The 72089-nt window shown below is 45.2% G+C and overlaps 1 protein-coding gene across 1 annotated transcript; it reads right to left on the bottom strand.

Moving 5' to 3' along the window:
- Positions 1 to 29103: 29103 nt before the first annotated feature.
- LOC120930846 lies at positions 29104 to 41409 on the bottom strand. The gene is made up of 4 exons (XM_040342014.1): positions 41092 to 41409; positions 38102 to 38440; positions 31941 to 32054; positions 29104 to 29489 (listed from the first exon to the last, which is right to left on the bottom strand). The coding sequence occupies exons 1-4, from the start codon at positions 41345 to 41347 to the stop codon at positions 29467 to 29469; spliced, it is 732 nt and encodes a 243-aa protein (XP_040197948.1). The 5' UTR covers positions 41348 to 41409; the 3' UTR covers positions 29104 to 29466.
- Between the last annotated feature and the right edge of the window lie 30680 nt (positions 41410 to 72089).

Here is a 72089-nt window from a genome sequence, read left to right as displayed (position 1 = left end):
AATACTGGCGCAGGGGGTGTTGCAGAGTACTGGCGCAGAGGGTATTGCAGAGTAATGGCGCAGGGGGTATTGCAGAGTATTAGCGCAGGGGGTATTGCAGAGTACTGGCGCAGGGGGTATTGCAAAGTACTGGAGCAGGGGGTATTGCAGAGTATTGGCGCAGGGGGTATTGCAGAGTATTAGAGCAGGGGGTATTGCAGAGTATTAGCGCAGGGGGTATTGCAGAGTATTAGCGCAGGGGGTATTGCAGAGTATTAGCGCAGGGGGTATTGCAGAGTATTAGCGCAGGGGGTATTGCAGAGTATTGAGCAGGGGGTATTGCAGAGTATTAGCGCAGGGGGTATTGCAGAGTACTGGCGCAGGGGGTATTGCAGAATACTGGCGCAGGGGGTGTTGCAGAGTAATGGCGCAGGGGGTATTGCAGAGTAATGGCGCAGGGGGTATTGCAGAGTATTAGCGCAGGGGGTATTGCAGAGTACTGGCGCAGGGGGTATTGCAAAGTACTGGAGCAGGGGGTATTGCAGAGTATTGGCGCAGGGGGTATTGCAGAGTATTAGAGCAGGGGGTATTGCAGAGTATTAGCGCAGGGGGTATTGCAGAGTATTAGCGCAGGGGGTATTGCAGAGTATTAGCGCAGGGGGTATTGCAGAGTATTAGCGCAGGGGGTATTGCAGAGTATTGCGCAGGGGGTATTGCAGAGTATTAGCGCAGGGGGTATTGCAGAGTATTGCGCAGGGGGTATTGCAGAGTATTAGCGCAGGGGGTATTGCAGAGTACTGGCGCAGGGGGTATTGCAGAATACTGGCGCAGGGGGTGTTGCAGAGTACTGGCGCAGAGGGTATTGCAGAGTAATGGCGCAGGGGGTATTGCAGAGTATTAGCGCAGGGGGTATTGCAGAGTACTGGCGCAGGGGGTATTGCAAAGTACTGGAGCAGGGGGTATTGCAAAGTATTGGCGCAGGGGGTATTGCAGAGTATTAGAGCAGGGGGTATTGCAGAGTATTAGCGCAGGGGGTATTGCAGAGTATTAGCGCAGGGGGTATTGCAGAGTATTAGCGCAGGGGGTATTGCAGAGTATTAGCGCAGGGGGTATTGCAGAGTATTGCGCAGGGGGTATTGCAGAGTATTAGCGCAGAGGGTATTGCAGGGGGGTATTGCAGAGTATTGCAGGGGGTATTGCAGAGTATTGCAGGGGGGTATTGAAGGGGGTATTGCACAGTATTGCAGGGGGTATTGCACAGTATTGGGGCGGGGGTTGCAGGGATGGCTGAGCAGGGATAGATGGATCTGTGACTGCAATAGTCACAGATCCATCCACAGCGCTGCTGACACCCGCGCTCCCCCCTCTCACACTGTACCTATCGGTACAGAGAGAGGAGGGAGGAACCAGCGTCATCAAATGACGCCAGTTTGTCTACATGTGATCGCTCCGTCATTGGACGGAGCAATCACGTGGTAAACGGCCGCTATCAGCGGCAATTTACCGCGAACCGTGGACCCAGCGGTAACGGACACTCCCGTGTGCATCCCCAAGGGGAGCGCGATTCTGGGAGGACGCCCCCAGAGTTAAGCGACCGCCTTGTAGACGTATGTCCTCTATAAGGCGGTGATAAGGTGGTTAAGCAAAAGCCCTTCACAGGCAGGGACTACAGGCCCATTTGGTTGCATAGCAAAGTTCAGTGTCCAGCTTACATTCCTCCTGTGGCTACTGATCCCAGCACCACCTCGTCAGGCACTGCCAGCCCATCAGCCCGCCTGCACTACAATCCAAGAGCAAAGTGTTGCCAGCCGTTTCTTTCCTAAAAAAGGTGGTGCTAATTTTACCTTTATGGTCCTTTCGGATACGGATGTCCAGGAAACTGACTTCCTTCTCATTAAAGGACATGGTGAAAAACAAATTAAAGTTGTTAATGTTCATCAGCCTTAGCATCCTCCCCTCCAATGTGAACTTATTGTTTTTTTTAATCAATTGATTTGCTCTTCCCAGTAATTTGCCTGTTTTTCTCTATGCCTATTGGAATGTATCCATGAGGGCTACCCCCTGGTAGCGGTGTTTTTTTGATTCCTTACTTTATTTTTGCTCTGGTTTTTCACCTACTATGGAGCATTATATTAGATTTAGAGGGATTTCAATTCCCCCTTGTACGTCCCTCCAGGTCATGGCTTTCCCCATTTGGTTTCATCTTCTTTGGGGGTTATGCGCCACTTGATAGACCTTCCCTTGCTTCTGGGCTTATCTGCTTGTCCACTCCAACCGTGGCCTGGTTTTTCCTCTATGTGAGGTTTTGCCAGGTCTCGGATGCGGCTAAGCACAGAAGCAAAATGGCCGAGGCGGAGTTTCCGGCTCTGGAAACTACCTCCGCGGATTTTGTGGTATATTGCCCCCCCCTTTTTTTGGGGGGTGGGGGTTATGCCGCATTTAGAGTCCTCCCGGCCCATGGGTTTGTTTTGCCCTTTCCATCTGCATCGTGACCTGGGGTTTTCTCGCTGATGTGGCAGAACCCAAGAGCAAGATGGCCGCGGCGGGGTTTCCGGTCGGAAACCATCGCCGTGGATTTTGTGGTATGTTATTCCCCTGTTTTTAGGGGATTTCGTGGTGCATTCAGATCCTTTTTGCTTATGGATTGTAGTGCCTTTTTCACCTGCATCACGACCTGGTGGTTTCTCTGAGCGGCTGCCAGGTCCTAGATGCGGCGAATGCCCAAAAGCAAGATGGCCACGAAGGAATTTCCTGTGCCGGAAATTACGTTTGCGGAAGCCGTCCAATGACGGCTTTCCATGCACGTCGCGTCTGGATGACGCGGCATGTCAAAGGCTCTGCTATGTCGCGCACTCTATCGTGCTCTACGGTCGGAAATAGGGGATTAACCTATAATCACCTGGAACAAGGACAAGGTGAGTATTTAAGGACGCCAAGGGGGGTATTTCGGCGCCATTCCCCCTCCACTTGTGGGAGGATTAGGAGGTGTCTTTTAGAGGTCACCCAATAGGTGTTTCCTCTATTCACAACAGCATCTGTCATTTTTGTTTTCCTTTGGGCCTTGCTCTTTTTGGATACATAGGTCCTCTTAGGGATATTGCTGGGATTTCTTCCAATAACACATGGTAAGCCCTTTATTATTATTAGATATCCTGAAGAGAACATTTGTTTCTCCTCTTGGGTGGTTTATTTATTTATACAATAACCCCCTTTTTTGGATTTTTATTTTCTGTCTCTCCCACTATAGTGATATGACGAGGGAATCCTAAAACGCCATTTCGTTGAATTTTTTCTATTCTGCCCCCCTATGGGTTGTAGGGATAGAGAATGCATGGTGCAAAAAGTGAATACCACCATCTTGGAGTAATGTGAGGTGCATACCCTGAGACACTGGGTACATACTTTTTAAGGAAAAGGGAGTCATTATTATGTCTACATCTGGGGATGTGGGATGGTGATGATTAGTTTTCTGGAATGTTCAATATGTATTTGTATTTTTTCATTTTAGATTTTGATACTGTAAATTACCCTGAAGAAGAATGCTATACATTCGAAACGCATCGGATTATCTATCTTTCGTGCCATCAGCCCTCTGATGACGGGCATTGTTTGACGGACAGTATCATTTTGCTATAACAATTCCTTTTTATATGTCGTTATGGGTTTTTTTTGGGGGGGGGGTATTATTGATACTGTTTTCATCTATTTAAAATATGTAATACATTTATACTTTTTTTTTTTTTTTTAGTTTAATATTTGTTGCCTTAAAAATCCCACCCCCTTTGAGTTTTTTTTTTAGTTTCTGCCTTAATTTTAGATGGAAAAATTATATCCCTATCAGATTATTTTCTTCTGACTTTGTCACCCTGGGAAGATTTCCATGCATTTCCTTCCCTTGAAGTCCAACAGAAATGAGAGAAAATATCTCCGAAGTTAATGGACTTCCCAGTTTAGACTGTTGTCAAAGGAAAGGGTAATTCCCCTGTATTACTGTTTCAGAGACAACTCAAAATTTCTCTGTCTTGGTGACAATAGTCAAGGGGACATATAAATACACAGACAACAATAAAAACACAACTCTATTCCTTACCTCCACTAACCAAATCTATGAAAATGATATTACAAACAAATGCTGCTGCTACTACTACTACTACCGATTCTATTACAAACACTTCTAATAATAATGGTCACCATCATCATCATCATCATCCATCCTGACCACAATAAAATACATTGAATTCATAAACATACTGAGCAGAAAAGTACAATATACAAGGCTGTGATGCAGATTTGCTCAACCATATTTGCTAATCATTTATACTAATGGGTGTGGATGTGGTGGAAAACTGTTGCTATAGTTCTGAGAAGATAGCAATTAAGTCACATTTTAGTTAAAGGTGTTAAATCTGTTAAAACCTACATAGATGTAGATGAGCTGCTTCCTCTCTAATTAAAAGAATTAGAACTTTGTGTAGCGCTAGCCCCACAGGAGCTTCTTGGTAATTTGTTTTCTCTGTTTTGTGCCTCAAATCCAAGAACAACCTCAGCCCCTCTGACGCACCTGGTTGAATGAAAGATACTGCAAGCACTTATAAAAACATATGTATAGATACCTTTAACTTGGCTGTAAATCAGTACAAGGAAAGAGAGACAAGACTGTTTAGTGGTAAATTAACTCAATGTATTGGTATGGGTTAGAATACATGGTGATTTAAGCATAAATAAACACAGATAAGGTTTGTTCAGACACAGTATGCTGGATCACTAACTTAGAATACAGTTCTATACCACGAGACTGGAATTAACTCATAAAGTCAGAAATAAACAGTCCATAATGGCCCAGATTCTCAAAGGAGACACGCCCACCTCTTCACAATTTGAATTAGGCGGGCTTACGCCGGCCTATTTACACTACGCCGCCGCAACTTTCTTTTGAGAATACGGCACTTGCCTGTAAAAGTTGTGGAGGCGTAACGTAAATAGGATACGTTACACCCGCACAAAGTTACGCGCATCTACATGAATCCGGGCCATAAGCATTAACTGCCATGTGATTAATAATACTATAATCAGTCGAAAGTTCACTCTAGGAGAATGGCTAGGATATGGTGTAATGACCCCTGAGAGGCACCTATTAGCATAAGCAATAGATAAGGGTCTCTGTGTAGCAGCTGTTAAGGGACAGTCTTTAGTCTTAGCTCTTCAGCTAGCTAGCATTGGGGCACAGTTGTACCATTGGTTCATGTGAGTAAAAAATTATTCAGTTAAATTAGCATCAGGTGCTTGGTAGCTGGTGGTGCTCCGAGCCTGATTCAATTTTTTGAAGGTCAGTCGATCGACCGAGTCGATGGAGAGGCGCACCCTGTGATTGGTTACAAAGCCTCCAGCAGCACTGAATGTGCGTTCCGAAAGAATGCTGGATGCAGGACAGGCCAGTAGCTCAATTGCATACTGTGCAAGCTCTGGCCAGTGATCCATCCTCAAGACCCAGTAACCCAGAGGATTTTCGGTGGGAAAGGTGTCCAAGTCTGATCTTGCTCCTAGGTATTCCTGCACCATGTAAAACAGACGCTGGCGATGGTTGCTGGAACCGGTCATACCTAGGGGCTGCGGACTAAAAAATTGTCTGAACACATCGGTCAGACGGCCACCTTCTCCACCGCTCCTTCAGTGACTGACTGAAGCCTCAGCAACATGTTGTCCAGGACCAGGATTTTGTAACCTCCCAGTCTCTGGGAACGCGTTGCACAGACCTTTCTGCAAGGCCTCCCAAAGATGTTTCATCTTCTGCTCCCTCTGCGCGGGCAAGATAAGGTCCGCAACCTTACCCTTGTAACGTGGATCAAGGAGGGTTGCCAGCCAATAGTGATCCCTCTCCTTAATAGCACGAATACGAGAAACCATTCCGCAGACTTTGCAGGATCAGGGAGGCCATACAGCGTAGGTTTGCTGAGGCATTCGGTGTGGAGTCCTCTGGGTCACTGAGGATGACAGAATCCGCAGCCACCTCGTCCTAGCCACGTACAAGTCCATGAGTTTCTTGGGACTGTAATTGATCCCTTGAAGACTGCTGCTGATGCTGAGTGCTAGGCTCCACCTCCATGCTGACACAATCCTTCTCCTTCTCCTCATCCTATTCCTGTGTGATAGGCAGGCAAGCAGGAACACTGTCTGGATAAAGGGGGCCTTGAGAGGTAAGGAAGTCCTCCTCTTCCTCCCTCTGTTCTGCCTCAAGGGCCCTGTCCATTATTCCATGCAGCGTGTGCTCCAACAGGTGGATAAGAGGGACAGTGTAACTGATGCATGCACTGTCACTGCTCACCATCCTCGTGGCCTCCTAAAATGGTGACAGGACAGTGCATGCATCCCTGATCATGGCCCACTGGCGTGGGGAAAAAACCCAAGCTCCCCTGACCCTGTCCTGCTGCCATATTGGCACAGATACTCATTGATGGCCCTCTGCAGCATGGCCAACATAGAGTTCCACCTGGTGGGCATGTCACAGATTAGGATGTTCTTGGGCAGGTTGTATTCCTTTTGGAGGTCTGCCAGTCGAGCACTGGCATTATATGACCGTCGGAAATGTACACAGAGTTTCCTGGCCTGCTTCAGGACATCCTGTAAGCCCGGGTACCTGCCAAAGAACTGCTGCACCACCAAGTTAAGGACATGAGCAAAACAGGGCACATGGGTCAGTTGTCCCTTTCGTAGGGCGGAGAGAAGCTGGCGTGTCGTCAACCACCTCTGAGCCTGCCCCTGCAGAGCTGACAGAACCTCTGTCCCAGTGTGGCTCCGGTCCCCCAAGCACACTAGCTTAGGCACCGCATGGCATCTCTTTGCCTGCGTACCTGGGTAGCCCCTTAAACGCCTACAGAGCACCGCTTCCGAGGACACATCAGCACAGGAAGAGGTCACAGAGGAAGAAGAAGAGGAGGGGTGGAGGAGAGAGGTGTTTCACAACCAGTAGTAGCATTTTGGAGGCGTGGTGGCGGAACAACCTCCAACACTACTGTACCTTGTCCTGTATCCTTCCCAGCTGCCAGCAGAATCACCCAATGCACCATGAAAGATAGGTAACGTCCCTGTCCATGCCTGCTGGAGTCAGAGGTAATATGCACCTTACCACTGACCGCCCTGTCCATCGAGGCATGGACATTGCCTTCCACATGCCGGTAGAGAGCCGGAATTGCCTTCCATGAGAAAAAGTGGCATTTGGGAACTTGCCACTGATGTACCGCACATTCCACAAATTCACGAAAGGGGGCAGAATCTACCAACTGAAAAGGCAGCAGTTGAAGTGCTAGCAATTTAGCTAAGCTAGCATTCAACCGCTGGGCTTGCTGCAGCAGCTAGGGCAGGGAAATTTGCCTGGTACAATCTGACACCAGTGTACCGATATTAGATTGCCCGCAAGTACTTGGATGCGATACACCTAATTCTACACCTTCAGTCCTATCAGTGCAGGCTTTAGAGAGGACTGAGGGTATAGTGGGGTTGGAGATCCCAGCTGATGAGGAGCAAGGAGAGGTCCTTTGATGTGGGTCTTTGAGTCTGCATGACAGGTCGACATATGTCTGGTCAAGCATGTGGTGCCCAAGCGGGTGATGTTTTGGCCACGTGAGATACGCTTGCGACATATGTTGCAAATAGCAGCGGTGCGATCTGATGCACTCGTCTCAAAAAAGGCCCACACCAAAGAACTTTTGGAATAACGCTGAGAGACAGCAGCGCCCTGCACATGCGGAGCTCTGCATTGTGATGCAGTCGGTGTGCTGCCCTTAAGCTGGCCCCTGCAGGGCATCCTGCCTTGTTGGAGATGTGCCTCCTTCTCCTCTCTCCTATCAGGCACCCACGTGGAGTCAGTGACCTCATCATCCCCTCCCTCCTCATCACTGTAGAAAACCTGGCAGTATGCTGCAGCTGGGGGAACATGACTGCCAGATTGCTGTCTTTCTTGGGCACCCCCTCTCTCTGGGCTAGGTAGTGTACCATCATCGGAGCCTTCAAAACGCTGTGCATCGTCCTGCAGCATGTACCCAACACTATGGTCAAACAGGAAATATGGTCCAAGATGTGTAGATTCACCCAAAAATAAGGCACCTAATCCCAATTAGATAGATAAAGTTTTTTCCAATGGGAAAGGGAAGGGAATAATTTGCGGTGCGTACTTTAGCAAATTGATAGTGATGAGAAAGCACAATTCTTGTTAGAAAATTACAAAAATGCTTTATTTATGAATACAAAACATACAATACAATAGTTTAAAAGAGAAGTGGACAACCAGTTTGTTGATTTGATTCAGTGGATGACACAGCATCAGTCAGTTGTAAATATGGATGCAACTGGAAAAGGAAATCGCATGGACCCTACATGTTTCGCGGACTTCCGCTTCTTCAGGGGAGGGAGCGATATCCAGTCAAAATATGCAACTGAAAGGTATATATACACACAAGCATTAACCAGTAAAATATGATACACATTCCAATTGCTCAAATCAGGTACAACATATAATGGTAAAAAATGGTTCCAAAGTTTAAAGACCACACTATCTTACCCACAACTAGCGACAAACACAGAAAACCGCCGAGGTGAAAATGGTCATGTGCATGATCCTGCAAAGTTTGAAAATGGTCACAAAAGGACAGTCATATAAGGGTTAACATGTGAGTGAGACAGAGGGAAAACAAAAAAAAAAAAAAAAACACACACACCATAGCCAAAGCAATAGGGATGGCTAGGGGTTAACATATTATTATCTGTGAGATATATATGTATTTAAGACATAATGACCAAAATATTGGTTAACTTAGTTTAGCAGTAATGACTGAGACCATAAAGCATAAATGACTTACATATAACGGTTTATGGGGTTAAAGACCAGGGACATCAATGAGCAATCCAGCTGCAGTGTTAATTCAAAGGATGAATCATGTAGATTTCCCAAAATATCTGTTTAACCACTTGCTTACTGGGCACATAAACCCCCTTCGTTCCCAGGCGAAATCTCAGCGTCCGGCACTGCGTCGCTTTAACTGACAATTGCGCGGTCGTGCGACGTGGCTCCCAAACAAAATTGGCGTCCTTTTTTCCCCACAAATAGAGCTTTCTTTTGGTGGTATTTGATCACCTCTGCGGTTTTTATTTTTTGCGCTATAAACAAAAAAAGAGCAACAATTTAAAAAAAATATATATTTTTTTTACTTGTTGCTATAATAAATATCCCCATTTTTTTTTAAAAAACTATTTTTTTTCTCAGTTAAGGCCGATACGTATTTTTCGACGTATTTTTGTAAAAAAAAAAAAAAAAAAAAAAAAAATCGCAATAAGCGACTGGTTTGCGCAAAAGTTATAGCGCCTACAAAATGGGGAACAGAATTATGATTTTTTTTATTATTATTTTTTTTTACTAGTAATGGCGGCGATCTGCGATTTTTATTGGGACTGGGATATTGCGGCGGACATATCGGACACTTTTGACACAAATTTGGCGCCATTCACATTTATACGGCGATCAGTGCTATAAAAATGCACGAATTACTGTATAAATGTGACTGGCAGTGAAGGGGTTAACACTAGGGGGTGAGGAAGGGGTTAACTGTGTAGCCTGGGTGTGTTATAACTGTGTGGGGGGAGGGGGGTGACTGGGGGAGGGGACCGATGCTGTGTCTCTATGTACAAGAGACACAGATCGGTCTCCTCTCCTCTGACAGCACGTGGAGCTCTGTGTTTACACACAGAGCTCCACGTCCCTGCTGTCACCTGCCGTGTCACCGACGATCGCGTGTACCCGGCGGACATCGCGGCCGCCAGGTACACGCATCGGGTCTTCGGCGATGCGTCGGGACAGTTTTTACCCGCCGCGCGCCACCCAGTGGCACGCGCGGGTAATGCACATAAAGGCCGTTTTTAAACGGCCACTTGGCACTTGAGAGCCGCGCTGCGGACGTATTTCGTCTATAGCGCGGATCTCAAGTGGTTAAACGATAACAATTGGCTACAAATTACAAAGGTGTCCCTGCCTCCAAACGGGGCAACCATAGAAAAAGATAAAAATAAAATAAATAAATTGTATAAACATTATCAAAACGGAGCCGAGATTATTTAGAAATTGCAAAAAAATGCAAAAAAATACACATACCTGTATAAGATCTATATAAGGATCGCAGGCAGTGTCACAATAAGCTTAGTGTGTATAAAGCCAGAAGAAATCAGCTGCTTGATCCAGGAGGGAAACTAAAGAGCATACACAGCAAGCATAGTTGCAATTAGATGGAGTGAAATCTAGCAGTGTAGTTGTAGGGAGATAGCACAAAAGGAGTTTAACATACCTGCAAAGCATTAAGGACAAGAGTGCTCACTGAACATATGACCCTGCGGCATTCTGCACTGAGTGTGCAGCAAAATGCCGTTTAAATAGGCTGTCCTAACCCGATGTGTGACGTGTAAGCATCACATGATATCGGGTGGGCCAATCACAGCTGAAACAAGTCCCAAAGCAATGCGTGCAATCAGTGGCGGCCCGTCCATAGGGGGCGCCCGGGCGCCGCCCCCCCCCCCTCCCCCAGCCAGTAAAAAAAAAAAAAAAAAAAAACTTTTTTTTTTTTTTTTTTAAACATGTCCCTTTAAAAAAACGAAAAAAAAAAAAAAAATCCTTATGTGCACTGTGTCCCGGCACCGGGCGCCGGGCATAGTGCGGTTTGGGTAGAGCTACGTCTGTGCAATTGCAGACGCGGCGCTACACTGGCAGCTAAAATATGCCTTTGTGGCGCAAACCGACGCGCCACTATTTCCGGAGCGATGGCCGGGCGGGTGCAGTGAGTGCACACAGTGCATAGAACTATTTCACATCCCCAGTGGGCGGTGCTTTCTTTCACAGTCTCCAAGCACAGGAAGTGACCTCAGCGCTGCAGCTCAATAGAACACGCACGGCCTGAGTGAGAGGATCTGCTGCAAAGAGGTAGGGAACTAACTGAAGCCATGCCTTCCCCCCCAGTCCCCCATGTGAGAAATATATTTTCGGGCAAAATCGCGGCACCCTCCAGCACTAACCCCCCCACTTATTAAAACTTTTTTAATGTACCATCTGGCCGAATAGGCGGCCGTCAGGACCCCCCCCCCCCCCCCCCCTGCTTATTGAAAGTTTCTGGGCGGTTGTCACTGATAATGATTTTTAATGTTCAATGCAATGCATATTATGGGTGAAATGCCAGCTGTCAGCAGCCTGAGCCCAGGAGAAGATGGGGAACTACAAGTCCCAGCAGGTTATAATATAAGGCTCCTAGGTGGATGGGTGTCTTATATTATAACCTGCTGGGACTTGTAGTTCCCCATCTTCTCCTGGGCTCAGGTGCATGCAATCCACCATCTATGGGACTACAAGTCCCAGCAGTGAGAAAAACTAGACAAAGATGATGGATTGCATGCACCTGAGCCCCAGGAGACGATGGAGAACTACAAGTCCCAGCAGGTTATATAAAGCTCCGAGGTGGATGGATGACTGGACAGTGACACAGTGGGGACAATTGGCACAGCGACAATTAAAGGGCACAGTGGTGACAATTGGCACAGTGACCACAATTGATGGCATGGCACAGTGGCTGCATTTGATGGCATGGTACAGTGGCTGCATTTGATGGCATGGCACAGTGGTGACAATTGATGGCACAGTGACCACAATTGATGGCATGGCACAGTGGTGACAATTGATGGCACAGTGACCACAATTGATGGCATGGCACAGTGGCGACAATTGATGGCATGGTACAGTGGCTGCATTTGATGGCATGGCACAGTGGTGACAATTGATGGCACAGTGACCACAATTGATGGCATGGCACAGTGGTGACAATTGATGGCACAGTGACCACAATTGATGGCATGGCACAGTGGCTGCATTTGATGGCATGGTACAGTGGCTGCATTTGATGGCATGGCACAGTGGTGACAATTGATGGCACAGTGACCACAATTGATGGCATGGCACAGTGGTGACAATTGATGGCACAGTGACCACAATTGATGGCATGGCACAGTGGCTGCATTTGATGGCATGGTACAGTGGCTGCATTTGATGGCATGGTACAGTGGCTGCATTTGATGGCATGGCACAGTGGTGACAATTGATGGCACAGTGACCACAATTGATGGCATGGTACAGTGGCTGCATTTGATGGCATGGCACAGTGGTGACAATTGATGGCACAGTGACCACAATTGATGGCATGGCACAGTGGTTGCATTTGATGGCATGGCACAGTGGTGCGAATTGATGGAACAGTGGCTGCATTTGATGGGCACAGTGAGGCTGCGATTTTTTTTTCTTCGTTTGCGCCCCCCCAAAAATTTTGAGCACCAGCCGCCACTGCGTGCAATACACCTGCAGCGTGAGGAGGCTTGATGGGATGACAGGTGGAATGGATCAAGCAGAGAGCTCACTATGTCAAAACGGTGGGGAGAAAATTTAACCCCATCAGTGGACAAGTGGGCTCAAGAAAGTATGTGTGACAATGCACACAGCAAACAAGGCAAGCTGATCACAGATGGACAGGGGCTGTGTTGTCAGTATTACCGACAAAAAAGGAAGACTGCTAACGACATTGCATAGGGGAAAATCAGCTGTGGTAAGGGGAGTGAGTGTGGAGGCTAACACTAAACTCCCCGAGCGCCCTTGTGGCCAATAAACAAACTGCACAATTGGCCATACCAAGGAGGAAACTGCGACATATACATATATAATATCTATAACATCTACACAAACTACTTCAATCATATGTACTAATTTAATGGTTCCACAGTTTTCTGGCCACATCCAATATTTTGAGGCCCTCAACCTGATAGTGGATATCGGGCTGGGCTTCAACTTTCTTTCCACTGTTTTGGGCACATTTGGCGATGTGTCGCAGTTTCCTCCTTGGTATGGCAAGGAGTTTCCCTCCTGGATCAAGCAGCTGATTTCTTCTGGCTTTATACACACTAAGCTTATTGTGACACTGCCTGCGATCCTTATATAGATCTTATACAGGTATGTGTATTTTTTTGCATTTTTTTGCAATTTCTAAATAATCTCGGCTCCGTTTTGATAATGTTTATACAATTTTTATTTATTTTATTTTTATCTTTTTCTATGGTTGCCCCGTTTGAAGGCAGGGACACCTTTGTAATTTGTAGCCAATTGTTATCGTTTAAACAGATATTTTGGGAAATCTACATGATTCCTCCTTTGAATTAACACTGCAGCTGGATTGCTCATTGATGTCCCTGGTCTTTAACCCCATAAACAGTTATATATGTAAGTCATTTATGCTTTATGGTCTCACAGTCATTACTGCTAAACTAAGTTAACCAATATTTTGGTCATTATGTCTTAAATACATATATATCTCACAGATAATAATATGTTAACCCCTAGCCATCCCTATTGCTTTGGCTATGGTGTGTGTGTTTTTTTTTTTTTTTGTTTTCCCTCTGTCTCACTCACATGTTAACCCTTATATGACTGTCCTTTTGTGACCATTTTCAAACTTTTCCTGCTCATTTGCAGGATCATGCACATGACCATTTTCACCTCGGCGGTTTTCTGTGTTTGTCGCTAGTTGTGGGCAACTCGTGGGTAAGATAGTGTGGTCTTTAAACTTTGGAACCATTTTTTACCATTATATGTTGTACCTGATTTGAGCAATTGGAATGTGTATCATATTTTACTGGTTAATGCTTGTGTATATATACCTTTCAGTTGCATATTTTGACTGGATATCGCTCCCTCCCCTGAAGAAGCGGAAGTCCGCGAAACATGTAGGGTCCATGCGATTTCCTTTTCCAGTTGCATCCATATTTACAACTGACTGATGCTGTGTCATCCACTGAATCAAATCAACAAACTGGTTGTCCACTTCTCTTTTAAACTATTGTATTGTATGTTTTGTATTCATAAATAAAGCATTTTTGTAATTTTCTAACAAGAATTGTGCTTTCTCATCACTATCAATTTGCTAAAGTACGCACCGCAAATTATTCCCTTCCCTTTCCCATTGGAAAAAACTTTAACTATGGTCAAACAGTTCGGGGGACTCCTCAGGAGGATATGGTGGGGCTAGGGAAGGAGTGACTGATGCCATTGAGCAAAGGGAAGAGGCCGCGTTGGCAGCTGCTTTGCCAGACAAAGTCTAGGTGAGAGAGGATGAGGAGGATGAAGACGTCTTGGTCATCCACTCTACCAAGTCTTCAGCATGTTGCGGCTCAACACGGCTAGCTGCCGAAAAAAAGGACGAGCGTGTCCCACGGCCGCGTGCTGATGAGGATGCACCGTGTCCATGACCAGCACTGTTGCCTCTAGACGCAGAGCCTACTTGCCCTCTTTTATCGGCTCGTGACTCTCTGCCTCTCCTTGTTGTGCTTCCAGACATACTAATGGCCTGCAAGGAGATGTAGCTGCACAAATACTGACATTACCTGCTGATCCCTGCCTGTGGTATTAATATGAGAACACCAGCAAATCTATTGACGTAGCTTTAGGTGCACACTGTGCAGAGGACACAGTACACCACGTGAGAAAACGTGCAGATCCCCTGCCTGTAGTATTAATATGAGCAGATCCCTGCCTGTAGGGGCGAGCTTCGAGTTCGAGTCAAACTCATGTGCGACTCGAACATTGCCTGTTCGGCCCTCCCTCAACATGGGGCGGATGTCCCCATGTTGATGGGGACAAGGGCCTATTCCCCACAACCCTGGCCGGTGGTTGTGGGGGTCTGCGGCCGGGGGGCTTATCAGAATCTGGAAGACCCCTTTAACAAAGGGGACCCCAGATCCTGGCCCCCCCTATGTGAATTGATAATGGGGTACATTGCACCCCTACCATTTCACAAAGGAAGTGTAAATAGTTGTAAAAAACACACACACACACCGTAGAAAAAAGTCATTTTTTTATAAAAAAAATAAAAATAAATCCAGCGGTGGTAATCCACTCGGTCCCGGTTCCCTGCTCCAACGTTGTCGGTATCCAGCGACGGGTGATCTCCTCCCCGGTCCAGCGATGAGAAGATCATCCGGGATCCAGAGCGCAGCATCTCCCGCCTCCTCTCTCCACCAGACACAGCCCGGCGAATGACGCGGCTGAAGCTGTGGCATTTCCTTTATTGGTGAGGCGGGGCTACCAGTCACGTGACCCCTGTCCCCCTCTGACGCACCCTCTGCTACGTCACTGGGGAAGCCTGGCTTCCCCCTTGCGTCAGAGGGGGCAGGGTCCAGTGACGGGTGGCCCCGCCTCACCAGTAAAAGAAATGTCACAGCTTCAGCCGTGTCATTCGCCGGGCTGTGTCCGGCGGAGAGAGGAGGCGGGCGATGCTGTGCTCTGGATCCTGGATGATCTTCTCATCGCTGGACCGGAGAGTAGATCACCCGTCGCTGGATACCGACAACGTTGGAGCAGGGAGCCGGGACGAGTAGATTACCACCGCTGGATTTTTTTTTATTAATAAAGGACTTTTTTCTACGGTGTGTGTGTGTGTGTGTGTTTTTTACAACTATTTACACTTCCTTCGTGAAATGGTAGGGGTCCAATGTACCCCATTACCAATTCACATAGGGGGGCCAGGATCTGGGGGTCCCATTTGTTAAAGGGGTCTTCCAGATTCTGATAAGCCTTCCGCCCACAGACCCCCACAACCAACGGGCAAGGGTTGTGGGGATGAGGCCCTTGTCCCCATTAACATGGGGACATCCTCCCTGAGGGCATGTGGCCTGGCACGGTTCGGGAGAGGGGGGGCCGCACTCTGTCCCCCCCTCTTTTCTGCGGCCGGCCAGGTTAACGTGCTCGGATAAAGGGGTCTGGTGTGGATTTTTGGGGGAATTCTCTCTGAATTGCCGGGAGCCGACAATTCATTATAGCCGCGAGTCCAGTTTTAAATGACTTTTTTTCTTTCAGAAATGACACTTTGTGCAGAGACAGTTCTAAGTACGGGAAACATGCGCTTTTTCACATGCTTACTTTTTACCGCCCCCTAGGTACGAAATTTTAAGGAATATTTCACTTTTATTGTTTCACTCTAAGCATTATTAAATTCACTGCTCCCGAAAAAACTGCCTTTTTTAAAACTTTTTTTTGCATTGATACATGTCCCCTGGGGTAGGACCCAGGTCCCGAAACACTTTTTAGGACAATAACTTGCATATTAGCCTTTATGTTCGAGTCCCATAGACTTGAATGGGGTTCTAAAGTTCACACGAACATTTGGTGTGTTCGCAGGTTTTGGTGCGAACCGAACAGGGGGGTGTTCGGCTCAAACCTACCTGCCTGTAGAAATTAATATGATAAAACCAGCAAATCTATTGACGTAGCTTTAGGTGCACACTGTGCAGAGGACACAGTACACCACATAAGAATACGTGCAGATCCCCTGCCTGTGGTATTAACATGAGCAGATCCCTGCCTGTAGGAATTAATATGAGAACACCAGCAAATCTATTGATGTAGCTTAAGGTGCACACTGTGCAGAGGACACAGACAGTACACCAAGTGAAAATACTGCAGCTAGTACAATCATCTGCCTGCCTGTCAGTATATTAGTAAAAAGCGGATCTAGCTAAACTCAATACAGTGTATAAATATATATACAACACCTGGGATGCATATATATCCTCTACACACTGTAACTCTAACTGACTAGCATGCCTGCCTGCCTGCTCTATCTAACTTCAAAAAATGACACTCTCTCTCTCTCTGTCTCTCTCTGTAAACCATCGTAACACACTACACAAGGCCGACTTCCAGGCGGCCTTATATAGTGTGAGGCGTGTACTAAACCCGCTGAGCCATAACTGGCCAAAGCCACCCTGGCCGCAGTGAATTATGGGCCGTGACAAGCCACTCAAATTTGGCGCGAACGGCCCATAACGTTCGTTATTTGACGAACGATCGAACATACAATGTTCAAGTTGAACATGGCTTCGACCCAAACATGAAGCTGATCTAAGGTGACCACATCTCCAAACTGCCATTCAGGGACTCCTTTCATCCCCTCCTCTCCTCACTGACAGACAATTAGAGGGAGATCAGCTGCAGCACTGACTGTGTGTGAGAAGCTGCAGCATTTTTAACACTGTCAGCAACAGCCTGGTCTGTGCAGCTGTAGTTCACAGTGTGCCTACATACCTAACTTTAAAGCTAAGCTAGTTTTTATTTTTAAATAGAATGGGGAAGAGACAGAACCAGTCAGGTATTTTTTTGTGTCCAGAAAGTGATGGTAAGTCTGGGGCACAGACTACACTAAAACAAGATTCAGTTCTTTTTCTTCTGGAGACGCTTTTTTTTTTTGCACAGATGTTTAAAAAATTATTTTAGGCATGAAGATTACTTTATACATAATGGCCCGGATTAACATACATCGGCGCATATTTATGCCTCATTAGCGTATCGTTTTTACGCTACGCCGGCGCAGCGCGGAGAGGCATGCACTGCATTCAGCAAGCCATTGCTCACCAAGATGAGCCAGCGTGGCGTATTTTTGAAGGCGCAGGCCAGCGTAAGTGTAAGTGGACGTGACCCCATGCAAATGATGGTCCGAGCATGTCGCAGTGGTTTACGTCAGGCGTATCTTAAACGGCGCATGCACCGCGACGAGAACGTATGTCCCGCACCCCTCTGCGCATGCTCACAACTACGCCCGGCGTAACCCCTAAGATACGCCGGCCCACCGCCTACGCCCAGAGCATAAATACGCCCAGACATGCGCCCGTCGAGTGCAAAAGTACACCAGCAGCTTGTCTTCCGTGGTGTAGGTACTTTTGCGTTCTGAGCGATGTCTGCTCCAGAGACTGAGAGAGAGAGGAGGAAATTTTTTTTTTTACCGGAGGAGAAGGCAATCCTGATCTCTGCCATCTCAAGGTACGATGTGTACCTCCATGGGGCACAGAGTGGCATGACCAGCAAGGTCAGGAAAGAAGAGATCCTCCAGGAGGTCACCCTGGAGGTCAATGCCCTTGGACTTGAGCGAAGGACCTCAAAGGACATTGGTAAAAAAAATCAATGACCTGCGTCGTCTGGTCAGAGATAAGCTGGCCAGGATGAAGAGGCACGCCAGGGGCACGTGAGGCGAACCAGCCAGTACTATCAGGCTTACTGACGATGAGGAGGTGATTGCCAGATGTCTGGAGAGGGAGCAAGTGGAGGGCCTGGAGGGCTTTGACTCCGGTGACCAGGCCTTGAGGACAGGTAAGTGTGTTTTATCCCCTATCCGGTGTGTAGCATGTGAGGGGGTGGAAGGGAACATGTGACAAGTGTGTGGGTCCACCAACATGTAAATGCTTTGTGTCATCCACAGATGTGCTGGAGGGAGCTGGGCCATCGTCAGCTGCTGGACGACCCACACCTCTCTAGAGGTAGTTGAGGAGGAGCATGTGGATCTTGAGGAAGGTGTCTACCTCGAGGAGGATAACATCATCCCTGGACCCTCCCAAACCCCCCCCATCAGGGGAAGCCCCTCAACCTCCTCCCCCATCAGGGGAAGCCCCTCACCCTCCTCCCCCATCAGGGGAAGCCCCCTCAAGGGCCACCCCCATCAGGGAAAGCCCCTCAAGGGCCTCCCCGTACAGACGGGCCCAAGCCTCTCCAGCCCCCAGGAAGGCTTTGTGTAAGACAAGGGGTGTTCCTGAATCACTACAACAAGGGCTTGCGAGGGAACAGGCCCGCCAGACGCGCCTCATGGGTGCTATTGCCTGTGACCTGCGCCGTGTGGCAGACAGCCTGGCCTCTTCAGCCAAGACCCAGGCTGAATGCAGGGTGGCTGTGCAGGGCACCGCAGCCACTGTGCAGCAGTGCTTCACACAGCAGGCTGAGCAGAGCACCTCAATCTCTGACAGCCTGCAGGATGTGAGTGCTAACTGCGCTGCTATGGTGACCTGCATTGGGGAGCTGCAGGCCACAACAGCAGGCCTCGTGGCAGAGGTGAAGAGCCTGGGAATGGCTATACAGGCCAACACTGCTGCCATTGAGGCGGAGGGACGGCAGACCAAGCGCTACCAGCGGCACACCACCACCCGCCAGCTGTGGATGCAGGCGCAGACGAACGCTGTCCTCACCCGCATTGCCCTTGCGTTGGAGGGCAGGCAGCCAGCATCTGCCAGGAGTGACAGACCAGGGGATGATCCTCCTCCTGATGCCCCCCCCCTCACCCGAGGCTCCCCCCAGACAACTGAGGAGCCGGAGCCGTGGCACCATGCCTGGCCCACGACAGGGCAAATGAGTGCTATTTATTTATTTTTTGCTCAGATTATGAGTTTTTTTTTTTAGGAGAGACGTGCATAGATGTATGTGCCATCCTCCAGTAAGGGCATGCCATGTCGGCCAATGGCATGATCCCTTTTATTTTTTTTGTAGTGACTGCACACGGTCAGTAGTGCAGGCTACAGTGTGACTGGTGTGTGAATGTGGGTGACATTCCTGCCAGCAAGGTGTGTCACCAGGGAGAGGTTATCCCCACGACCGTGTGTATGTGTTATGAATGGACAGCAACACCATTGGGGCCTTGGCGTGGTGTTGCTGCTCCAAGTCCTGCATGGTGGACTTGGACTAAACCAATGTGAAGTGGATGGTGTGTGTGAGCACAGGACCCCAGATGGCAAGTCACCTTTTTTTTTTTTTTTTTGAAAAAAAAAATGTTTTGGTATTTTTTAATTTATTTTTTTATTCTTTTTAGTTCCTTTTTGTATATATATTTTTCTTTATTTAGTCTTTCTCAATTCGTGGCAGCACCCCCCCCCCCAGGCCCATGCCTGAAGCTGTGTAAGGGGCCCCATAATTCCTGATGGCGGCCCTGCCTGGCATGTTGGCATACAGATGTGTTGTCCTGAAAATGTGGTTGCTCAGCTCGTCCGTAACGGTGCTGCTGCAGCTGCTGTCCAGCGGAGCTGTGCACGTCTGTTGCTGAGTTACACCTGCTTTATGGGGAATAACTTTAGGCCGGACGTTAAACTTACGCGCACCGCGCGTAGCCTGCGCCGGGCGCACGTACGTTTGTGAATCGCCGTATCTCCCTCATTTGCATATTTGAATAGAAAATCAATGGGAGCGCCACATGCGTTCAGCGTAACTATGCGCCCACGATACGCCGGCGTAGACAAGTTACGTCGGTCGGATGAAGCCTATTTTCAGGTGTATCTAGTTTTGTGGGCACGGCGCATAGATACGACGGCTAGTGTTGAGCAGAATATGCCATATTCGATTTCGCGATATATCTCGAATATATATTCGAATATTCGAGATATATTCGCTAAATTCGAATATTCGTGATATTTTATCGAAATTAAATGATTTGCGATTTTTCGCTATTGCGAATGCGAAAATAATTGCGATTTTTTTGATAACTGCGGTAGGAGCACTCTGATTGGCTCAGAATATTCGTGATATTTTATCGAAATATCGCAACATGCGAATGCGATATTTATTGCGCAATTTCGAGAAATGCTGGAGGAGCGCTCTGATTGGCTCAGAATATTCGTGATATTTTATCGAAATATCGCAACATGCGAATGCGATATTTATTGCGCAATTTCGAGAAATGCTGGAGGAGCGCTCTGATTGGCTCAGAATATTCGTGATATTTTATCGAAATATCGCAACATGCGAATGCGATATTTATTGCGCAATTTCGAGAAATGCTGTAGGAGCACTCTGATTGGCTCAGAATATTCGTGATATTTTACAATACAAAATAATTGCGAATATTCGGCAAATGCGGAAGGAGCACTCTGATTGGCTCAGAATATTCTTGATATTTTACAATGCAAAATAATTGCGAATATTCGGCAAATGCGGAAGGAGCACTCTGATTGGCTCAGAATATTCTTGATATTTTACAATACAAAATAAAAAGTGTTTTGCATTGGTGGTGATTCTTTACTCTATCCATCTGTCACAGCCGTTTGTCAATCAAACACCTTGAAGATTGAACACGTTCATGCTGCATGCTTTGGACTTTTTTTCACTTCACATATCAAAGACATTTTTATGAAAGATTATTTTTCTATTATTGGGACTATATTTCTTTATATATTTGTTTCACTGTGTATTTCACAAGTTATTTGCGCTTGCTTATTTTATAATTTGCCCACATGTCTTGTCACTAGACATATTTTTTATTCTTGTAGAGCGACTCCATTTTCTGTCTTGTATTAATTTATGTTGTATAACATTTTTGAGTTGCTGCTGTATTCTCCCCTTTTTTAAGGTATGCGCAATTTTTTCCTTCTTACAAAAAATAATAATATCAAACATACAAATATTCATAACATACACATACACAAAGCCCCCCCCTTTTGCATCAGAGACAATCAGAGTTCTCCTACCACAGTTATCGAAAATTCGCAATCATTTTCGCATTCGCAATAGCGAAAAATCGCAATTTTTTTTTTTTCAATTTGGCAACATAAAAGGATCGCCTCAGCTTAGCTACTCGGCCCAGGGTCTCTAATCATACCAGCAATGCTTTTAGACGTCGATAGGATGTGATCTGTTTTAAAAATCAAATTGAAAAAATGCGAATATTCGGAATTGCGAATATTCACCGCGAAATTCGAAATATAGCGCGATTTCTCGAATATGCTATATTCGAGTCGAATATTCGCAATGCGAATATTCGTGAGCAACACTAACGACGGCGCATATTTACACTTACGCGGCGTATCTCGAGATACATCGGCGTAAGTGCTTTGTGAATCCGGGTCTATATATTTACTGGAAGGAGAATAAAATAATCGTAGTTCCAATTTTTTTTCTCATACAATATTAGCGCAACTATTTATCAATTGTATATTTTTTTGGTAAAATATAAAAGATGAGCTTGTGCCAAGTAAATACGCCCAACATGTCAAGCCTTAAAATTGCTGCTTGTGCATATGAAACAATGACAATTTTGTTACCCTAGACTTTTCATGGTCTGTGTACAGTTTTCTTTTCAACCACTGTTGTTCCACATGCCCTCCATTGAATCTAATGGAGTGTAGAGCCTGCTCTATTGGCCTCTTCCATGGCCACAGCAACTGAAGAAAATGGCAGGTGAACCCGAAAGTGATAGGGGAGATTAGTGAATGAATGTCTACTTGTTTCCCTCCCCTCTACCTGGCAGCATCTGCCATGCCAGTTTTGTGTCCACAGTGGGGAGGTACATATGCAGAAATAATGTTATATTTCACAGAACATTATTGAGCTTATCAAAACGTTTTTAATTTTGCATGCAATTGTAAAGTGTAATATGTAAAGTTATCTGGTAATTTGATTATCCACTTGTTTTCAGAAACAGTATAATTGATACAAAAATGTACTAAAAGTCCAGCTGTGAATTTGAGCTTTATGCCTTTAAAGCCCTAAACACACTTATTTAATCACAAAGAAATGTGATTGGATACACATTTTTGTATTATTGTGGCATATATATTCATATTATATTGATAAGGTAGCGCCCTTTTCTCTACAATTAATTAGCACTTTAGTGGCTCATTAAATAAGGAGCAGCATGCCAGCAACCAATACAATACAGTAGTATTCACTAATATCTAAGGCACAGTGTTGATGCTCCCATTTCTTCTTTTATTATTAAAAACAATGATATTAAGGTTCATATGACAGAATAAGAAATCAAGAATAGAGGGCCAAATTCTCAAAAGAGATACGCGGACTTAACTAAAGTTTTCTAAATTTACACGGCGCGTATCTTTGCGCCCGATCTTCAAAACGAGTTAAGCCTAGATTTCCGGATTTTCCGTCCTACCTAAAATAGTTACACCTGCGCATCCCCGGGCGCAAATTACGCTAGTCTCGCCGCTGTTTTTGATAGGCAAAGATGCAAATGAGGGAGTTAGGGCGATCCACAAAATTAAGTGTGTGCGGCGTATTTTCCGCCCTGTGCGCACCTGTTAGTTTCCCTGTGTAAATTTACACATTATAAAAGCAGCCCTAATTTTACACATGCCGTTAAAGGGTTTGCTGAAGGTAGTGACTAGAGCTATACTTGTGAAGGATCTGTCTGGAAAAATGCCTGGGACATCAATGATTCTGACGGCACTTGCCACCTTACAGGCACAAAGGAGGAGGAGGGCACAGAGGAGGAGGATGAGGGCACAGGAGAGAGTTTATCGGCCACGGCGTGATCTGTTTCAAATGCCAGATTATGAAGTGTATGGCAACTTCAGGTTTGATAGGGAAGCCATCCTGTAGCTCACCCAACTACTTATGGAGGATCTTATCACCCCAACCAGACGCTCCACTGCCCTGCCACCTCTACATAAAGTTATGGCAACCCTCCATTTTTTATCTACAGGCTCATTCCAGCGTGCATCTGGAGGTCTGGCTGGGATGGTGCAGTCGACAATGAGCCGATGTGTCCATCAGGTGGTCCCTGCCATACTACGGCGCATGACCAACCAATTTGTCAAGCCCACCCAGGAGGAGCAGCGTCTGCAAGCCATGACTGACTTTTACAGCATTGCTGGCTTCCCAAGGACCATCGGGGTGATAGATTGCACGCATGTGGCACTACAGCCCCCCCATGAAACTGAACACCTGTTCAGAAACAGAAAAGGGTGGCATTCCATCAACGTCCAGATGATTGTAGATGCCCATGGCCTCATCTGGAACGTTTGTGCCAAGTTTCCAGGGTCGTGCCACGACAGTTTTATTCTACGGCAGACCAAGATCTACCAAGACTTGGAGATGAACGTTTATGGAGACAGCTGGCTGATTGGTGAGTGACATTGGTGTCAGGTATGCCCCCCCATGATGCAGACATCACAAGGGGCACATGCATGACTAATATCCTCCTGTCTTTTCCCTTACAGGTGACTCTGGATATGCGTTGGGACCCCATCTCATGACCCCTTTTAGGAACCCCCAAACACCCGGAGAACGCAAGTTCAACGAGGTGCACATCCACACCCGGTCAATAGTAGAGCGGACATTTGGCCTTCTCAAGTCCAGATTCAGATGCCTTGACAAGACTGGGGGTACACTCTTGTATTCCCCAGACTTTGTCTGTCAAATTATTGGGGCATGTTGCATCCTCCATAATTTTGCTCTGAGAAGGGGCCTGCATGTTGATATATGTCCTGACCTAACCCCCCACCCAGGCAATCCCCCCCCCCCCCAACCACCTCTACCCGGTCTGCTGAGGGCCAGGCAATAAGGAGACAACTGGCTGAAGGCATCTTTGCCCAGTAAATGGACCTTAATTATGTTTTTTTTTTTGGTTTGACAACAAAAACTCACAGAGATTATGTGACCTTTAAACATTTACTTTGCACATAAAATGCACATTACTTATATGACAATGAGAATGTCTTTTTTTACACAAAACGCACATTAATTATCTCACAATGAGAATGCATGAATGCACGCCACTGTGGTCCCTAGCACAGACACATCACATGCACATCGAATTGGATTAGATCCAAGTACCCCCCCCCCCCCCTTTGGTACTTGGGAGCAGTAACGCCCTGCACGGCTCCAATTATGTCACTGTGCATTCATACACCATTCAGGAACCTGGGATGACTTCCCCTGGTCCTGGGGATCCCTACTCCACCAAAACTGAGGGTGACACCCTTATGTTATCAGGAATGCCACCCCCCCCACATTCACACATCATTCACACACATAAACCAAATCATAAGTACAGTATAATAAAAAAAAAAAAAAAAGTACCCCTGCAACTTAGTGATGTTGCCGAGTGCTCCTTCTGGGCTGACCACGGGCACGGGCACGGCCAACTGGGGGATCTTCACGGGGGGGGGTCTGTGCAGGGGAGGGAGTATCTTCACGGGGGGGGTCTGTGCAGGGGAAGAAGGAGCCTCCCCTGGTGTCTGTCCTCCTGCTGGCCTGCCCTCCAAGGCCACGGCTATCCTTGTCAGACAGGCAGTGATGTCAGCCGTATTAGCCTGGCCAGCCCGGGTATTGGCCTGCACAGCCCGGGTATTGGCCTGCACAGCCCGGGTATTGGCCTGCACAGCCTGGGTTAGGGCAGTCACCTCCTGGGCCACGCCTGTTGTGGCGTTCTTCAGGTCCCACAAACAGGTGATGACCCCCACTGAGTTGGTGGCCACGTCACCCAGTGAATCCCTCATTAAACCCAGGCTGTGCTCCACCTTGGTCATTGTTTTTTTAATTTCACCCAGACTGCGGGTCTGCCGGGCATTGTCCCTCAGCAGACTGACCGGCAGACGCTCAAACCCCCCCTGGTTTCCGGGGTCGGCCTCCTACTTCCCCCTGAGGCTTGTGGCCTTGGAGGAGGGGTTGGAGTGACCCATGGGGGCTGCTGCATGTTGGAGGAGGGTTGGGAGGGGCCACCCCTGATGGTGGCCTGACTGCTGGGAGCCTCTGGGGTACCCTCAGGGGATGACTCAAATGTCCTATCTTGGCCCATCATGATTTGCTGGCCAATAACAATATTTTCATCTTCCTCCCCCTCATCCTCCTCCCACTCAACATCCAAATTAGGGGAGTTGTGGGCACTCCCCTCCCATGGCGAATCCTGCCCTTCTTGGGACTCAGCATCAGCCTGTCTTGGGGGTGGTGCAGCAGCCTGCCCTGATGGGCCAGCAACCTCCTGCCCTGATGGGGCTGCCACCTCCTGCCCTGATGGGGCTGCCACCTCCTGCCCTGATGGGGCTGCCACCTCCTGGGCTGATGGGGCTGCCACCTCCTGGGCTGATGACCCAGCAACCTCCTGGGCTGATGGGGCTGCCACCTCCTGGGCTGATGAACAAGCAACCTCCTGGGCTGATGGGGCTGCCACCTCCTGGCCATCTGGGGAGGACACAAAACAATCACAGGTTGGTGGATCCACACACTTGGCACATCTTCCCTTCCCCCACCCACACATGCTAATCACCAGATAGAAAAAAAAATAAACTTACCTGTCCTCACAGGAGCATCAGAGTCAAAGCCAGGCAGGCCCACCACTTGCTGTGGGTGGAAACACTGGGCCACTGCCCATTCCTCCTCACTCATCCTGACTGGGCAGGGTCCCCCTCCTCCAGTGCCCCTGGTATGGGCATGCAGCGTTGCCAGCTTGTTCCGGGACACGCTCATTAAATCGTTTATTTTTTGGGGGATTCCAGCGATGGTCCTGGTCTCCCCCCCCCCCCCCACCGCATTGATCCAATCGGTGATCTTTTTAAGGATCTCCTTCCTCCTGGCCGGGGTGGTGTTGTGGCTCTCAGGGCCATGGAGAAAGCGCCCATATTTTATGATGCCCTGAGCAAGAATATGCTTCTCTGCCACTGAAAAATTCAGCTTCCTGTGCTTGGTGGCCATCACAGACACCACCCAGCAACAGGAAACTCACCCAAAAAAACAATCAACAATACACACACAACAAAGAAAAAAAAACACATAAAAAAAAAAAACACAAACAGACAGCTACTATAAATTCAAAAACAAACAGGCAAAAAAGGGAAACAAAAAACAATCACACACCAAAAAACAAACACTTATCAAAAACAAACAGGCAAAAAATCAAAACAAATAACAAATTATCAAAAACAAACACCAACTATACTCTACAACTCCTCTACAACTTTTCTCACAAACAAATCTTACCAACAAACACTGACAAACGTTCAAAGCAGAAGCAACTTGCTTTAGGAAGGGAACACAGGGAAATACTTTTGCAAGGGAAGTGTGTTTGACTGGGGCTATTTAGACACAGGGCGATCCTCAAACTAAGTACGCTTGGCCTTTTACCTATCTCACTGATTGCGATGAGCAAAGTTCTGCACATGCCCAGTGAGGTCCAGATTCGTGCGCGCATGCGCAGTACGGCCGGCCCTTCATTTGCATGGGGTCACGGCTCATTACAATGAAGCACGCCCACTTCCTTCCCACTTGCCATAACCACGCCTTACGCCTCGGAATTTAGGTTACGGATAGCGCAATTTTGTGCACAAATGCGCTGTGGATACGGCACTTACGACACCAACTTAGGGCGCCGTAACTTAAATGACATAAGTTAGGTAATACTAAATTTGCACAGCTTTTTGAGAATTTGGCCCAGAGTTCTCAGTAAGGATAAAGCACAATGGGGATTAGCTGCGCCACTTGCACATTTGAGTAATAATATTTGGTGTCTACAACAATATAGAATGTTAAATGTAAATACACACAAACTCACAAGAAATGTGTTTAGGGTGTGGAATGCATTATATAAACAAAAGAAAATGGGAATATAATTCACCGCTGATTGCACTTACAGGGCCATTTTTTTTTTTTTACCCAGAAATGGGACACAATTTGAGGGATGGATTACGAATAAAAATGCACACATAAAAGATATGTTCATATCAGGTATTGAAACACATGAGGGAATTAATATTTTTAATGAATAGCGGTATTTACAGTTAAGACATTTTGCGACAACATTACCTCAACCTATTAGATAAGAAGAGGACTTCCATCCTTTTGAACGTCTGTGTAATTTGCAGACAGATTCAAAACATCTCACCTATCAGTGTTGCCCATCAATGCCCATCACTGCTGTCCATCAATGCGCATCAGTGTCGCTCATCAGTGCCACCCATCAATGCCCATCAGTGCCCATTAGTACCGCCTATCCGTTCCGCCTATTAGTGCCACCTATCACTGCCAGTGTCACCTATTAGTGCCCATCAGTGCCACCCAACAGTGCCACATATCAGTGCCACCTATCAGGCCGCGTACACACGGTCGTTCCAAACCGATGAGAATGGACCGAGGTTCAGTTTCATCGGACCAAACCGACAGTGTGTATGGCCCACCGGTCTGTTGTCCTTCGGTCCAAAATTTTAAAACATGCTTTAAAATCGAACCGATGGCCCGCTGCCCGATTGGTCCAAACCGATGGTTAGTACAGAAAAGCATCGGTTCAAAACCCGCGCATGCTTACAATCAAGTCGACACATGCTTGGAAGCATTGAACTTCGTTTTTTTCAGCACGTCGTGTGTTTGATGTCACCGCGTTCTGACCCGATCGGTTTTTAGAATGATGGTGTGTACGCACATCAAAAAAATACGTATGTGTAGCGCTAAAATTAATAAATGAATATCAAAATACCAAAAAATGTGTATAGTAAAAAATAAAACACATATAACATTAATAAATGTTAGACACAAATTGTGAAACATGTGAGATTCCTCTGTAGCGAGGGGTGACAACAGTGCCAACTGGCACGTGAACTGATGCACCTAAGGTGGTATCAAACATAAAAACAAAGTCCAACAAAAACTCCTAAGTGTGATGATCCGAGGTATGTAGCAAAGTTCATCAACATCCACAAGTCATTCAAGTGAAAAGGTGAATAAATAGAAAAAGCGTGACTCCTTTAACGTGACAATCCCATCACCGGAAAAAGTGCAGGCTTACCGGAACTTGTTGACCACTGGTGGCATATGCCAAAAGAGGTCAGTCAAGGCTTTATATGACGGTTGTCAAACAGCAATCCTTGGCAGGAAGCGTAGGTCCAACTGGTGGGTAGGTCCTTATATGGAATAGGTCCCCAGGAGTAAGCCGGAAGCTATACTGATGTTGGTATCCCAAAACCAATTGGCTCAGTGTGTTAGTGGTGCATAGAGAAAAATAAAGAGAAGTGGCCACATAGCGTAACTCCGTATAAAAGAAAAAATACGTGTTTATTCACAGCTAACAAACTTACATTTGGCTGGAAGTAAAAGAGCTCTTGCATGTAAATGGGGCGACAGTGGAGTCCTCCCGACGCGTTTCGTGGTCAAAAGCACATCGTCTGGGGTACGCACATCAGACCATCAGGCCACTTCAGCCGTGAATCAATGGAAATGGCCCGTCGGACCATTCTCATCGGTTTGGAACGACCGTGTGTACGCGGCCTCAGTGCCCATAAGTGACACCTTATCAATGCCCACCAGTTTAGCCTATCAGTGCCGCCTCATCAGCACACATCAGTAAAAGGAGAAAAATTACTTGATTATAAAATCTACTGACAAAGACTAACAATTTTTAAAATGTTTGGTCTTTTTTTTGTAACATATAAAAAAAACAGCAGTGAAATCTATTTTTGTGTGAAGAAAATAATAAAAAATGTCATCTGTGTACAGTGTAGCATGACCGCACAATTGTCATTCAAAGTGTGACAGCGCTGAAAGCTAAAACAAATGACTTGGGCAGGAAGGGGATGTAAGGACCCTGTAGACAAGTGATTAACCATCATTTAAGGGAAAAGTAGGTTATCTATCTCTGCTCAAGATAAAGAAATCTGTTTTGGGCGGAGTCTCTGTTGCAAAGGTAAAGCAGCATGTAGTTAATTTGACATGCATAAGGTTTTATCCTTCAGTCTAATACAGTGCATAAAATGGTTTAATTTGAAGTAGTCATAAACATATATAATACAGAGGCATCCACATATCATAACAATGTAATAAAGACAGCAGATTGCCACTTTCTTTTAATGACATAACTGCAGTTCTGGGTCTTTTGCTCTGCTTTCAACAAAATACAGTTAAGCACCGGGAACATCTGTATCTGAAAAAACAATGACATAATATTTATAAAAACACACTTCTTATACCATTAAAGTATTCTAAACATATTAAAGAGGATATAAAGTATTTTAAGACATTTTAATTATTGTATAATATGTTTAGGAATAAAAGATCATTGTATAAACGTATGACCAAAACCAATATACAGTAGTCTACCTTTAAAACCCAAATTCTGCCAACCCTAAGGGGCCTTTCACACTGACGGATCCCGCGAGTATCCGTTCCTTTAATGTCCGCTTGCTCAGCAGGGATCGCTCCGTTGATCCCCGCTGAGCCGGCAGATGACAGGGCGGTCCCTGCACACTGTACAGGGACCACGCTGTCAATCTCTGCCCTCCTCTATGGGGGAATCGGATGAACATGGACCGTCTGTCTGTGTTCACCCAAACCGATCCGCAGACAGGTGGAAAAATAGGATTTTCCTCCGTCTGCAGAATCGGACCATAGCAGGGACCGATGAGATCGGGTGTCAGTGGATGTTCATCCGCTGACACCATCTATCCCATAGGGATATATGTATGTCCATATTTCATCCGAAAACGGATGGATGAAATACGGACATACGGTCCGCACGTGTGAAAGGGCCCTAACTCTAACCTTAAAGTATAACCAGTTTTTTAGACAACTGCCTGTTTTTTTTATTGCGGCGTCCTTAAATTTTGATGGGTCACCAAACAGGAACAGAGAGGAAATCTTCCAATGTTGACATCAATTCTCTTGACCCTGGCTAATACTGGGGATTTCCCTCACTTTATTGGGATTTCCTTTTACTTCTTGTTGTAGCTATGGGACGTAAAGTGAAGGGAAATTCCCCTAATGGAACAGAGATGGCAAAACCTCTGACAGGGGTTATACCCAACCCTATCCAAAACAAAAAACACAAATTGCCTTCAGCTCTACTTGAATATAGAAATAGATAAACCCCTGTAAAAATGTTATTGCCATCAGTGGGGTAGATTCAAGAAGCACTTGCGCCCGCGCAACCATAGGTTGCGCGGCGCAAGTGCTTACTTGCTCCGGTGTAACGAGTGCTCCTGATTCAGGAACCTCGTTACACCGACTGCAGCCTAGGATATGACAGACATAAGCCTCCTTATGCCTTCATATCCCAGGCTGCATTCTTGCGTTGGCCGCTAGGGGGCACGGCCATTGTGATCGGCGTATAGTATGCAAATTGCATACTACCACCGATTCACAAAAGTTGCGCGGGCCCTGCGCACGCAAGGTACAGAGTTTCCGTACGGCGACTTTAGCGCAAGGTTGCTCCTGCTATAGCAGGGGCAACCTATGCTAAAGTATAGCTGCGCTTCCCGCTCGTGAAATTTAAATTTCACGTCGTTTACGTAAGTGATTCGTGAATGGCGCTGGACGCCATTCACGTTCACTTAGAAGCAAATGACGTCCTTGCGACGTCATTTGCCGCAATGCACGTCGGGAAAGTTTCCCGACGGAGCATGCGCTGTTCGCTCGGCGCGGGAGCGCTCCTAATTTAAATGATTCCCGCCCCCGGCGGGATCATTTACATTAGGCAGCCTTAGGCCCGGCTGTTTAGCATATCGCCCGTGCAATTTACGGAGCTACTGCTCCGTGAATCGCGGGCATTTCAAAATATTTGCGTGGGCGCAGAGCAAAACTCGTTGCCCTGTGCCCACGCAAATATTGCACGGATCTACCTGAATCTGGGCCAGTGTCTCCGGGAGATCAGAGCAAGAAGCGAGGGGAAATATCCCAACTGGGGAAGAGCTAGGACCTATATCTGTTTATCATTTATAGCTCAAGTGAGAAGATTTCCGCCTTTCCTCCTGTCTGGGTGATCACTGTCAGAACGGGTCAAATATTTACAAAAATGCTTTTGCTAGAGTTTGGCTTTAAATTAAATGAACAGCTTACATCAGACCTTTCCAATACCCCTGGTAGATCCAAATGACATGGACCCTACTCCATGCATTACTGGTGTCAGAATTTACATTGAAATAATTATTGCAATTGTTCACCTAAAAATATATAAACTATTTCTATGTGAACACAGTAAATGGTAATGCGTCTTTCCTTAATCGATTTGCATATACTCAACCTCTCAATAAAAGCATATTATGCTTATAGGAAAGGCCATACCTGGACCACAATGCGGCAATCGGAAAGGCCATACCTGGACCACAATGCGGCAATCGGAAAGGCCATACCTGGACCACAATGCGGCAATCGGAAAGGCCACACCTGGACCACAATGCGGCACCATTATAATCCACCCCTGATTAAAAACGTGGACATATCTGCACCATGCAGGAAATCTGTACCCCAACCACTGGTTCCTGTATCAGGGAGCTTACAAACGAATGTCGCTGTCACATAAATAGATCCAGGTTGGTACATCACTTTTAAAATTCTCTAGAAAACGGAATGTGGATCCTTTATAATAAGCAAAACTTACATTTTCGTTTAACTGTTCTACATAGAATTAGAACACTTGCAACAAAGGCCGGTACCAAACAAATACTTCTGACAAAATATAACATGTTCAATTTGCTACTCTCCTCTGTTTCCTCTGTAACACAAAAAGAGAAGGCTGTTAGTGGCTTTCAAAAAGATGGTAATAAAATAGAATATGTTACCTAATAAACACACATATCATCACACATATGCAGTATATACAGTCAGCAAGGTTGGTTTCTGCATCACAACATAGTCCTCTGAAGAAACGCCGCTGGATCCCATACTTATTAAAGAGGTTGCAAAAGAGGTAGAACGAAGCTGTTGCAGTGGGCACCGCACCGCTTCTTCCAGGTTTGCATGCTCCAGCGCTGTGATTGGCCGAAGCTGTGTTTTGATGTCACTCCTGCGCAGGCGCGTGGGAGCCACCCACGCATAGGCTTGGAAGGAACAGCATACGTGGGTTGTTTCTTCAGAGCACATGTGCCAGTGATGTCACTGGCTGCATGCACTACAAATATCTCCTAATCTGTACAGGTTTAGGAGATATTTTCAATACCTAGAGGTAAGCTTTATTATAGGCCTATCTATAGGTAAAAGTTTGCAGAGGAAGTTTACTTCCTCTTCAGGAATGTAAACTGTTTTACACCAAGTAATCTATTACTGTGTACAAAACACAAGGTGAGTCTGTGTTACAGCAAAATACAGCACTCTGAAAGATGACCTACAAAGCCCGCAATTTCAGACATTTCAGTCCATATCATGGGATACATCGCTACCATGTTGCAACTGGAGCCTAGAAAGAAGGTCTCAAATGTTTTCATGAATCAATAGTTTTCAGCACCTGGCGATTGATGTTATTACTTTGTTTTTCAATAATATTAAAGAGGAGTTCCGCTTAACCCACTTAACCAAATGGACCTCCGCTTAACCCACTCCTTACATGCCACATTTGGCATGTAATTTTTTTGGGGGGGAGTGGGGGCTTCAGGAGAAGGGGACTTCCTGTCCCACTTCCTCCTTCCGCCGAGGGGCTGGAAAGGCGATTAGCTTAGCTTCACAGCTTCACAGCCCCTCCAATCGGATGGCGCCGTGCCGCTCGCGCATGCGCAGTGGGTGCCCGGCCGTGAAGCCGAAAGCTGTCACTGCCGGGTGCCCACACTAAGAATGAAGACGCCGGCCGGCGAGGGGGGGCAAGGAGCGGAGCCCCAGCCGGCGCGTCGCTGGAGCCATGGAGCAGGTAAGTGTCAGTTTATTAAACGCCAGCAGCTACACTTTTTTGTAGCTGCTGACTTTTAATAAACGTAAAAAAAGGTGGAAAACCCCTTTAAGTAAGTACGCTCCAGAAAAGATAAGGCCAGTGTTAGGGGTGTGTTACAATAGTGTTAAGGTCAATGGGGTAAGGTTGAGAGGGAGGATGGCTGCTAGGGGCTCTTTTTAGATGAAATATTAAGGTGTGTATATATTAAAAAGTTGCAGAGCTATTCATTCCATGAAACAGCATGTACGTCCATTCTGTGGGAATGGGGCTATGTTATTAGGCTATTTTCTCTCCAGGTCGAATGTATGAATCAGGAAAATACCATATGATGGCAAATACATGGGGCTGATGATCATAGGAGATAAACATGTGTGGTTTAATGTTAATACATGTAAAGTTATGCACTTTGGGGCTAAAAACAAGCATGCATCAAACATACTAGGAGGGAAACAGCTGGGGCACTCAGTGGTGGAAAAGTATCTGGGTATTCTGGTAGATCATAGACTACATAACAGCATGCAATGCCAAGCTGCAGTTTCTAAAGTTAGCAAAAAAAAATCTTGTATAAAAAGAGGCATAGACTCCAGAGAAAGAGAGATGTCGTTTTGCCCCTGTACAAATCATTAGTAAGACCTCATCTGGAATATGCAGTTCAGTTTTTGGCACCAGTTCTCAAAAAGGATATCGGAGAACTGGAGAAATTACAGAGAAGGGAAATCAGGAATTGATATGGGGCATGGAGGAGCTCAGCTACGAGGAAGCATTAGCTAAACTGAATGTATGCTCTCTTGACAAGAACAGATTAAGGGGGATACGATCAACATATATAGATACATAAGTGGTCCATATATTGAACTTATGCCGCGTACACACGACCGTTTTTCGGGTTCTAAAAATTACGTTTTTTTTTATGTCATTAAAAATCATGTCAGAGCATTTTTCACGATCTAAAAAATGGGCATTAGAAATTTTGAACATGCTCTATTTTTTCACAACGTTTTTAAGGTTGTAGTTTTTAAGGTTGTAAAAAATGGTCGTGTGTGGGCTTTAACGACGTGAAAAACCCACGCATGCTCAGAAGCAAGTTATGAGACGGGAGCGCTCGTTCTGGTAAAACTATCGTTCATATTGGAGTAAGCACATTCATCACGCAGTAACAGACTGAAAAGCGCGAATCGTCTTTTACTAACACAAAAGCTAAAGCAGCCCAAAGGATGGCGTCATCCACATGGAACTTCCCCTTTATAGTGCCGTTGTACGTGTTGTACGTCACCGCGCTTTGCTAGAGCATTTTTTTTCACGATCGTGTGTAGGCAAGGCCGTTTTAATGATCGGGTTGAAAAAAAAGTTTTTTCTAGACCCTTAAAAACGTAATTTTTTAGAACCCGATAAACGGTCGTGTGTTCTCGGCATTAGATTTATTGTAGAGTTAGTGTAGAGTTATTCATTTTCAGGTCAATACATAGGACAAGGTGGCACTCTTTACGTCTGGAGGAAAAGAGATTTAACTTTCACATACAGAAAGGTTTCTCCATGGATGTTTAGAGGTAATAGCGAAAGGGGAAGTTTGTCCAGGGAATATTCGATTTTCTCAGGATTTGATCAAGAAGGAATCGTTTCCCTGCTGGAGCCAATTGGATCATGCTTTATTGTTTTTTTTTGCTTTCCTCAACTGTGAGTATAGAATTATGTATCTGTTTTTATTTTTTTATTTTTTCTAATTGGTTAAACTAGATCCCTACACTAGTCATGCCTTGCTACTCCTGTTTTAGTAAATCTCCTTCCCCATGTGTTTTAAATGCATTTAAAATGCGGTTAACTTCCCTTTCTCCATTTCTTTCTCCCTTTTCAATGTGATAGACTAATGTTGCAGTGATGTTTGTGACACTAAATGTAAGACACTGTACACTGTGCTATGTTTACTGACAGAGCTGGTTCCTACTGCTGAATTGCTTTGGCCAATGGCCCAAACCCTCCTATACCCACTGGATGTGGGAAACGTGTTTCTACTTAGCGGTAGATGTTCGCTTTTACCTTTTAGTCTCTGTGTTTTATTACAAACTGTGAACTGTTTTATATAAATAAAAAACGTTATTTGAAAAATAAAATGCGGTTAAGATGCATTTGTCATGCACTCACATTAACTTGTGTTAATTAACGTTAGTCTAGTGTTTCATGGAGACACATTTTTTTCTATTGCACACGCCTTTTTATAATTTTCTCTAGACCAAGCTGTCCAGATAACATGATTGTTACAGGAAGTGGGGCACTGCCAGGGGAGCTTGAGTTGTTGAACCTCATTTCTCTTTCTCACAGGCTTTTAAACAGCAAAAGTACTGGTCCCACAAAGGCACTTTTCTTTACCAGTTGTGCAGTTGTCCCCTCACCCAATTATTGTGTACAATGAAGTAACAATGGGCCAGATTCACAAAGGATTTACGACGGTGTATCTCCAGATACGGCGTCGTAAGTCCGACTGTGAGGCGTCGTATCTCAGCGCCTGATTCAAAGAATCAGATACGCCAGAATTTGTCCAAGATACGACTGACGTAAGTCTCTTACGCCGTCTTATCTTAGGTGCATATTTCCGCTGGCCGCTAGGGGCGCTTCCGTATATTTCCGCGTCGAATATGCAAATGAGCTAGATACGCCGATTCACGAACGTACTTGCGCCTGGTGTATTAAAATATGCTGTTTACGTAAGGCGTACGACCGGCGTAACTTTACCCCTCATAAAGCAGGGGTAAGTCATGTTAAGGTATGGACGTCTGAAACGTCGGAACAGCGTCGTATTTTACGTCGTTTGCGTAAGTCGTACGTGAATGGGGATGGGCGTAGGTTACGTTCACGTCGACTTAGTATTGAGCCGGCGTAACTTAGGGAGAAAATTTGACGTGATACTGAGCATGCGCGTGCATGCGCCGTTCGTTAGGCGCGTCATTTACGTGGGGTCACGATTCATTTCCATACAACACGCCCCCTACCAGCCTACTTTGAATTACGCGGGCTTACGCCGGCCCATTTACGCTACGCCGCCGTAACTTAGGGCGCAAGTTCTTTGTGAATATGGTACTCGCCTCTCTAAGTTACGGCGGCGTAGCGTATATGAGATGCGCTACGCCCGCCTAAACTTAAGCCATTCTTTCTGAATCTGGCACCAAGTGTGCGTCAGTTCACATTCAGGGGAGCAGAGGACAACAGTGGCTATGCGGGGGGGGGGGGGGGAATAATAAGATAAGTATTTCTTTACTTTAAACCCCCTAGGCTAAACACATTTATCCTTGATTATGCTGTGGGTTGGGAGGAGCCACACAATACTTATTTTTAAAGGCTGACAAGAGTTCTTTTGATATTTATTTTATTATCTGTAGTCACAATTTATTGTACCACTAGACGTAAAATAAATAAAGTCAAGCATTTAACCACTTAAGGGAGTTGTAAAGAAAATTTTGATTTTACCTTAATGCATTAAGGTGAAAAGACTTAGAATGCTGCCGCCCCCTGCAAGCCCCCCCCCCCCCCCCTCAGAGCCCCTGTTATACTTACCTGATTGCTTGAAAGTCCCGCGCGGTCCCGATATCCTCTTCGCCGCTCAACCTGGCCGCTGATTGGCTAGAGCGGATTGATTGAGAGCAGCGCAGCCATTGGCTGGCGCTGCTGTCAATCACATCCAGTGACGCGACGCGCCGAGGGGCAGGGCCGAGTGATACAGTGAGTGGCTATGACCGCTCGCTGTATCACGGGAGCACGCCCGCAATTACTGACCACCATACGAGCTCTCGCATGACTGTGGTGAGTAATTGCGGGGAGGACCAGAGACAGCCGCCGAGGGACCCCAGAAGACGTGGATCGGGGCCACGCTGTGCAAAACGAACTGCACAGTGGAGGTAAGTATGACATGTTTGTTATTTTAAAGGTAAAAAATGTTTTCCTTTACAAACGCTTTAAGCCCCGAACCATTATGCAGCTAAAGGACCAGGCCCCTTTTTGCAATTCGGCACTGCGTCTCTTTAACTGACAATTGCGCGGTCGTGCAACGTGGCTCCCAAACAAAATTGACGTCCTTTTTTTCCCACAAATAGAGCTTTCTTTTGGTGGTGTTTGACCACCTCTGCGTTTTTTTTTTTTTTTTTGCGCTATAAACAAAAATAGAGCGACAATTTTGAAAACAAATCAACATTTTGTACTTTTTGCTATAATAAAAACAGATGATCACTGACAAGCCACCTCTCCCCATTCTTCAGCTCTGCGACCCGATTGCGGGACTCCGGTGGAGATCGGCTCCGCGGGTCCTGCGGGCGCGGTCACGGAGCTTCGGACTGGGTCGCGAGCGTGACACCGGCACGTGCTTGCGACCCACGGCTGGGTTCTTAAACAGGACGTACCTGTACGCCCTTGTGCCTAGCCGTGCCATTCTGCCGACGTATATGGGTGTGCGGCGGTCCTCAAGTCGTTAAAGGGCATAAAAGATTACCATTGTAAGCCCTGGCAGTGTTATAATTTGTCACAAACTCTGTCACTATTGTTTTTCTTGACAGTTTGGTTTTCAATGAATATGGGGTAAAACATTAACAAAGACGTTTAAACTAAAAATGGGAATTAATATACTGTCTATTATTATTCCACCTATAACTTGCATACAGTTAGCGTGATACAATATTTTATGTGAGAAATCAGCATCAAAAATAAACTCCACCGGCTGCAGCTGTCCATGCTATTATGCTATCCCTCCAGCACCAGACTGAATTTCTCTTGTAAGATGATCATGTTGGCACTAGGGAGTTCATGGGCAGGCTCCACCAAGTGCTACAGCTTGTTTGTCACCTATAGGGCACTGACAGGGTCCATTTAAATACTGTATAACAATCAGGAATATTATCAATTATATATATTAAACATACCTTCATCTGTGGTTGGATTTAGTGATGTTTTATAAATCACCGTAGTATATTCATATGCATTGTGCTTATACTGTACTTCAACTGGTATGAAAGCCACCAAAGTCCCTTCATGAAAAACGATACATGTCCAGTTCATGTTCTCTATACTGTCACCTTCAACTAACACACTGCTATTTGTTTCTTCATTTTTCAGAATATGAGTCTTTAGAGGAACTGAACGCATTTTAGCTGTTTTGGCCCAGACAAGCACAATGTCATTCTTAGGTAAAGGATAGGACAGAGAACACGTCAGTGACACAGGTTGTCCATGGAAAACTTCTGTTGTGGGATATGCAGTCACTAAAACAAAGAATGATATTAATGTATTTATAAGCAAGTAACATTTACAGTAAATATGCAGACATCTCAAAGGGTAAAGCCGTGTACACACGATCAATTTGTCCGATGAAAACAGACCGATGGACTGTTTTCATCGGACAAACCGATCGTGTGTGGGCCCCATCTGTTTGTTTTCCCCATCGGTGAAAAAAAAATAGAACATGTTTTAAATTTTTCCTATGGATAAAAAAACGATAGAAAAATCAGATCGTCTGTGTGGAACGCCATTGGACAAAAATCCATGCATGCTCAGAATCAAGTTGACGCATGCTCGGAAGCATTGAACATTTTTTCAGCTTGTCGTACGTGTTGTACGTCACCGCGTTTTGGCACGATCGGATTTTTGACTGATGGTGTGTAGGCAAGACTGATGAAAGTCAACTTCATCGGATATCCGACGAAAAAATCCATCGGATCAGATTCCATCAGATATCCGATCGTGTGTACAGGGCTTAACTTTAGCTAATGGAGTTCGATATTTGTTCACACCAGAAGCGCTGTATGACTTTTTCTGTGTCTTCCAGTCCAAGTGAAAAGCAGTGGCAGCTGGTGCTCCATTTTTTGGGTGGGTAGCAAACAAACCACCCGAACCCCCCCCCCCCCCCATTGCTCTGTTGATGACGAACAAACCCCTCCACCCCTGTTGCTCACCCGTCTGCCCACTAGCCATGAACTTTCCCTATCCAGGTCGCGGGCAGCTTTGGCGGCTTCCCCCATGCTTCTCCTCCTCGGGAGCTTCCCCTCTGCTTCTGCTCCTGGCCAAAACTGTTGCTTCTCCTCTCGGCCAATCGGGTCTTGGGCACCCGATTGGCCAGGAGAAAAAGCAGGAAGACAATAGCGACTATCAATTCGCTATTGTCACACAACTGGGTGGGCTCACTGTGCCCCGAGCCCAGCATTTTTGAAAACAATTAGAGCCTTGTGCTCTGACCATGTACTTAAAAAAAAAAAAACATGAAATCCATGCACTACTCTTCTAAACATAAAAAAATAAGCAGAATCTGCTCTTAATTAACAAATGGGTGCATGCAAAAGACCATGCATACTGCATTTGGGTTGGTGACCTGGATTCAAGTTAAATTTCGTCTTTCAAAAACATGCACATAAACATGACATGTATTAAAGTGACTTGACCATGAGAGAATATTCAGGGCTGCCAATGCTGAAATCCCCTTTTAATAATGCTAGATCCCTGACTGTCACTTAGATGGTGTCAGGGCCGGGCTCTCAGCCCTCCCTTCTTTGTGCTCAGGTTGCTCAGCTGCCAGCTAGAACTAGTTAGTTAGAATTAATGCGTGTTTTGATAGGTAAATTTAGTTGCCACACTGTAGTCAGTGTGGCTGTAATGTTTGTTAGGTAAAAGCATAGTTTGCTTAATGTACTCAGTGTATCTGTGATTATAAGACCCCATTCACACCTGAGCGTTTTGTAGCTTGAAGCCTGAAGCTACAAAATGCTGGAGGGAGGGGAAAAAATCTATTATTCTCTATGGAGATGGTTCACATCTCCACCCCAAAATGCCTGAAGCCAGAAGCTCCAAAACGCCTGAAGCTCAAACAAGTTCTGGGACTTTTTTTAGGCAGATTTGTGCATTTTTTTATGGGTGACCTTTTGACCTGTACAAAATCGCGGCAAAAACGCGGTAAAAACCGCCGCAAAAATCGTAGCAAAATCGCGATAAAATTGCGCGACTTTCTGCCTGAAAACGCTATGCTAAGGTGTGAATGGGGCCTTAATGTCTGCTCAGTGTGTTTAACTGTTGCCAGTCGGGTCTAATAGCTCCCTCTGTAACTGTTTCTGGATGAAAGATGTAAAGGTATGCCGATGGCAGCATGAATATTAATAAAGCCCTGGCCTATCCCAGAGAGGCAGGCTCTGATGACATAGTGGGAGACTTTATTTATTCTGTAAACACTCTGAACCCAGGGTCTTTTCATGGAGAGGTCCAGCCTGGAAGGGCACGCTGCCTTTCCAGGCAAAGTTGCTATTATGTGTGCTGTCATGAGGCTCCAGGTGGGCAACCTGATGACCTGGATGCTGACACCCTGGAACTAGCTGACTGAGGGGGGCTGTCGCTGAAGATCTGGTCTGGTATCACCGGAGTAAGGTGTCACTTGGTTGGAAGGTGGCAACCAGCTGTCCTTGGGCCTTCTGTGAGTACAGTCACTTCAGAGATCTTGGGCACCCTCAGGTGCTAGAGAAAGTCAGCTGTGGGTCAATTTAAAGGGGACACCAGCTGGTGGCTTGAAGATTTTTGTCCATATATTCTTCCACTTAAAAGGACACTGCTCTTGTGGCTCTTAGAAGGGAATTTACAGTTTAACTACTAATACTACTATGACTACCTTAAAGCGGAAGTCTACTGTTTGCTACAAGCACAGACTTTAATATAGCTTGTCCTGAATAATACCTAAGTCCTCAAATGTACATAGCTCAAATGTTTCAAGTATCTCAACTAATTCCCTCATCCCTATCCAAGTTCTCCAAAAATAAAACAACAACCCCTTGACTGGTCTTTGAGGAAAACAAGTGAATGAGCCTGTATGCCTGGCTGCAATTTTCAGTTTTTAACCGATCATTATAGTTTGTTAACCACAATTAATTAAAATTACCTTTGATGGTAATGAGATGTATAGGCTTCCCAATATGGTCAGAAAAATGACATTCATATTTTCCAGCATCTCCAAAAGTCACAGGTAAAAGTTTTAACGCTGAGCCAGGGGAAAATTCCAGACGACTTTGAAAATTCTGCTCACTTATTATTTTGTTACTTTCTATTTTAATTGTTGCTGTGCTTTGTAAGTCAGAAGAGATCCACTTCCACTGGAAATTGCTGCCTTTGGTGAATCTTTTACAGTACATCAGCATGTCATTCCCAACCAATCGAAACTTCACCAGTTCTTCACCTGTAGACTCTGCAATCAGGTACGTAACAACTATTCAAACACAGGTTCTATTATTAAATGGGAGAAGTGAAAACGTTGCAGGTTTTTATAACACAAGTTGTTTTGGCTTCCCATTTTTCTGTGCTAATGTTTTTTCTTTTTTAACAAGAAATTCTGTGCTAATGTTTACTTCTCGGTTCTTCTTTATAGTCACTAACTTTTGAAAAGTTTTAGATTATAGTGAAAATGGTACAAGCCTTTTTGGCTTTTGATAACGTCGCACATAGATGACGAAACACGTCAAACTGACTCTCCCGTGCATCCTTTCCAGCCCACAGAGTGGAACGCATGCCAGGTAACCAGCAGCATCCATACTCTTAACAAAAAGAGGCAGTTTGTTTTTATCAAAGAGTGGCGCTTTTTAGTTTTAGCTTCACATTACTAACTTTTATTAGTTTTTACCTCGTAAAATGCCTTATAAAGAATAAATTATCAAAGGATTTTACACTATGAGCCGCTTTCTCTCCATTTATTGTATACCTGCATAATATGCTTTTGGAACTCTGGAACCACTATTGGAGGTAATCTGCACCATTGGGAGCCACCGTAGGACACTGTAGTGGGATAAGTCCCCCAAAAAAAGACCTACCAGCCCAGCAGACCTTGCTTACTATAAGGTAGGGGAGTCAATAACATCTGGCGAGTGTGGAGTGTTTACATTCTTTCACGTAGTGGATGCACAGACATAATCATGGGAACGGAGCACGACTGCACTTTATTGCACAGAAAATAGTTTTTTTTGCACAAAAATAATTTCTTGCACTATAATTGTCACTTTATATCACTTTAAAACACAGATTGATTATAATCATACCACAGAATAGTTCTTTTGCACAAAATATTTTTTGCTTTATGATTTTATAATTGTCACCATATAATTCTTTTTATACAGATTGGTTACAGTAATATCTCCACAGTATACACTATAACAGAAGTGGTATCATTAATTTGGTTATGGTGGAGCGAGCGCTGTCTGTAGATTTATTCATTTATATTGGCTCACCTGAGGGGACAGCATATATATCAGCGGCTTACTCACACCATCAACAATTTAGTTTACATACCTAGGCACGGGTGCTTAAATTTTTATATATATATATATATATATATATATATATATATATATATATATATATATATATATATATATATATATAATGTGACAGGAAGTCAGGTAAATCTGTGGGTGTTGTCACAGACGGAAGATACATTCCTGCCCTGTTTAGACAATACACCAATTAATCTTTGTTTTCAACCGTCTTCGACTGCCTTTCTGTATAGTTCTGTGTGTAGTGAACCCATCCAGAGGGTCACACATTCCCCGCTACCGAGCTAACCCCTTACAATATATATATATATATATATATATATATATATATATATATATATATATATATATATAGTTGTGCTCATAAGAATATGAATAAAAGTCTATGGGAGAAATCTAAAGTGCTAATTTTAAAGGCTTATATGCAAGTTATTGTCATTAAAAGTGTTTGGGGACCCGGGTCCTGCCCCAGGGGACATGTGTCAATGCAAAAATAAGTTTTAAAAACTGCCGTTTTTTCGGGGGCAGTGATTTTAATAATGCTTAAAGTAAAACAATAAAAGTGAAATATTCCTTTAAATTAACGGTGTTCGTATGTTCGAACAAATTTAATGCCTGTTCGCATGTTCTGATGCGAACCGAACTGGGGGGTGTTTGGCTCATCCCTACACACAAGTTGACACAAAGTGGTTTGAATGGCTATTAAAGGTAACCATCCTCACCTGTGGTCTGTTTTTTTTCAAAATTGTCGGTCTTTTTCTTAGTAAAAAAATAAAACACCCAGCGGTGATTAAATACCACCAAAAGAAAGCACTATCTGTGGGAAAAAAATGATAAAAAATTTATTTGGGTACAGCGTTGCATGACTGCACACTTGTCATTCAAAGTGTGATAGTGCTGAAAGTTGAAAATTGGGCTGGGCAGGAATGGGGTGAAAGTGCTCAGTATTGAAGCGGTTAAGTATACAGACCCTTTACTCAGTATGTTGAAGAGCCTTTGGCATCAATTACAGCCTTTATTTTTTTTGGGGTATGACGGGACAAGCTTTGCACACCTAGATTGGGGGATTTTCAACCATTCTTTATTGCAAATCCTCTCAAGATCAGTCAGGTTGGATGGTGACTGTCGGTGGAATAGGGTTCAAGTCAGGGCACAGGCCGGGCCACTCTAGGACATTCACAGAGTTTTCCCTAAGTTTTCCACTCTTGTGTTATCTTGGCTGTGTGGCTAGGATCATTGTCATGTTGGAGGGTGAACCTATGGACCAGTCTGAGGGGCATGGAACATGTTTCCATTGAGAATATCTCTGTACTTGCTTCATTCAGGTTTCCCTCAACCCTTACCAGTCTCCCAGTCCCTGCTGCTGAAAAACACCCCCACGGCATAATGTTGCCACCACCATGCTTCACTGTTGGGATGGTATTGGGTTCCAGCTAATGCGGAATGAGGGGCAACAATGTGGGTGTTTACCACCACAAGTTACCGCCCCCTCCCGCATTTTTGCGGGCTTTCAAATGTTGTGTCATTGGCTCAATGGATATTACTTCCGGGTCTAAGATATGAGTCATGGCCGACCTGGGAGGGGTTTCTCAACGTTTTGGGTTTTTATTGGTCTAAGGTTGGAGGCTGTGAGCCCAGCAGGCCATGCGGTTGGTTCTCCTCCAATCATAGACCTTTATTCTGAAACCTGTCCGATTGGTCATTTTCTAGTTGAGTTTGGAGAGTTTACTTATAAATATATGTACAATATGGGGGAGCAGGTAGATGCCCCAGTATAAGTCATAGTTGGACGAAACACGTAGGGCTTTGTACGCCACTCCCCATATTGTTTTCCTCTTTTTATCGTTTACTTGTGATCACTTTTAATTTCAATGTTTTGTTTGTTTTTATTACATTAAAATCCAAATATATTTTTGACCTGCACTATTGAAGCACCATCTTTTCTTTCTCCTTGCATGTTTTGTTTGAGTACATTTTTGGAGCTGTTCCATCGTGCCTGCATTGATCCCCCTTGGGTTTTTTTTCCTATCCCAAGCCATCTCAACATTTGTTGGAAACATCCATCCAGGGTCATCAGCTGAGGACTGTCGGGTCCTATGGCCATGTTTCATGGTTCCAACCATCCAGAGTCGCCAGACAAGTTAAGCTGATTCTTTTTGGGATCCCCTATGCCTGCATGATCTGCTGTCGCTGACAGGTAGAATCATTCGTTCTGGTAAGCGTATTCCATCTATTTTCACTTAGTTGGAAGAAATTTACCCATGATCATCCATGTGGCTACACGTTTATTGTCTTCACTGTCACTTCACATTTTATATTGATGGACATTATTTATTTGCATACGGAGCATACGGAGGCGGATCATTACTGATCCACCCCGTGTGAAAGGGGCCTTACTGGGGAAGAACAGGAAGTGAGAAATTTAGACAAACAAAATAAACATTTAGAAGGGAAATTTAAGGAAAAGGTAAGGGAACCAACAATGCACTAGCCTAAAGGAACCTATTTAGAAAATAAAAAATGAACCTTTACAACCCCTTTAACACTCAGAAAATTACTTTCACAAGTTGCTTTGATGGGGGGGTAGGTTTTACAGTTTAAAGGGAAAAACTGTTTCTATATATGTTTCTTGGTTTTTGCTTTTTAGGTAGTCTTTTCTTTTTGGGCACCATTTAGCGAACATTAATTCCATTGTTATATTTCCAGATATGTTTACACAATACATTTATCTCATTGGTGTATATTTACATCTTATGAAGTTTGGAGTCTGTTTGTAAGTTATCGTTTGCAGTATACAGATTTCAAATAACGCTTTCGCCTTTTGGGGTTCATTTACAGGTAAGTATGATGTCTGCACCGATTGCCTCCACACTCACTCTCTCCATGTGTGTGAATGTTTGAAGGACTGCACCTGATCGCAATCTGGAGAGATATGTCTGGTCATGTGACCTAGGGTTTATACGTATAAATAAAGGATTGGGTCGGTGGTCCTACAGCTATGATTAAGCACCACTAACGGTGTGAAACACATCAGCTATCAGCTGTCACCTGTACCTCTGTTGGTGTATGGATCACGATTTACATAAATTAAGGTGTTGTATTGGAGTGCAGACGTCCTCCTCTCTTTTCTTCCATTGATTTCTAAAATTATGTTTTACTTTATCATAATAGGGTACTGAGTATAGATTAATGAGAACATTTTAAACAACTGTAGTATCCGGCTGCAACATAATAAAATTAAGAAAGTGAGGCCTGAATACTTTATGAATGGAATATATACAGTGTATATATATATATATATACATATACAGTTTCATCCCAAAAGTCAGTACACCTCTCACATTTTTGTAAATATTTTATTATATCTTTTCATGTGACAACACTGAAGAAATTACAGCTTGTATAACAGTGTACATTTGCTGTCCCCTCAAAATAAGTCATGTGACTCATTAGTGTTACAAGGTCTCAGATGTGAATGGGGAGCAGGTGTGTTAAATTTTAAATTTGGTGTTATCGCTCTCGCTCTCTCATACTGGTCACTGGACATCAACACCAACTTTAAAGCAGGAGTTCACCCGCGTCACAAGTAGCCGAAAGAAGCCGAACGTCGGTGCGGCTCTATACAGCGCCTGCGCACCGACGTTCGGCTACTTTCGGAAAATCGTGACGCGATAAATGCGACCGTCGGAAGCCTGTCAATCAAGTAGGAACGCCCAGTCCCGCAGCCCATACCCGGAAGCGGCGGAGAAGATGCATCTCTAAAACGGTAAGTACGGCTTTGATTTTAAAAAAACTACCCGATTCCCCTTGACAAAATGAGCATCAATCTAAGGTTAAAAATTAACATTTCCGGGTGAACCTCCACTTTAACATACCTGCTCCCCATTTATACCTGAGACTTTGTAACACTGTGGAGGAAAAATGGCTAATTGGGCCCAATTTGGACATTTTCACTTAAGGCCCCATACACACGAGAGGATTTATCCGCAGATACGGTCCAGCGGACCGTATCCGCGGATAAATCCTCTCAAAGATTTCAGAGGATTTCTATGCGATGGCGTGTACACACCATCGCATTGAAATCCGCGCTGAAATCCTCTGCCGATGACGTGTCGCGCCGTCGCCGCTATTATGACGCGGCGACGGGCGCGACGCTGTCATATAAGGAATTCCACGCATGCGTCAAGTCATTACGACGCGTGCGGGGAATCCCTTTAGACGGATGGATCCGGTAAGTCTGTACAGACGAGCGGATCCATCCGTTGGAATGGATTCCAGCAGATGGATTTGTTGAGCATGTCAGCAAATATCCATCTGCTGGAAATCCATCCCAGGGGAGATTTATCTGCGGATAAATATCCCACGGAGTGTACACACCATAGAATCTATCCGCTGAAACCCGTTTGCACGGATTTATCTGCGGATAGATTCTATGGTGTGTATGGGGCCTTAGGGGTGTACTCACTTTTGTTGCCAGCGGTTTAGACATTAATGTTAAATAGGTGGGGAAGAGGGCGCTAATAAGGAAATACCTGAAGTTAGGACACCCTCAGGCTGAGGATCTCAATGGTATAAGTGGGAAAATTGAAAAATAGTATTAAACACTCTGGTGAACATATATATCTTACATATAAGGTGTCTCTACTAAATTGTGTACAATGATTCATTATACAAAAAAATATAGTGAATGCAACAAAAACTAATATCTAATAAATTACGGCCGGTGAAAGTGCAAAATTCACACTATGCGATTATGCGTTTCTTAAGTGACACCTCAAAAACGCAATACACAAAAGAAACGGAAAAAAACAGTCCATATGTGATTGTCTCTACAGGTGAAATCAATCCAAAAGCCCATCAAGTCATGCAAAAGGTCTTGGGTATTACTGCAGCCACCACCATCTATTAAAACTTCACCCGAAATGATCTTGACAGGAGATAGGCTTACCAGATGCAGCGGACCCCTTTAGTGAAAAATGGGTCTAATGGGCTGAGCAGGTCTAAGTGCCTGCACACTGATCGCCACCGTTCAAACTGCTACCTATCTTTGACCAATGGTATCCAGGAATCCATCCAAAAAATATTCAGGAGAGAGCTATAGTGCATTAACTTTTATTAAAATATGACACATATAAAAAGCTGATTGGCCCCTTACTTGGAGGGTGCCTGCCTGGCACTAGGACTGCATGCGTCTTGTCAAGGACTCAGGCTGCTTCCCGTGGGTCACTGTAGTGTGAGAGGCGCGTTCGTTGTTGCAGAGTATCAGCGCGGGATCAGCTGGTAAGCTGGAATGTCAGACTAGCCTCCGACAATTGTTTTGTGTGTTACCACGTCATCAGGGGGGCGTCGATGTGTCATATTTTAATAAAAGTTAATGCACTATAGCTCTCTCCTGTATATTTTTTGGATGGATTCCTGGATACCATTGGTCAAAGATAGGTAGCAGTTTGAACGGTGGCGATCAGTGTGCAGGCACCATAGGTGTGCGCAGACTTTGGCATTAGGGTGTGCACCCCAAAGCTCAAACACACTCTACCGATCACTCACAATGTTCATTCAGAAAGGGAAGGGGCCGGTAAATAGCTCCTTCCCCCACTGATACTAAAACATCCACAGCAACAACCAGTGGGAGAGGAAGAAAGCCAGTAGGGGAAAGAGGGGAGCCAGGTCAGTAGGGGGAATCCGTTTTGCACAGGGCGATTAGGGTGTGCCTGGGCACACCTGGCACACCCTGTGCGCACGCCTATGGCAGGCACTTAGACCTGCTCAACCTATTAGACCCATTTTTCACTAAAGGGGTCCGCTGCATCTGGTAAGCCTATCTCCTGTCAAGATCACTTCGGGTGAAGTTTTAATAGATGGTGGTGGCTGCAGTAATACCCAAGACCTTTTGCATGACTTGATGGGCTTTTGGATTGATTTCACCTGTAGAGACAATCACATATGGACTGTTTTTTTCCGTTTCTTTTGTGTTTTGCGTTTTTGAGGTGTCACTTAAGAAACGCATAATCGCATAGTGTGAATTTTGCACTTTCACCGGCCGTAATTTATTAGATATTTGTTTTAGTTGCATTCACTATATTTTTTTGTATGATTAATCATTGTACACAATTTAGTAGAGACACCTTATATGTAAGATATATATGTTCACCAGAGTGTTTTAGGCTAGGTTCACACCTATGCGAATTGAGTGCGGTTTAAACCGCATCTAATTCGCAGGACATTTCAAAATACATTGTTTTCAATGAGGCTGGTTCACATATGTGCGATGCATTCGCACTGCGTATTGCCTCCAAACCGCATGCAGTTTTTATGTCTTGCGGTGCGGCTCAGGTGCGAATTCAGTCCCATTATCTTCTATGGGTACGCATCTAATTCGCACATGTGTTCAGTTCTCTGCAGGAGTTTCTCTCATTCAGCTCAATACAATTCTCCCCCACTCTCCTCTCACCCGGAAGTTCTCCCAGGTCTCCAAATTCGCACCTGATCTGCAGCTAAACCGCAGTTGATCTGCAGAACACCCTCTAGAGAAATCTGCAACGACAACGCAGCTCAAAAAAGCAACGCACTAGTGTGATTCCGGCCTAATACTATTTTTCAATTTTCCCACTTATACCATTGAGATCCTCAGCCTGAGGGTGTCCTAACTTCAGGTATTTCCTTATTAGCGCCCTCTTCCCCACCTATTGATCCTATTGCACAATATACTTTTATATGTTTTGTCACAGAGAAGCAGCTTCTCACATAAGTAGATGATATTATCTCACCTGTGAGTAATTTTTATATACTTATTTAAGTTTGGCGCGGAAACACACCCCATTCACAGTTTAGACATTAATGGCTGTGTGAAAATGGAAACTAATCTAGACTAGAAAAAATTTACTTTTGGTGGTACAAGTAGTCAATATAAAAATCTATAGATATTATTTGTAGAAAATGCAGCACACAGGAGCGTTTTTATGAAGGACGACCTCCCTCGCTCTTCTCCTCTTCCCCCTTGGCGGCTTCACACAGTGGCTGAAAACAGCCAGGTTTTGAAAAAAAAAAAAATATTTCCTGACTGACTCCATGGCAGCCTACGTGTGGGTTAATCCCGCCTCCTCTCCAATGTGATAGGACCCCATACCCATAAAAGTTAACTCACCAGTATCACCAGTGTTCCTTTTTTTTCCTCCTCCATGAATTCAGAAACTTCTCAGGACAGGAATGGATGGCACACCTGAGCGGTGCAGCTCGGATCCCAGCCATGGGCGGGTGGAGAGCTTTGCAGCAACCCTTTGGGCGTTTGCTGTGTGTGCTGAAGACGTCTCATCACGGCTGGCAAGGTCCTATTCTTTCATGGCAGTCGCCTATTTGTATTATTTGTTGTCTGCCTGTGTCTGTTTTGTCCCCATGGCGGCTGGAGCGCTTCTGCGTTCCAGCTCGCACTTTGCTTCCTGGTCGCGAGCGCCAGTACCCCGCGCATGCGCTGTGCCCACTCTCAGAGCGAGGCCTGGTTTCGCGCATGCGCAGTCTGTCGAATCTGCGGCGGCCGCGCACGCGCCGTCGCATCGATTGCACCGCGCAGGCGCGCGGACGACAGGTGACGTCACCGGCGGGTGATTTGAAAAGCGGCTGCTCGCCTATGCATATTGGGTTGTTCCCTGATCAGGCGTGCAGCTGCAAAGAGCGATACTCTTCTTTGCCAGGTCAGTGAGCAGGGATCTCCCCCTGCTGTATTATCCTTTCATGTTATGCTAGCATATACTGTTGCTTCTCATCTGTGCAAATGATTAATGCATTTTAAAATGTTAACTATTCAAATTAATTTTTTATTTATTATTAAATTATTAATAATTTATTTATTTATTATTTATGTTTAAAAAAAAAAAAAAAAAAAAAAGAAATAATAATAACAAGGGTTTTTATAAATCTTAAAGGGACAATGCATTTATTTTTTCCATTATCTGACACTTTAGGTTTTCTTCCTTTTTTCGGATCTGTATCGCTGTTTTACGCAGGTCCTAAGTCATGGACCAGTCACCGTCTACAGGTGGCCAGCCCTCACGCACAAGGTATGTGCAGGATAAGGGCGGGGCTAGGGGTGGAAGTCACAGTCAATATGTGTTGTCTAACAATTTTCCTCCCTATGTGTCTCTCTTTAAAGCCCTTCTGATCCAGATCCTATCTCCGCAATCCAGTCCCATGACCTTGCCAGACCGCATCATTCTTCCAGATCAAAATCCAAAAGGAGATCTCCATCTACATCTTCCCACCGGAGGAGAAGTTCACATTCCTCCTCACGACACCGCTCCCACCGCCATGATAGCCGCTCTGATCGCAGAGCCTGCTGGGGATGTGACACTCGTGTCCCGGAGGGCAAGTCATTATGCGACCGATGCTACGCCCAGGCGGTTGGGGAAAAAGAGACTGAAGGTCATCGTATCGAGTCTCTGGTGGAACATGTGGTTCAACGGACTCTAAGAGAGAATATGTCCCACACACAAAGTCAGACCAATACTGTCAGGTCCGCTTCTCCGACCATCGAGGTCCATGAGGATCCAGGTCCTTCCCAGCCTCGAGCCGCTTCCCCGGCCTTCTTAGAGGGTGACCTAGAAAGTGACGAAGAAGGCTTGGAGTTCGACTTCGCTCAAGTGACGCCACTTATCAAAGCTGTCAAAGAGGCCCTCTTATGGGAAGAACAGTCTACTTCCCCGGCCAAGCAGAGAAAATACTTCAAACGCTTGGGGAAAGAACGCCCTACGTTCCCGTTCCTTACAGAACTAAAGGGTATCTTTGAAGAGGAATGGAGCAAGGTAGACAAAAAGTCATCCATGGCCAACAAGGCGTCTAGACTATATCCCTTCAGGCCGGATGATGTCAGGCATCTGGAGAACGTTCCTCTGGTAGATGCTGCAGTAACCAGGCTGGCCAAGCATGTCACCCTTCCACTTGCTGACTCTGTGTCTTTCAAAGATGGTCTTGATCGGAGAATGGATCAAGACCTTAGAAGAATCTATGGCCTAGCAGGCACAGCATGTAAACCGGCTCTTGCCCTGGCGGCTTTATCAAAGGCTATGGAAGCTTGGACGGAAAATGTAGACTCCTTCCTCAAAGGAGTGTCCGAAGAACTAGCTAAGAATTCAGCAACCGCAGAACTGAAGCTGGCGGCTGCTTTTTTAGGTGAGGCATCTGTTGACCTAATACGTCTATTAGCAAGGATTATGCTATCATCTGTTACGGCTAAACGGGCCCTTTGGCTACGTCCCTGGGTTGCCGATTCTTCGTCCAAACAGAATCCCCTTCGAAGGATCAACCCTGTTCGGCAATAAGCTAGACGATGCCATCTCAAAAGCTACGGGTGGCAAGTCAGGTTTTCTTCCCCAGGACAGGCGTCAAACCGGGAAAAAGAAACCTCAATTTCGGAGACACAGCCCGGACCGTGCTAGGGAAGCCCGTGCTTACAGACCGGGCGGGAACTTCAGAAGGAACTGGAGCAGAGGTAGAGGTTCCTTTCGCAGACCTATACCAACCACCCAGGCGTCAAGTGGACGCGATCAGGGGAAGTCTTTTTGAAATTACGCCCGCCCAAGCGGATCGTGTGGGAGCTCGTCTACTCCTCTATCGGCACGTCTGGGCGGCCTCAATCAAGGACTTTTGGGTCATCAAGACCGTGACCTCAGGACATGCATGGTCCTTCTCCAGTCCTCCTCTTCCCAAGTTCGTTTCCACCCTTCTTCCAGGGTCAGCGGAACAAAGACAAGTTCTTCTAGACTACATAGACCTCCTGAAGAATCAAGGAGCAGTAGTACACGTCCCAAAGGACGAACAGTTTCTTGGGGTATACTCCCCTCTCTTCTTGGTACAGAAGAAAAGCGGTGCCTGGCGTCCAGTCATAGATCTGACATACTTAAACAAGTTCATAACACGCAGAAAATTCAAAATGGAAACTCTATCGACAATCCAGCAAGCCATACAGCCGGGCGACTGGATGATTTCCGTGGACCTGAAAGATGCCTATTTCCACGTCCCGGTAGCAGCAGAGTTGCACAAGTATCTCAGATTTCACATCAATCAAGAACATCTTCAATTTGTTTGTCTGCCCTTCGGCCTAACAACTTCCCCACGGGTCTTCTCCAAAACCCTTCTGGCGGTAGTAGCTCTCATCAGATTGAAGAAGATTCGCCTTTATCATTATCTGGACGACCTTCTTGTCTTGTCCCAGGACAGAACTCATCTTCTGACACAGAGAGATCAGGTTATCTCGATCTTGTCCGAGTTCGGATGGCTCCTAAACCTAGCCAAAAGCCACCTGGAACCAACTCAGTGTCTGGTCTATCTAGGGGCTCAATTCAACACGGTGAAGAACACCATCTCTCTACCATTGGAGAAGATCCCCGTGATTCAGGAGAGGATATCTCGGGCCCTAGGTACTCGCCATCTAAAAGCGTACCAATGTCTGAAGATCATTGGAACAATGGTCTCCACAACACCAATGGTAAAGTGGGCATTATGGAGACTACGTCCCTTCCAATCCGGCTTTCTCAGGCAGTGGAAGTCAGGGAGCAAGAATCAACGGATTCTCATATCAACAAATATGAGGGGCAGTCTCTTTTGGTGGCTTCAACCGAAAAATCTGCTGAAATGCCATTCTATCGCCCCAGTCTCCTGGGTCACAGTGACAACCGATGCCAGTGGCTCCGGCTGGGGGGCCCTGTGCGGCACGAGCATGGCGCAAGGCAGGTGGGATGCTCGCCTCCACAATCCAGGCTCGAACATCCTGGAACTTCGAGCGGCTTGGTGTGCCCTGCAGTCCTTCTCCCAACTCCTGAAGGGAAAATCGGTAATCTTGAGGATGGACAACACTACGGCAGTAGCCTATGTCAAGAGACAAGGGGGGACACGGAGTTCTTCTCTTCTTCAGGAAGTCGAACCCATTATGAAGTGGGCCCAGGAAAATCTGGTCAACCTGACAGCTGTCTTTATCCCGGGAATTCAGAACTCCCAGGCGGATTTTCTGTCACGCACTCAAGTGGACATCAACGAGTGGTCTCTCCACGATCAAACATTTCGTTGGATATTATCGCTGGGAATCAATCCCCAAGTGGATCTCTTTGCCTCCCCGCTCAATGCCAAACTGGAGAAATTCTACACAAGGGGTTATTGCAGTCAGGCAATCGGGACGGATGCCCTGACGGATCGGTGGAGATTCCAGAGGGCATATGCTTTTCCCCCGATCCCAGTAATCTTGAAATTTTTGAAGAAGCTTCAAGCGGAAGAGGTAGAAGTTACGTTGATAGCTCCTTACTGGCCGAACAGGCCATGGTTCCCTCTTCTGATCCAACTGAGTTTTCGGGACCCAATTCCAATACCGGTCAGGCCGGACCTTCTCTCCCAAGGGTCGCTCTTTCATCCCTGCCCGGCCTTGATGAAACTGATGGTGTGGTTCTTGAGAGGGAAAGACTGGAATCCCTTGGCTGCGCCTCTCGGGTGATCTCTACACTTATGAGCTCTAGGAGAGCAAGCACAAATAAAGTTTACGGGAGAATTTGGGCCAAGTTTGTGGAGTTTTCCTTATCTTCAAACAGATCCTTCAGGAATCCGGAAATCCAAGACATTCTAAGCTTTCTCCAAACAGGGTTAGATCTTCCCCTGTCCGTAGGTTCACTACGAGTTCAAGTTTCGGCACTTTCAGCCTTCTCTGGAATTTCTTGGGCGGCTCATCCATTAATCAAACAATTTTTTCGAGGGGCTTCAAGACTGAGACCTCAAAGGAAGCCAAGATTCCCTAAATGGGATCTCCCACTAGTGCTCGATTTCTTAAGCGGACTGAGTATGTCGGGGCCCTCCCCGTCCTCCTTAAAGGACTTTTCAGCCAAGGTTGCATTTCTGGTCGCTATCACCTCTGCCAAGAGAGTGTCTGAGATCGGTTCTCTTGGTCACAAAGAGCCGTTTCTCACGTTCTTCCCGGATCGAGTGGTTCTGATACCTATGCTGGGCTCCAAACCGAAGGTCTCGTCGGTCTTCCATGAAAATCAGGAAGTAGTTCTCCCTACTTTTAGGTCCCCGGATTCTGACGAAACTCACCCTCTGGACATGGGCAAGATACTCACTGAATACCTTCAAATTACATCTGTCTTTAGACGCTCCGACCATTTGTTTGTCCTGCACTCAGGCATGAACAAAGGGAAAAAGGCTTCCTCGAGAACAATCGCAACTTGGATCGTCCAGACTATACAACAGGCTTATAGTGCAAAGGGCTTGGCTCCTCCACAGGCGGTGACAGCTCACTCCACTAGAGGGATGGCAGCTTCTTGGGCAGCAGCTCGTCATGTGGCTCCAGACGTCATTTGTAGAGCGGCCTCTTGGTCTTCTATAAATACCTTTATGTCCCATTATTGTGTTGAACCTGCAGCACTTTCTTCTGTAAATTTTGGTTTATCAGTTTTGTCTGTGGACGGGACAAATTAAAATATATTTTTTGTTCAGCATACCCACCCGTGTGGTTTGACTAGTTATTTCCCACACGTAGGCTGCCATGGAGTCAGTCAGGAAAAGGGAAAATTTATTATCATACTTACCGTAATTTTCCTTTCCTGATGGACTCCATGGCAGACGGAGTTCCCACCCTGAAATTATGGAGTCGGGATAGTTACGGAACACTGGTGATACTGGTGAGTTAACTTTTATGGGTATGGGGTCCTATCACATTGGAGAGGAGGCGGGATTAACCCACACGTAGGCTGCCATGGAGTCCATCAGGAAAGGAAAATTACGGTAAGTATGATAATAAATTTTCCCTTATTCCTTTGGACGTATTTATGGGCAGAGGTACCTATCTCTCCTTTTGTGCCTAGTCCCTGTTGGCGATTTATGTGGAGCCCTTTGGGTTGCAAAGAGAGCTGAATATTTCAGAGGGATTTCCCCTTTTCTACTCTTTCTCTGCTTACCAGCAGTTTGTGCTATGGTTTAACCTTCCCCTGCCATATATAACAAATATCAAATAAATGACTAGCTGGCTAGCTGGGTCAGTTATACACACACAGCCTTAATGGTGGTAGTCGGGTCGGTGTTTCATCCCCTAAATTCGACTTGTCTACTTTCATGCTCCTGATGAAGCGTTTTCACGTGAAACGTGTTGAGCAAAGCAAGAACCATTATCTCGCATATCGGACCCAGTTCTAAGGACACTAATCCTTCATGTATTTTTTTATGTTTATGTATTCTCATGTTATGAGCGTACTTGCATTACTACAAGGTTTTGGAAATGTTATTGAAATACCCACTGGGGACTTATGCTGATGTAATACTGTATTATAAGTTTGTATACTTTTTTATACGCATTTTCTACAAATAAATATCTATAGATTTTTATATTGATTACTTGTACCGCCAAAAGTAAATTTTTTCTAGTCTAGATTAGTTTCCATTTTCATAATAATGGGACGTTGGTACACTCACACTGATGCATCCACAGTAACCAGTCACCCTGTATTGATGCACATTTTTGCAAGTTCCATTTAAATTAATGGCTGTGTTGAGTTATTTTGAGGGAAAAGCAAATGTACACTGTTATACAATCTGTACACTCACTACTTTACTAGCTCACTACTCACTACTAGCAAAGTGCCATTTCTTCAGTGTTGTCACATGAAAAGATAGAATAAAATATTTACAAAAATGTGAGGGGTGTACTCACTTATGTGAGATACTGTATATACATATATATATATATATATATATATATATATATATATATATATATATATATACTGTATATATATATATATATATATATATATATATATATATATATATATATATATAATCTGGAAGTGTGAGTGACTGGTCAATGAAACTGAGCAGTGATTCACACTCAGAAAATTACTTTCACAGGTGAATTGCTTTGATGGGGGAGTAGGATTTTACAGTTTGAGGGGGAAAACTGTTTCTATATGTTTCAAGTAGCTGTTTGGCTGTAGCTGCCATTCAAGTAAATGTTTACTACATACCAGCAAATATTGAAATAGGTTATTATGTTGTTATTATAAATGAATAAATATGAACATTTTAGTGTTCTGGAATTTCCAGCACCAGTAAAATGTATGCTGAGGTTAGATACATGTCTTTGGGGATCTGTTTATAGTGTTCCTCTGCATTCAACACCTGTAAGCATGTACCTTAAAGCGGAGGTCCGGTAAAAAAATAAAATTAAAAGTCAGCAGCTGCTAACACTGTAGCTGCTGACTTTTAATAAGGACACTTACCTGTCCTTGTCGCCAGCGATGTCGGCCCCCGCCGAGGCCGATCCTCGATCCTGGCAGCTCCTGGCACCACCATCCACAGTAAGGGAAACAGGCAGTAAAGCCGTGCGGCTTCACTGCCCATTTCCTACCGTGCATGCGCGAGCAGCGTGGCGCTTTGTGAATGGGCCGGCTGCTTTCTGGGATACACACAGTTCCCAGAATGCAGCGCGCCCCATTCACAAGAAGAAACCGAGTGTAGGAGGAGGAAGAGAATCCACCGCGGAGGATCAAGAGGCAGATTCGCTTTTTTTTTCTTTTTTTTTTTGGGAGAATTTTTTTTTTTCAGGGTGGAACTCCACTTTAAATAAACCTGTCATGAGAGAAACATGGCGACTGCCATTTCTGACCTCTCTCTAAAAGCTATTCAGTAAACACTTCTCACTCCACTGATCTACATACTTGTTTTGGGTCAATGGCTTAAAGCAGAACCTCAGTCTTACCTTTAGTCTTTCAAAGTTGTAAAGGCTCTTCTCCTATGCTAAAATTGCTTACTCTGAGGTCTCGTACAGACAAGGGGACATTTCCGATGAAAACGGTCCGCGGATCGTTTTCATCGGACATGTCCGCTCGGAGATTTCGGTCTGATGGTTGTACACACCATCAAACCGAAATCCCCGCGGACAGACAGCGCGGTGACGTGGCGGGGACGTTGACGCCGCCACGTCCGCAAACCAGGAAGTAAAATACTTCCACGCATGCGTCAAATCCATTCGACGCATGCGGGAGATTTCTGTCCGCTGGTTAGGTGTACTAACCAGCGAACATGTCGGACAGACGGGTTTCCAGCCGACAAGTTTTAAAACATGCTTTAAAATGGTCGGATCTGTCCGCTGAAACTGGTCTGCTGATCTGGTTTCAGCAGACATGTTCGGTCGTGTGTACAAGGCCTAAAATATCACTGCACACTGTGAGTTTGTAAGCAAGTCCCTAGCTGTTGCACATAGTCATTTCCCTACTAGGGGGCATAAAGCAGTACAAGTCTGTCAAGGGGCCCACTGCTGCAGTTTACAATCACCCCACAGTCCTTTAGACCTGTCTGCTAAACATGTGTAGAGATGGTAAGCTAGAAACCCTTTGCTACACCTCCCAAAGGTGTATATCTGCTAATGTAATCTTCTTTTTTTTTTTGTGAATATAGGAAGTGTCATCCATGAGCAAAGGGCAATTTTTAGAAAAGGTGTATTTAAACAAAAATATTATACTAAATACTTACTTTTATTTATCTCTAGGGATGTTACAGAAACAATATGGTTATCAGTGACACATCGATATATCCCCCTGTTATTCTCTGAAAAGTCAAATATTTGAATGTATACTGTATCCATATAGAAAAATTCTTTCATGTTTTTCCTTCTTTCAAAGGATCCAGAGAAATATGGTTTTCCAGGCGTTGAAGAATGACATACAAGAGTTATGTCGGCTCCCAGTGGCAAATACTTCTTTTCAAGTTCTACACAATAAATAACAAAATCCATTGAAGAAAATAAACAATACTAAAGAAAACAGCAGTTGAGCAGTTTTTGAGAGTTATATGATCAGTATAAGCAAATATAAAAGCCCAAATCCAGCGGAAATACTTTGTTTCATTCTTGGTACTGCAAAGGTTTAAAACCACACTCAGGTTTTTATTGCTGTCTGAATAGATGTTATTATTGAATTTCAAATGAAAGTGCCACAATAGGTTAACATGACCATTCATTCTCAATCGACGTTTTCAGCGTAAGACAAATAGAAATAAAATAAAAAATATGTAGTAGTCAACAGAGAATGAAAAAAGTTCTGAGGTTACATCTGACAATATCACATATCTTGAGTATTTGAAATCTAAAAGGAAGACAAACACTTGAGAATAGCATTCTGAACATAAAGAACTTCACGTCTTAGGAGAACATGGCCAGCAGGTAACATTTCTGGGATGCCATTGAGAAGAAAGTATAGACTAAAGTGGCTATGAGGCAGAAAGGACAAAAACTGAGAAAAAGTTCTCCTTCACACAGTGAGTAGTTATAGGATCGGTTCAAACCTCAGGCCCATCTCCTGGGCAGACCCCCCTTCCCAGATTAAGGCATAAAAGACCAGCCCTATCTATCTCTGGGTGTTAGGCCCCTTGCAGACGAACAGCTGTTTTGACGCAGCTAAAAGCATGTTTATGTTTTGCTGGAATTTAAGACTCCAGGCACAGCGATTAGCTGCATTTGTACAGTGCTTTTAGCTGCGGTTGCGTTTAGTCGTGGCACGATATTGAATGGGGATCCGACTTGGATCCCTGCCAATACCAAGCACTGCGTTTGGTATGAATCTTGCGGGGGAACTCCACGCCAAATTACAAATAAAAAACCGGCATACCGGCATACCAGGCCCTTGGATCTGCTATGGATTTTAACCACTTAAGCCCGGACCAATATGCAGCTTAATGCCCAGAGGTGTTTTTACAATTTGGCACTGCGCTGCTTTAACTGGTAATTGCGCGGTCATGCAATGTTGTACCGAAACGAAATTTGCGTCCTTTTCTTCCCACAAATAGAGCTTTCTTTTGATGGTATTTGATTGCCTCTGCGATTTTTATTTTTTGCGATATAAACAGAAAAACACCTTAAATTTTGAAAAAAATTGATTTTTCTTAAAACAAAAAGTAAAAAATATTGAATAAACTAAATTTTAGTCAAACATTTAGGCCAAAATGTATTCAGCCACATGTCTTTAGTAAGAAAAATCGCAATACGCGTATATTTATTGGTTTTCGCAAAAGTTATAGCGTCTACAAACTAGGGTACATTTTCTGGAATTTACACAGCTTTTATTTTATGACTGTCTATCTCATTTCTTGAGGTGCTTAAATGGCAGGGCAGTACAAACCCCCCCCCCCCCCCCAAATGACCCCATTTTGGAAAGTAGACACCCCAAGGAAACTGCATGTTGAGTCCATTGAATCTTTTTTTTTTTGTCCCAAGTGATTGAATTATGACAAAAAAAATATATATATATATTTTTGTTACAAAAAGTTGTCACTAAATGATATATTGCTCACACATGCCATGGTTATATGTGGAATTGCACCCCAAAATACATTCTGCTGCTTCTCCCGAGTACGGGAATACCACATGTTTGGGACTTTTTGGGAGCCTAGCCGCGTATAGGGCCCCAAAAACCAAGCACCGCCTTCAGCATTTCTAAGGGCACAAATTTTTGATTTCACTCCTCACTACCTATCAAGGTTTAGAAGGCCATAAAATGCCAAAATAGCACAAAAAAAACCAAATGACCCCATTTTGGAAAGTAAACACCCCAAGCTATTTGCAGAGAGGCATGTCTAGTCCATGGAATATTTAATATTTTGACACAAGTTCTGGGAATATGACAAACTGATTTTTTTTTTGCACAAAGTTGTCACTAAATGATATATTGCTCACATATGCCTTGGTTATATGTGGAATTGCACCCCAAAATACATTTTGCTGCTTCTCCTGAGTACGGGGATACCACATGTGTGGGACTTTTTGGGAGCCTAGCCGCGTACGGGGGCCCGAAAACCAAGCACCGCCTTCAAGATTTCTAAGGGCATACATTTTTGATTTCACTCCTCACTACCTATCACAGTTTTGAAGGCCATAAAATGCCAAGATGGCACACAACCCCCCAAATGACCCCATTTTGGAAAGAAGACACCCCAAGCTATTTGCTGAAAGGCATGTTGAGTCCATGGAATGTAAAATTTTTTTGCCCCAAGTGATTGAATAATGACCAAAAAAAATTTTTACAAAACGTTGTCACTAAATGATAAATTGCTCAAACATGCCATGGGCATATGTGGAATTACACCCCAAAATACATTCTGCTGCTTCTCCTGAGTACGGGGATACCACATGTGTGGGACTTTTTGGGAGCCTAGCCGCGTACGGGGCCCCGAAAACCAAGCACCGCCTTTAAGATTTCTAAGGACATACATTTTTGATTTCACTCCTCACTACCTATCACAGTTTTGAAGGCTACAAAATGCCAAGATGGCACACAACCCCCCAAAACCAATCACCGCCTTCAAGATTTGTGTGAGTGAAATCAAAGATTTATGTCCTTAGAAATCTTGAAGGTGGTGATTGGTTTTCAGAGAAGCAGCAGAATGTATTTTGGGGTGTAATTCCACATATGCCCATGGCATGTGTGAGAAATATATCATTTAGTGACAACGTTTTGTAATTTATTTATTTTTGGTCATTATTCAATCACTTGGGGCCAAAAAAATAAATATTCCATGGACTCAACATGCCTCTCAGCAAATAGCTTTGGGTGTCTTCTTTCCAAAATGGGGTCATTTGGGGGGGTTGTGTGCCATCTTGGCATTTTATGGCCTTCAAAACTGTGATAGGTAGTGAAAGGTATTAGACCCTAGATCTTTCCTCTGCCCTCAAAGCATCTGACCACACCAAGATCGGTGTGATAAAATGCTTTCCCAATTTTCCAATGGCGCTGTTTATATCCAGGGGGGGGGGACATTCCCTCCCACTGAATGTAAAAGCAGTCTAGAGGCTAATTAGCTGCTAGGACTGCTTTTACATGAAAGCCGACCGCTGGCTGAAAAGAATGATACCAAGATGATGCCTAAACCCACAGGCATCATTCTGGTATAACCATTCAAAGTCCAGCAACATACTGTACCAGTACGTTGATGGTTCTTGTTGGACATGTATTGTAATCTTTTTTTTTTTTCATGCAGCCTGTTGGCTGAACGAAAAAAAGATTGATCGGTGGGTATGCCCACCATTAGAATACCTCCCTTCATCCACCCACTTCTAATGATGGGCATACATGCACCATTTATATATGCAGAAGTCATGGGGGCATCCTCCCGCAAAAAAGTTATGCCACGTACACACGGTCGGACTTTTCTATGCCGCGTACACACGGTCGGACTTTTCTATGCCGTGTACACATGGTCAGACTTTTCCACGGGAAAGCCTCCGTAGGAATGTCAACCGTATGTACGCGGCATTAGGAGCAAAATCTCTCCTCTGCCCCTAATGCCCCCATGCTTCGGCATATATGCTCTTTTTTTAACTGTGGTGGTGAAATCACCTCCTACAGCGTTGGAGTCGCGGCTTTATATATCGTGGGAGCAAACGCTGTTGCTGTCACGCTAAATAAATCCGCGCTGCAACTGAATGGCGTACCTGCTAAGCAAATGATGGTTAACATTAAAACAAAGTAACAATACAGTATAACAGTAAGATCATACCATACCTGCAAAGCAAATACCAAAAAAAAAAATAGTAAAAAATAAAACATTTAACGCAACCTGTGCCTAAAATATATATATGCCGAAGCATGGGGGTATCCTCCCGCAAAAAAGTAATGCCGCGTACACACGGTCGGACTTTTCCACGGGCAAGCCTCCGTCGGAATTTCGACCGTATGTACGCGGCATAAAAAGTTATGCCGCGTACACACGGTCAGACTTTTCCACGGGCAAGCCTCCGTCGGAATTTTGACCGTATGTACGCGGCATAAAAAGTTATGTCGCATACACACGGTCAGACTTTTCCACGGACAAGCCTTCGTAGGAATGTCGACCGTATGTACGCGGCATTAGGAGCAAAATCGCTCCTCCGCCCCTAATGCCCCCATGCTTCGGCATATATGCTCTTTTTTTAACTGTGGTGGTGAAATCACCTCCTACAGCACTGGAGTTACGGCTTTATATATTGTGGGAGCAAACGCTGTTGCTGTCAAGATAAATAAGTCCGCGCAACAGCTGAATGGCGTACCTGAAAACAGTAAAGTAAATTACATACCTGAAAAGCAAGCATGAAAAAAACATAACAACAATAAAACTTTGCAGAATAGAATACAGTAAAAAAGAGCAGAACAATAGAGAGAGAATAGAGAGGGAGAGAACAATAAAACGACAACTATTTTTGTTTTTTTTATTTTATATTTTTTTTGTGTTTTTATTTTTTACTTTTTTTTTTAACACTTTTTTTTGTAACTGTAACTGTTCAACTTTTCGGTTCCAGGTTTGGGTCTCTCAAAATGCAATGGCATCTTGGGAGACCCTGTGTAAGTATGCCCAGCCTGTGAAATGTTTTACCCTACGCTAATACTTCACTCGAGTGTGGAAGCGTTCAAAACATTCTGTGATGATCTCCTCCTGGAATTGAAGGAAGGATCCATTCAGTCCTGAAGCTTTGTATAAGACAAAAGCATTCAGTAAAGTCAATTGGAATAAATATAGAGACACTTTTTTGAACCAGCGTCTCGCCTTATGGGCAATATGATACAGCGCCATCAACTGGTCGTTGAGGTCCACCCCTCCCATATTTTGGTTATATTCGTGGACACAGAGGGGTTTCTCCACAACACCAGTCGCCGTACGAATTTGTACTGTCGTGTCTGCGTGAAGGGTGGTAAGAACGAAAACATTCTTATTGTCCCACCACTTCACAGCGAGCAAATTATTACATCTGCAGCAAGCTCTCGTCCCCAGCCTAAGACGAGAATCTACAAGCCTCTGGGGAAAGCCCCAGCGATTAGGTTGCACGGTGCCACATGCTCCAATCTGATGATCAAACAAGTGACACACTGCTGTAATAATTGTCCACATACAAGTGGTACCCCTTTCCGAATAAGGGTGACACCAAGTCCCACACGATCTTGCCCCATGTAATCTGGGCATCCTTCCGGCTCTACCTCACTATCTTTGCCCTCATAAACCCTAAAGCTCCATGTGTAGCCTGTTGCCCTGTCACAGAGCTTATAGAGCTTGACCCCGTATATGGCACGCTTGCTGGGAAGGAACTGTTTGAAAGACAAGCGGCCAGAAAATTTAATGAGGGACTCATCGACGCATACAACTTGCTTGGGATTAAACAAGGCTGCATAACGTTCGTTGAAATGGTTTATGAGGGGCCGAATTTTGTAGAGCCGGTCAAATTCAGGGTCTCCACGCGGACGACAAAGTGCATTGTCACTGAAATGCAAGAACCGCAGGATCGCCTCGTATCGATTCCTGGTCATGTGAGCAGAGAATATGGGCATATTGTGAATTGGATGTATGGACCAATACATCGGCAACTTCGGAAATTTGTGTATGCCCATGTTGAGGGTAAGGGCCAGAAAGGTCTTAAATTTGGAAACCGTAATTGGTTTCCATTCTTAGGCAAGGAGAGACTGGGGATTAGCGGCGATGTATGTACCAGCATATAAATTACTCTGGTCCACAATAGATCCATAGAGATCTTCCGTGAAATACAGCTAATAGAAATCAATGGCGTAAAATCAACTATCCACCGGAATACCGGGTTGGCCAGTGAATGGGGGAAGTACGGGTGCTGCAGAAGTGGTAGGGACCCAATCAGGATAGGCAAATTCTACAGGAAGGGCACTATGGGCACGACGGGCCTGTCTTTGTCTTGTTCTTGGTGGCAGCGGGACACTATTTGTGCTTGCCACCTCGCCAGCTTGAACTGCACTTATGGGACTCGCCACGTCACCAAGTGTTACTGCAGTGCTGGATGAACGACCAGGGTGCACTAGGCCGCTGGTGCTTGCTAGTTCACCAGAAGGAATAGCGGCGCTAGTACTTCTCTGCTCCATACAAGGGTCCTGCGGTTCTTGCTGCTCAACAACATCAGAACGGGGTCGGGTACGCCTGGCCTTAGCAGGGACCACAACTTCGTTGTCAGAGCTATCTAGCATGGAGCCGCTGTCGTAAACGGGTTCGTATTCTGAACCAGATTCTGACAGATGAGTGACCTCCTCCTCTTCACTATCTGTCATGCTCAGAATCCTGAAGGCCTCTTCACCAGTGTACATTCGCTTTGCCATTTTAGGCTCTAAATTTAGTCGTACACTGGTGATGATTCACAGGTAAAAAAAGCACCTGACTGTTAGCAAACGTAGAAAACGCTTAAAAAAACTGTTAGCGATCGCAGGGATCAGGCCTGTCCCTGCGAACGCTGCAGTTATGTGTCTTGTGTTTTGTAAGTGACAGTGATCGATCGATACTGCACTTGGGTGGGTTTGGCTGACCTGGGCAGAGGGGGAAAACGCAGGTGCTAGCGGGTATCTGGGCTGATTCCGCTAACAATGCGTTTTTGGGTACCCTAAACTGCTGGGTACGCTAGTATAGATCTGATCAGATCAGGTATCGATCCGTTCAGATACTATACCACTAAGGGGGGTGTATGCTTTGCGCGTGGGTGTAAGCGTTACTGGCACTAACCTAACGCTGCCTGGGGCAACGCAGACCCTGACTGACACTAAAATTTAATTTATATCACCCGCCGGGCGATCAGGGGGTTAAACCTTTATTGGGTTATATACGGCGGGTGCCCTGATGCTATAAACAGCAAACTAACCAACCAGCGTCAACCGTAACACTTATACGGTGATCACTGGTGAAAGGGTTAACTAGGGGGCAATCAGGGGGTTAAAACCTTTATTAGGTAATATATGGGGTACCTGACGCTTTCTAAAAACCTGGCGGCGAACCTAAAATAACTAAATAACTAACTGGCTAACCCGCGTCACCAGTGACACTTATACGGTGATCACTGGTGAAAGGGTTAACTCTAGGGGCAATCAGGGGTTAAAACCTTTATTTATGGGGGTACCTAACGCTATAGAAACCTGGCGGCGAACCTAAAAAAAAACTAGCTACCTAGCGGCAACAGTGACACTAATACAGCGATCAGAAAACCGATCGCTTAGTGACACTGGCAATAGGGGGTGAAAGGGTTAACTAGGGCGGTGATCAAGGGGTTAAACCTTTATTAGGGGGGGAGGGGACTACCCTGGACCTAAAGGGGCCTAAAGCTAACTGCCCTAACTATTTTTTCTGTGACAAATGACACTAAATGCAGTGATCAGAAAATAAATTATCACTGCAATCAGTGACACTGTGACAGGGGGATGATCGGGGGGGGGGGGGGGTGATCAGGGGGGTTATGTGCCTATGTGTGCTGTGTCAGTGTGGTGCTTGGCGCAACTCACTGTACTGATGTCTTCTCTCCTCTGGATCCGGACTGAAAAGACCGCCAGAGGAGAGATGACATCACTTCCTCCCTGCCTGTGTTTACAGTTACACAGGCAGGGCGGGCACAGGTGGAAGCGGATTCGCTGGGAGCGATCGCGAGGGGGTGGCTAGAAACCAATAGCCGCCCCCTCATCCCGGATCGCTCCCACACGGTTAACGGCCACCGTATGTACCGGAGGGGGTCCCGATCGGACCCCCGACCCCAGGAAAGACAGGGACGTACATGTACGCCCATATGCCTGTACGTGCCATTCTGTGGACGTACATATACATGCGGCGGGTGTTAACCGGTTAAGGAGACACCCCGTACGCCGAAAAAACGGCGTGGGGTTCCCCCCCAAAATCCATACCAGACCCGTATCCGAGCAGCAGCCCCGCTGGTCAGGAAAGGGGTGGGGACGAGCGAGCGCCCCCCCTCCTTAACCGTGCCAGGCCGCATGCCCTCAACATGGGGCACCTGTCCACCCCAAAGCACCTGTCCCCATGTTGATGAGAACAGGGCCTCTTCCCGACAACCCTGGTAGTTGGTTGTCGGGGTCTGTGAGAGGGGAGCTTATCGGAATCCGGGAGCCTCCTTTAATAAGGGGGAACCCAGATGCCGGCCCCCAACCCTAGGTAAATGAATATGGGGTACATCGTACCCCTAGCCATTCACCTGGCGGAAAAAAAATGGAAAAAACACACTACACAGGGTTTTTAAAGTAATTTTTTAGTCAGCTCCGGGGCCTCTCTTCTTTAGCTCACTGCCGTCTGGTTCTCTTCCTTCGGGGGGGGGGGCACTTTCTTCTTTAGCTCTTTTACAGCGCCCCCCTCCCGGGCTTCTTCGACGTCTTCCGCGGGGGGTGCCGGGACTTCTGTCGCCTTCTGCCTTCTTCTTCTTCGATGTTGACACGTCGCTTCCTCCCGCTCTAATGCCGTGTGCGTGGCTCGCAACAATTTATATAGGCCTCTTATGACGTCACAGTCCCACCATGCTCCGGGTAGCGTTACTTTTTAATTTATTTAATTTTTAATCATTTGCATGTCTCATATTTATTTATTTATTTTATGGTTGATTTAATTTAATTTATCATCACTTATTTGGTGATATCCTCTATACCACTAAGTGGTTCTTATTTACAACAACATCACTCAAGTTTACCCTCCTTGTTCATCCTGTTGATTGATGGTGGGTGACAGTGATTAGGAGTGACACTATTTTCTGGCTTAATTGATTGAACATTTGGATTGTGACCACAGCAGGATTTTAGAAGTTATTTAGTTTTTTGCATTTTTAATTATCTTGATTATTAGCAAGCAGCATTGACCTCCCCCTTATTTATCAATTACTATCAGTGTGTGAGCACTTATTGGCGTGGCTGCTGCTTAGTGTATTTTTAAATTTTAATCCTTAGTTTATTATTATTGCTCTAGTTAGTGTGGTTTGCGCATTCGTTTTTCCCCATTGTTCGATAGCGTGGATTGGCCCTACCTCCTAGAGATTCTGGCAAGATTTGGACTGGGGAGTAGGTTTATAGAATGAGTGATCCGTATCGCTACAGAGGTGGTGGGGTTTTGTAGGGGCCAGAGGGAAGACAAAATATCGCTGTATGCGGATGGCGCGCTTATCTATCTAGGTGACTCGAACGCCTCGTTGCGGGCAGTAATGAGGATAATAGGGGACTTTGGAAGCTTTTCGGGCTTTGCCATCAACTGGTCTCAATCAACCTTGATGCCCATAGACAAGTTAAGGGAACCCCTGCCAGCTGGAGCAGAACAGATCATGATAATTAAAAGTTTTGAGTACCTGGGAGTGGTGGTATCCCCAGCCCCGGCCGAGTATCACCGCCTAAATCTGGGCCATTTGTTGGATAGACAGAAGGAGAAATGTAATAGTTGGTGTAAGCTCCCACTGTCAGTGGTAGGACGGGCACACTTAATAAAAATGGTATGGGCACCACAACTTCTATATGTCTTTCCAGGGCTTTTTTTTCTCAAACAATAGGTGTTGGAACTTAAACACGGCCCCACAAAACCCCTCCCCACACACACCCTCTAATTCACATCAAATAGTGGGTGTGGTCAATCAAATTTCATGAAAACAGTACGAGGGTCTTAAAAGGGAATTAAATACCAGGATTGCATTACATACAGAGTGCAGAGCTGTCACTTGTAAACACAGAAACCAGACTTCTGTGTTTACAAGTGATTGTGGTGAGCGGGCACCAAAGGGTCTGAGCCAGAGGTGGTGGAACTGAGTTCCACCAAGTTCCCCCTGGAAAAAAGCCCTGTGTCTTTCACAACTCACCAATATGGATCACAAACAAATGGTTAAACCACTTCCTGCCCGATCAATAGACAATTGACGTCCGGGAAGTGGTTCTGAAATCCTGACTGGACGTCTATTGACCTCCAGCAGGATAACATGTCGGTGCGAGGCGGAGGCAGGGCTCGAGTCCTGCGGGAACGTGTGGGAACGACGTCCCTGCACTTTTTTCACAGCGGGGACACCGTTCCCTTTGCAGGACTCGAGCAGTGCAGGCGTCCCCCCCCCCTCCGCGGCAAGAGCCAAGTGTGAGTTGCGCCGTTGCAGGCGGGTTTAATCCGCTGTGCCTCGGCGGTGATAGGAAGAACGGAGACTCTGAGAGCCTGTAGTGTCTTTGCAAGGAGGGGGAGGGGGGGTGCGAGTCGAAGGACACCCCCCTTCTCCCGTGCCCGCGCCACAGCTCTGTTTAGTCTCGGCTGTCTTTGCCGAGCAGAGTAAAGCCGCCTCCCCCTTCCTCCTCCTTTCTACACAGGGGGAGGGGACCGGTCACCTGATCAGTTTTGTGCATGTCCCGCGCTTATCTAACTAAGGTACTGATTATGGGTCTGCACTATAGGGGTGTCTGTACTGTCGGGGGGAGTGGGGGTCTGCACTATAGGGGTGTCTGTACTGTGGGGTGGGGGTCTAAACTATAGGGGTGTCTGTACTGTGGGGGTCTGCACTATAGGGGTGTCTGTACTGTGGAGGGGGGGAGTGGGGGTCTGAACTATAGGGGTGTCTGTACTGTGGGGGTCTGCACTGTAGAGGTGTCTGTACTGTGGGGGGGGAGTGGAGGTCTGCACTATAGGGGTGTCTGTACTGTGGGGGGGATGGGGGTCTGCACTGTAGGGGTGTCTGTACTGTGGGGGGATGGGGGTCTGCACTGTAGGGGTGACTGCACTGTAGGGGTGTCTGTACTGTGGGGGGGTAGGGGTCTGCACTGTAGGGGTGGGGGTCTGCACTATAGGGGTGTCTGTACTGTGGGGGTCTGCACTATAGGGGTGTCTGTACTGTGGGGGTCTGCACTGTAGGGGTGTCTGTACTGTGTCGGGATGGGGGTCTGCACTGTAAGGGTGTCTGTACCGTGGGAGGGGTGGGGGTCTGCACTATAGGGGTGTCTGTACTGTGGGGGGTAGGGGTCTGCACTGTAGGGGTGTCTGTACTGTGGGGGTGTCTGTACTGTGGGGGGGGTCTGAACTGTTGGGGGGTCTGTACTGTGGGGGGGTCTGAACTGTTGGGGGTCTGTACTGTGGGGGGGGTTGTCTGTGTAATGTAATGTAATGGGGTCCAGAGGTGCATGGTGTTGTATAATGTAAAGGGGTCCAGAGGTGCAGGGTGCTGTGTAATGTAAAGGGGTCCAGAGTGCTGTGTAATGTAAAGGGGTCCAGTGGTGTAGGGTGCTGTGTAATGTTAAGAGGTCCTTAGGTGCAGGGTGCTGTGTAATGTAAAGGGGTCCAGAGGTGCAGGGTGCTGTGTAATGTAAAGGGGTCCAGAGGTGGAGGGGGCTGTGTGATGTAAAGGGGTCCAGAGGTGCAGTTGTGGAGAGGGGGTACACAGTAGTGACAAAGAGATCATGAAGGATACAGAGATATGCAGGGGGCACAGTGGGGTGTTTTTACATTTTAAGGTGGGGGGTGCCAGATATAGGATCCGCCTCGGGTTCTAAATGTTGCATTGTATTTTCTGTGAAATATAGATGCATATGAGCGTATCATTTTTTTTTGGTGGGGGGAGTGGATCTTGGGTGGGAGTTCCCACACTTTTTTCCCCAGGACTTGACCCCTGGGCGGAGGCTCTTTACCACGTGATCAGCCGTGTCCAATCACGGCTGATCACGATGTAAACAGAAAAAGCCAAAATGAAAAAATATTAGTTTTGTCTATAGTTCTAATTTAAAGTAATTGCGAACGATCACATTTTCTGCTCCTACCACTTAACAGCTGAGAAGCAAGTTTTTGGTACACATCTTTGAAGACCTTTCTCTTGTAAATGTATTTGTTGTCACACATGCAGGACTGGAATTATAGCAATAGCTGTAATTCCTAGTATATACAAATGTATAAAATAAGACTACTTTCACACTGGGGCGTGGTGGCGTTAGCGGTAAAATGCTGATAGTCTTAGCCGCGCTTTACTGCTGTTATAGCGGTGCATTTCGGCCACTAGCGGGATGCTTTTAAACCCCGCTAACGGCCAAGGAAAATCACCGCTGCCAAATCGATTTGTAGGTGCTTCGGCAGTGGTGCCCATTGATTTCAATGGCAGGGGCAGTTTGGTAACACTGTATACACCGCTCCCTCACCACCCAAAGATGCTGCTTGCAGGTCTTTTTTCCTGTCCTGCAAGTGCACTACCCCAGTGTGAAAGCACTCAGGCTTTCACACTGAGGCTGCAGAAGAGGCAGTTTACAGACGCTTTTCAGGTGCTATTTTTAGCGCAAAAACGCCTCAGTGTGAAAGAAGCCTAACTGTGAAGCCTAACTGTTTCAGATATATACCTTAAATCTGAGCAACCAGAGTGGATAATGATTGAGAGTCAAGCGGGTCCTACATTCTCTTTAGAATATTTACTATGGTGTCCTCCCAAGAGTAGACCTCCTATTATGGCACCTACCCTGTCGCAATCTCTCAATATATGGGACACTCTTAGAAAACTTCCTTCCTTGGTTTCTGAAATACAACCATTAGCTCGCTTGTTTAACAACCCTTTATTCCAACCAGGTAGGAACGTTGAAAACTTCAAATGGTGGCAGGACAAGGGGGTGTACCGCATTGGTCAATTTTTGTTCTCGCACAGGCCCCATACCTCTTAAACATGTTATTGATAAATTATGACTCCCTTCGACAGAAAATTCTAGATTTAATCAGATTTCACACTTTGCCCACTTTTAATGGAAATCTAAGCATAATCCTCAGGGATTCACGACATATGAATGTTGGTGTGAACAGGCTATAGAGCAGAGGGGATTTCTGTGATCTACGCGTCTCTTGCGTCTCATTCAGTAAAACTACCATATATGTTGGCTTGGGTAAAAGAACTCCAGACAGAATGGGAGTTGGAGGATTGGCATGAGAATAATTCTCGCTCGAATAGAGGCATTTATAGCACCTCCCTTATAGAGGCTAATGTCAAGATATTTACTAGACATGTGCACACTGAAATATTTTGTTTCGTAATTTCATTTTCGTCCGAAAAATAGATTTATTTAGTTACTCCCGAAATTTGTTTTTATTTATTTTGTTTTTCATAAAAAAATGCATTCGTCCGAAAATCCAAATTAAGGTTGAATCTGTCATTGAAGGCTTATGGTGTCTGTCGAATGTTCTAAGAAGAGGAAGAAGAAGAAGAAGAAGAAAATTTTTTATCTTTAAAAAAATAAATAAAAAATTTGACTCTTCATATCGAATCTTCATGTCTCTCTATGTCGAATCTTTTCTCTCTATGTCAAATCTTTTCTCTTTATGTAGAATAATATTGGACTAATAGAGTTAAGGTTAGGCACAATTAAGGTCGAATCTGTCATTGAAGGCTTATGGTGTCTGTCGAATGTTCTAAGAAGGAAGAAAGAAAAAAAAAGAAGATTCGACAGAATCTTTAAAAAAAAAAAAAAAAATTGACTCTTCATGTCTCTCTGTGTCGAATCTTCATGTCTCTATGTCAAATCTTTACTCTCTATGTCGAATCTTTTCTCTCTATGTCGACTCTTCTTCATGTCTCTATAATGTCAAATCTTTTCTCTTTATGTAGAATAATATTGGACTAATAGAGTTAAGGTTAGGCACATTCGACCGCAACAAAAACGAAAATAAAGCATGTGTTTATGTCGGATTTTTCAGTTTTTGTTTCTGTGCTTTCGTTATCGTTTGTTAAAACAATAACGAAAATACCTTAAATTCGGACGAAAATGCATTCGGACGAAAACTAATGCACATGTCTAATATTTACAAGATGGTATCTGGTCCCCATAAGATTGGCAGCAATGTATTCTTCTAGTTCACCTTTATGCTTTAGAGCAGGGGT

Source organism: Rana temporaria, chromosome 3 (assembly GCF_905171775.1).
Source record: "Rana temporaria chromosome 3, aRanTem1.1, whole genome shotgun sequence".
Taxonomy (NCBI): Eukaryota; Metazoa; Chordata; class Amphibia; order Anura; family Ranidae; genus Rana; species Rana temporaria.
This window is presented reverse-complemented; position numbering and strand designations above follow the sequence as displayed.

What these genes read in the sequence shown, in the direction of transcription:
- LOC120930846 (XM_040342014.1), bottom strand. Translation starts at nt 41,347, where the DNA reads ATGCTGATGTACTGTAAAAGATTCACCAAAGGCAGCAATTTCCAGTGG. An exon ending in ACATCTCATTACCATCAAAG is followed by an intron (nt 38,441 to 41,091) that starts GTAATTTTAATT and finishes TCTTTGTTTTAG; the next exon opens with TGACTGCATATCCCACAACA. An exon ending in TAGAACAGTTAAACGAAAAT is followed by an intron (nt 29,490 to 31,940) that starts GTAAGTTTTGCT and finishes TTGTTTTTTCAG; the next exon opens with ATACAGATGTTCCCGGTGCT.